Here is a 72089-nt window from a genome sequence, read left to right as displayed (position 1 = left end):
CTTTTGACTCCTGGATGTTTACAAGCTGATTTCTTCAGGATAACTTACTTTTATTTAATAAACTCAGCCAACCAACACGCATGATGTGATGATACCTTGGTGCTCCTTCTCTCACCCAGCATGCTGGATCTGGGTCTCCTAGACCTGGCAACATGGTTAATAAACAAAGGATAACAGGAATTTGCAGCGATGAGGGGCAAAGGATGACAGTTGCTGAAAATCATCTTTAAGATCTCTGTCATTTCCTTTCTGCCTCATTAAACACATCACCAGAAGGATTATACCAGAACTTTAGTGTTTAATTGTCTTGCCCAAAGTGAAGGGTCTATCCAAGCACTAAGGCTTAGTATATTATATTCAGTAAGCAGAGACTGGTTTTTTTTTTTTTAACTTTGGATATAAGTCTTGACACAGTCTGTAAAGACAGGCATTGCAGATATTTTTGATGTTAGCCAAGAATCCCACCATCATCTAATCATTTTTGCCCAAACACAGGACATTTTAAAATGCCAACAATGTTAATGAATATTTCAAATGGGATGTGAAGATTGTACACATATCTATATGCACACAATTATGTATTTCAAAAACAGTGACAACAGTTGTTTTATTGATCAGAAAAGTAATGCTATCTTTCTAATTAACCAAATTCCAGAAATACATGGGTTTTATTTTTTTAATTCACAAAGTTGCTAAAAATAATTAGAGATAAGTGCTATTTAACCATTAAGTATTCAAATCAACTATTTGAGAACATGGAATAGAAAATGTAAGAACGTCCCAATTACCTATGTAAATGGCCTTCTGATTTGTGCTATTATCCATTTTTGGCAGCCATTGTTCTGAAACTGCATTTCCACTTAAAAAATAAAAGAAGAAAAATGCACAGATGTGTAAGCTGAATTAAAGAGAGCTGTGATGGCAGAACTTCCAGTTGCTAGGGAAACCAGATCTTTTGTCTGCCTGTTTAAACGGCTTTCTCCTTGGTAAACTGAGACCGGCCTTGTGACATTCAGTGAAAAATAAAAGTTGAAATGATAATATCTAGGCATATATGTACTAAATGAACAGTACAAAGTTCTAATTACAGACTTTGAGCATTCATTATTCAGTCAGTGTACTGATTAAATGATCTCACAGTTGTTCATAAAGATAATACTACTGGGCATAGCTGAAAATATCAAAGCATTCTTAGATGCTACTTTTATCCTACAGATGGGTAAAATTTATTTTTTCAATGTACAAACATTTCTGAGTACCTGTTACGTGCAGGCACAGAATTAAGTGTGATATTCATGGTCAATACTGAATTTTGTAGGGATCTTCTTATACCCTCCACTCACTATGAAATAAAGTACAACACAGAAGAATTCAGGGGCATATAAAGTCATTATGAGTAATACATCCTAAATGGGTCAAGGTCAGGTTTAGGGTTAGCTTTAGAATTAGGTATTATCATTCCTATTTTCCAGGCAAGAAAGCAGACGGTCAGAGGAATTAAGTAACTGAACCAAGGGTCCCTCTAATCACTTTGTATACATTAGAGATTTTTTCCAACTAGATGTATGACTTTTGAGAGTATGAAGAATGACTTTCCTTAGAAAAGAAAAACAATAAAAGACATTACAATAACATCAATATATTTGCTGACTGAATGATGACTTGTAAGTTAGTTTTCTGACTAAGTGTCTCCTATGATGGTTGGATCACAGGTTTGTCTTCTCCACTCAAGACTAAACCCAGCCTTTATCTGTTGCTCTTCTCCTCCCATAATCCCCTTGCATATCCAGTTTGTCCAGCCATCCCATAACTAATGCTTATCATCAGTATGTAGCCATGTAACTGATATTTACAACCATTTGCTATATTGTTATGCTTCAGAATTCTTATTAAAAGAGACCACCAAAAAAAAAAAAAAATCACAAGCTGAGCTTCACATTACACAGACCTGCTCTCAAAGGGTTCAAGCACCAAATAATTCCCTTCCACGTGCTCTCTCCCCATTGGCCTTAAGATCCTTCATTCTCAGGGTGATGCCTCTCCAACAATAAAATTTTGTTCTCCAAGCCAAAGATAGGCTTCATTTCAATTCTTCACCTAAGATAAACATTATTTACACTGATAATTTGGGTTTTCTTATAAAAAAAAACCTCTGTGGTTTAAAGATTATTATTTTTGTTACAGTCTATGCAAATGAAGTTTTACAATTGATACTTGAGGGAAAAGAATAATGGTCCATTTAGAACAGAGGGATTTGCACCTGACTGAATGACTTAAGGCTTGGTTCAAATGGGCTTAAAGTTCTTGTGTGTGAGCGCCAAATCATTTCTACCTGAGGGAATAAAAAAGAAGAGAAATAAGGAAAGAAAAAGATAAAGAGAGAAAGTAATAGAAAAGAAAACCAGCCACAGGTCATGCGTACAATGGAAAAATTAGTCTTATGTGGTGAAATTATTTTTCTCTTTTTGTTATGTGACTTGGTAAGGAGAGAAGTTGTGAACAAGGAATCTAAAGGAAAAAATAGAAATCTATGAATAACCTGTAATCAGGAAATTTTCATGTTTTCTTCCAGGAATGGAAGGATCTGGAACACTGAAATATTATTTGGGCAGGCAGAGGAATTTGACCAGAAATATGGAAAGTCAAGGTGAACTTTTAAATGCTCTTAAACCAGGGAGTAAACTGGAGAAAATTAAACTGTATGAAATAGCAATTCATTAAGGTATAATTTGCAATAGTTGTGCATTTTGAGCATGTTTGCCTTTCTGTATAATTTTCTGTAAATATTTCATCTTTCTTATAACTGCAGTATTTTAATAGAATGCTCATTTCTTAAATAAAGAATTATGATATGTTTTTCCAAACAATAATTAAGTAGTTAATTATTATATTTCAGTTGGAGTTACTATGGGAATATAGTTGTTGTACCAGGATGTTATGGCACAAAATGTGCTGTCTAACCCTTGACAGCAAACCCTAATTATGGAACAATCAGAGAGGCCTGAACTGCCTCAGGGTTACAGATTATTCAAATCCAAGACTATGAAGAAAAAACACACATTACACAGATCAAGTCCTGTTCTATAGCTGAAAAATGTGTATAGTGTAGAAAAATCAGCATGTGATACATCAATGCAGCAGCACTCCAAGGCATTCTTGGCCTCAGAAGACATCATATTGCTGCACCTGGAGCATTTAACCTGTCAGAGTTAAAGATTCTCAAGGTCAAATTATATGAGATTATATTATACAGCTATTAACACCTGGTAAATTTCCAATACACTTTAAATTACTTGTAGGAAATGTTTTCTCATAATAAGTCACTATTTATTGTGAACCATGAAGTGCTTTAAACATAAATTACAATTAATAGTAACAACAATCAGAGTATAATTATCCTTAGTTTACAGATGTAGAACATCTCCCTGGGTTTTCCGGTAAGTAGGGATGCCGCTGTGGTCCCAGAGACAGACAGAGATCCATTGCTGACTGCTGACTGTTCCCCTGTTCCCCCACGAACCACACAAGGGGAAGTCTGGTCAATGCCTTCAGGTCCCACATCAGGCAACTCCTTGCCTGCAGTTGTGTCCTATGGTACCACTGTGAAGTATAAGTCAGAGTAATCTGTGTTTTCAAGGCCCTCTTTTCATCCATCCATCACTGTGCATTCTCCTGATCTCTTGATCCATGTCTTCACTGGGAGGTCTGCCCCTGTGGAAGAGTATTGAAGCTTCTCAGTTCTGGGAGTTCATTCAGCTTCTCTAGAAAAGAAATGATGGTACTAGTGGGAGGTATAATTAGGAATCTGTAGAAGTGTCTGGGCTGTCTGTGGTGGTTCCTATAATTTTCCATTCTGAAGTATGTAAATGTTTTAGAGACTCACATTGAGATTTGCTACTTTCTGCTGTGATGACCTTAAAAACTGAAGAACTGGTAATTGATGTTGGAAATTCCCAAGAACGTATGAATGTCTCCATTATTTTGAAAATTAAGTTACCTTGGAAAGAAACACTTTGCCATTTGGTGGGATTCTTGAGTTGTCAGTAGTCTCCTCTGGAATTCAGTTGTTTCATCTTCACTGAAAAGATTTAAAAGATTAAAAGATTGTTCCTTGACTTGCTAAAACCCACATTGTGGATCTTCTCTGACTGCCCCATCTCAGTTTTACTCCTAAAAAATTATCAGTAATTTTCTTACTAATAGAAAAAGAATAAGTCTAGTCATACAGACAGGTGTGCTACCCTCACTTTTCCATTTACTACCTGACTGACTATAGGAAAGCCTTCAATGTCAAGGGTTCAGTTTCAACATCTGCAAAGTGATGCCTTCCTCACAGGATTGGTGAGCATTAAATGCCATATAACATAGAAAAGAGTCTAGTACAGGGGCTGCCGTACCCTTTATATACATACATATACAGCTTAACAATTAATATAATGTCTTGGGGGCTAGTCTTATTGTTCCAGATAGCTGGAAAAGTTCATGGAGAACAAGCCATGTCTTTTTCTTTTTTTCAAGTTTTTATTTAAATTCTAGTTAGTTAACATATATGGTAAAATTGGTTTCAGGTGTAGAATTTAGTGATTCATCACTTACATACAACACCAAGCGCTCATCATAAGTGCCCTCCTCAATGCCCATCGCTCATTTAAGCCCATGCCCCCACCCACTTCCCTCCATTGACCCTCAGTGTGTTCTCTATGGTTTGCTTTCCTTATGGTTTGCTTCCCTTTCTCTCTCCTTTTTTTCTCTTCCCCTATGTTCATCTGCTTTGTTTCTTAAATTCCACATATGAATGAAATCATATGGCATTTGTCTTTCTCTGACTGACTTATTTCACTTAGCATAATACACTCTAGCTCCATCCACATCACTGTAAATGGCAAGATTTCATTCTTTTTTGATGGCTGAGTAATATTCCATTGTGTATATACCACATCTTCTTCATCCATTCATCAGTTGATGGGCATCTGGGCTCTTTCCAGCTTGGCTATTGTTGATAATGCTGCTATAAACATCAGGATACACGTGCCCCTTCGAATCAGTATTTTTGTATCCTTTGGGTAAATACCTAGTAATGTAATTGCTGGGTCACAGGGTAGTTCTATTTTTAACTTTTTGAGGAACAACCAGTTTGCATTCCCACCAACAGTGTAAGAGGGTTCCCCTTCTCTGCATCCTTGCCAACATCTGTTGTTAATTTTAGCCATTCTGACGGGTATGAGGTGATATCTCACTGTGGCTTTGTATTTGTAATTTGTATTTCCCTGATGATGAGTGATGAGCATCTTTCATGTGTCTGTTAGCCATGTGGATGTCTTCTTTGTAAAAATGTCTGTTCATGTCTTCTGCTCATTTCTTAATTGGATTATTTATTTGGGTGTTGAGTTTGAAAAGTTCTTTATAGATTTGGGGTAATAATCCTTTATTGGATATGTCATTTGCAAATATCTTCTCCCATTCCATAGGTTGTCTTTTAGTTTTGTTGATTGTTTCCTTCTCTGGGCAGAAGCTTTTTATCTTGATAAAGTCCTAATAGTTCATTTTTGCTTTTGTTTCCCTTACCTCCAGAGATGTGTCTAGTAAGAAGTTGCTATGGCATAGATTAAGGGAACAGAATAGAAAACCCAGAAATGGACACACAACTATACAGTCAACTAATCGTTGACAAAGCAGGAAAGAATATCCAATGCAAAAAAGACAGTCTCTTCAACAAATGGTGTTGGGAAAACTCGACAACAACATGCAAAAGAATGAAACTGGACTGCTTTCTTACACCAAAAATAAATTAAAATGGATGAAAGACCTAAATATGAGACAGGAAACAATCAAAATCCTAGAGGAAAATACAGGGAACAAGCCACGTCTTAAAACTTTTTTAGAATCTCATGGGACACCTAGGGTACTGCTGGATAATACAGGTACCAATAAACTACCAGTAATTGCCAAATCTGAACAAAAGACAGCATAACAACTCAGTCTTCCCTAATCACTCACATATGCCATGTTCTTTCTTCTACATCCCTTCCATGGACTCTGAGAAGCTACTCAAAAAAGTTATAATGACATTTATATGGGAAGTTATTATAAGAGAAACTTTGAAAGGGGAATTCAGAGAGCAGTGTTCAACTGGCCAGGCTACCACTGTCAGCTCTTGGAAGAAAAATCAAAAGAAATCAGGTGTTTAAACATCTCCAAGACCTGGAAAAGGGTGGTAGAAGGGCAGCCCCAGATGAGTCTTGAGTATCACTTACATGTGCCCAGTTAACCTCGGCCCTCATACAGGAGGCTTCTGGGAGCACAAAATGAGGCTCTTCCCTCAGTAACCTCTTTTGTTCTTATCCCCAATTACTCTAGTAAAATATGGCAATATTAATCACATTCTGAAAGATAGTATTGGTAGCACTATGTTTAAAGAAATGAATCTGAAGCACACTGATGTTGCTTTCCTTCTTTCAAGGTCACTGGAAAGTTGAGACTAGAACCCCAGTGGTTTCAGCTTTCTTAGCCAAATATATCTTCATCAGTTTAGGTAAAAGTTATTACTTTGGATAATACTAGTACTAGAAAATCGTAATATTTAAAAATATCCTTAAAGATTTGAATAGATAGATGATAGATAGATAGGTAGATATGATTTGGAAGGAATCAATTATGTTCCCATGGTAAATATAATAATCAGATAGATAACAGGAGAATAATAGCTACTCTAAATCATGTAGTATCTGTATTATTAGTGTTTAATATTCTAATTCCAATGAGTTGGTTCATAGCAAATATACTTCACTAATTTAGTTTCTGCATATTTGTTTCCAAAAAAGGTTTTAAAAATTTATCAAGTAAATTACAAAACTCTTTTTCATATTAAAACACAAAAAGTGATGTCATGAGCACTAGGTGTTATTATATGCAACTGATGAATCACTAAATTCTACCTCTGAAACTAATAATACACCATATGTTAATTAAATTGAATTTAAATTAAAACAAAAAAAGTTTAAAGTTTGTTAGCTGCTTTTCAGAAAGTTTTCATTTTGTTTCAGAATCAATCCAATATACAGCCCACCACCCAGAGCAAACTTATGAATACAACAAATTTCATTTCATATATGGGTGACTGTAATGTGATATATATTTATTTTTAAGATTTTATTTATTTATTTGAGACAGACAGCACAAGCCATGAGAAGGATCAGAGGGAGCAGAAGAATCAGGCTCAGGAGCCGGATACGGGGCTGGATTCCAGGACCCTGGGATCATGACCTGAGCCGATGGCAGACGCTTAACCGACTGAGCCACCCAGGCGTGATATATTTAAGATCAATTTTCAGCCATACGTTTTGCTTCTTTAAATAGAAAAAAGTCATAAAGTATCTGACTCATAAATCAAGTATACATGATAATTTCCCTTGGTTTGTCATGATCCTTTCTCCCTCCAGGGGCCTAACACAAATGTGAGCAGATACAGCTCCCTCTGCGGGTTTAAAAGGGAGCTTTGAGGATTGAAGTGAAGAAAGCAAGTCTGGAATTTTGCCTCACACTTTGTAAAAGTTGTAAAAGTGTAACTTTAAACTCGTCTCTCCTCTGCAGCTCAGTGACTACCACCTGCCCACACCACCACCACATCTTTTAAGGGCCTCAAGTTCATGTATGTACATAATCACCAAGCCTCTTAGCTTAGTACATTGTTGAAATGGGTGTAGAGCACAACTGACTGCGGCCAAAAGAAGCTAATTAACTTCTCTGGACCACTTTGAACAAAGTTGCAAGGAGCTGGAGGGAAGGAAGCCAAGTGCAGACTGAGTTACTTGATCCCCAAACCTTCCTCAAACCCTTCAAAATCCACTGTTCTAAACTGAGGACAGTGCTAATGTCTGTATATAACCACTTGCTCTCTGATTCAGGGGAACATCAAGAAACACTTTCCGTTAGCAGATGCTTCGCTGTTAGAAATTCATTGCAAAGACAGCGAAAACCCTGAAAAAAAAAACACACAGGAAAACTACCAGCTTCTAAGAAGACATATGAAGCCAAAGGAAACTCTCCATTTGTCTGGAAAAATTCCAAACACTAAGAGACATTCATTTTAATGAGGTGTTAAGAGGTATAGAGGTCTGTGCATTGCCAAAACTTGCCCTTCTTCCATGTCTCCCCCTTCTTCCAGAGCTTGTGCTGCTGGATAAAACAGCTTTTTTTTTTTTCTTTTAGGACAGTTGTTCTTCGTCTTGCTTTGGTCAAAACAACAAAAATGAAAAGAAATATATACGCCCTCAGGGGGAAAATGTGCATCTCACAAAACTATAACTTGGTTAAAAAAAAACCTCAAGCTTCTGCTCTGTACTTCTTTTGCATAAAATTTACTTTCACTTTCTCCTTTTATGCCTCAAAATTTAAATTTTGACTACCCTTTCCCCAATGCCTATGTGAAAATCAGACTATTAAGATCCCAGTGGAACTGAATTATATATTGTTTATCATTAATTGGCTTGAATTTTACCCATATCATTCTCACTCCTGGTATTTTTAACTCACTCAACAATATATGTTAAGCACTTAGGATGTATAAGGCACTATGAAGGAGTCAGGGGAGTGCCTGCACTTAGAGGAAGGCCAATCCTGCAGACCACCATCGAGCTAAATTCAAGAACACAAAGGGTACACTTATGTGGGACTCCAGTGTGAGGATAGAACTCTTCCTGCTTCTGTCACGTTGCCTCTGCACCCCTCCTCTGTTCAATCCCCAATCAAGCACCTCCATTGCTTTGTACCTTGGACCAACTGGACTAATCTAATTGTGTGTTTTATCCCTGTTCATACCAATTACCACAAAAGACCCAGGACACCGAGGTCATCCTTCATTCCCTGAAGGTGAATCCTCATCTGGTTCCATAGGCTGCCTTTTCTGACCCATCTCCCACCTTCTATTTCCTGAAACCTTTTTGTTCACTATGCCCCTGCAATTCTAGGTCAATCACAAACCCTCTCCCTTAAGTTCAGCATCTTCTCTGAAAGTTCTCATTATATTCTTAATTGGTCGGAAGTTGGTTCTCCCTAAGGACACTGATTTCCTCCCAGCCCTCTCCAACAGTGGCTATCTGCTACTCCCCGGGTGCTGTGGAGTCTGCAGCTAGAGTGTGAGCCCCTCTTATTCCTCATGATCACTTCCAGAATATTCTCCCTCCTACCCTGGATGGCAGACTCCTCCAACACTGGACTCCCAGGACTGAGTGATCTCATCAGCACTTCCCTTCCCTGTTGCAGTCACTTTCCACACCTGCAGGAGTCTACCTCTCTCTCTCTTTCTAGAAGAGGTTACCTTTTGGCTACTGTCATTCTTTCCCACTACTTTCCTATCATAACTTAAAACCCACCCTAGTCATCCTTCCAGTAGCCTGGACTCTCAATTCCTTGAATTCCTCTCCTCCAAAGGTCTTCCCTTTAAACCCACCTTTGCCACTTATTCCATAGTCATCCCTTAGTGTTACCTTAATTTCAATAATCCCCACACACCAATAACTACCTCTTAACCTTTAGCCCACACTCTACTAACTCAAATCTAATGTCATGGACTGAATGTTCATGGCCTCCCTCCAAAAAAAGTCATAATTTGAAGTCCTAACCTAACCCCTAAAGTGATGGTATTTGGAGGTGGTGTCTTTGGGAGGTCAATGGGTTAGATGAGGGATTAGTGTTACATTAGTAATGTAACACTAATTAGTAATCCATAATGGGATCAGTGTTACAAAAAGAGGAAGAAAGAGGAGAAGCAAGATAGCAGAGGAGTTCGAGACCTAAATTTTGTCTGGTCCCAGGAATTCAGCTAGATAGGTATCAAACCATTCTGAATACCTACGAACTCAACAGGAGATTGAAGAAAAGAATAGCAGCAACTCTCTGAACAGAAAAACGACCACTTTCTGGAAGCAGGGACCCAACAAGCGGCAGATCCGGGGAGACAACCCTTCCTCCCCCGGGAGAAGTGGCACGGGAGCCCACCGCAGGAATCTGCTGGGTTTGGAGACTCCAAATAGGGTCATGTGCCAGAGATAGAAACGCTCGGTCACAGACGGGGTGAGCATGGAGTGTGGCCAGAGACCAGGGAGACAGGAGTGACTGACTGCTTTTCTCTGGGGGGCTCACTGAGGAGTGGGGGCCCGAGTTCTCGGCTCCTCCGGGGCAGAGATTGGGAGGCCGCCATTTTCACTCTCGTCCTCCAAAGCCTTACGGAAAGCTTGCAGGGAACAAAAGCTCCGGAGAGCAAACCTGAGCAGATTACTTAGCCCGGTTCCTGGCAAGGGCGGTGCAACTCCGACTCAGGCAAAGACATTTGAGAACCAGTGCAACAGGCCCCTCCCCCAGAAGATCAGCAAGAACAGCCAGCCAAGACCAAGTTTACCGATCAATGAGAATGGCAGAATTCCAGCACTAGGGGAATACAGCACATAGAATTCATGGCTTTTTTCCCCCGATTCTTTAGTCTTTCAAAGTTAATTTTTTTAATTTTCTTTTTTTTTCTATTTTTTTATTTTTCTTTTTCCCCCTTTTCAACCAACATCTTATCAATCCCTTTATTAAAAATATTTTTTATTTTTCATTTTTAGAGTCATATTCTATCCCTTCATAGTAGTTAATGTTATTTTTGGTATATATATAAGTTGTTCTCTCTTTAAAATTTTGGGATACAGTTTCTTCTAACAGACCAATTATACCCTAAATCTCTAGTGTATGGCTTTGTTCTAGTATCCTGCCTAATCACATTCTCTCCCTTTTTTTTTAATTTCTCTTCTTTCTTTTTTCAAACAACTTCTTATCTTACCAATTCCTTTTATAAAATCTTTTATAATTTTCATCTTTACAGTCACATCCCATCCCTCCATCGTATTTACCCTTATTTTTGTACATATATAACTTTTGCTTTCTCTAAAATTTTGGGAGACAATTTCTTCTAACAGACCAAAATATTCCCAAAATCTAGTGTGTGGCACTGATCTATTCACCAGCCTGATCATATTTGATCATATTCTTTTTTTTTTCTTTTTTCCTTTTTTCCCTTTTTTTTCCCCCGGTTTCAGGTCTCTTCTGATTTGTTTAGTGTATATTTTTCTGGGGTCGTTGTTACCCTGTTAGCATTTTGTTCTCTCATTCATCTATTCTCCTCTGGACAAAATGACAAGATGGAAAAAAACACCTCAAAGAAAAGAACAAGAGGCAGTACCAACTGCCAGGGACCTAATCAATACAGACATTAGTAAGATGTCAGAACTAGAGTTCAGAATGACGATTATAAAGATACTACCTGGGCTTGAAAAAAGCATAGTAGATACTAGAGAAACCCTTTCTGGAGAAATAAAAGAACTAAAATCTAACCAGGTCCAAATAAAAAAGGCTATTAATGAGGTGCAATCAAAAATGGAGGCTCTAACTGCTAGGATAAATGAGGCAGAAGAGAGAATTAGTGATACAGAAGACCAAACGATGGAAAATGAAGAAGCTGAGAAAAAGAGAGGTAAACAACTACTGGATCACAAGGGCAGAATTTGAGAGATAAGTGATACCATAAGACGAAACAACATTAGAATAATTGGGATCCCAGAAGAAGAAGAAAGAGAGAGGGGAGCAGAAGGTATATTGGAGCAAATTATAGCAGAGAAACTCCCTAATTTGGGGAAGGAAACAGGCATCAAAATCCAGGAGGAACACAGAACCCCCCTCAAAATCAATAAAAATAGGTCAACACCCCCAACATCTAATAGTAAAACTTAAGAGGCTCAGAGACAAAGAGAAAATCCTGAAAGAAACTCGGGACAAGAGGTCTGTAAGCTACAATGGTAGAAACATTAGATTGGCAACAGACCCATCCACAGCGACCTGGCAGGCCAGAAAGGACTGGCATGATATCTTCAGAGCACTAAACGAGAAAAATATGCAGCCAAGAATACTATATCCAGCTAGGCTGTCATTGAAAATAGAAGGAGAGATAAAAAGTTTCCAGGACAAACAAAAACTAAAGGAATTTGCAAACATGAAACCAGCCCTCCAAGAAATATTGAAAGGGGTCCTCTAAGCAAAGAGAGAGCCTAAAAGTAACATAGAACAGAAAGGAACAGAGACAATAGACAGTAACATTCACCTTACAGGCAATACAATGGCACTAAATTCATATCTTTCAATAGTTACCCTGAATGTAAATGGGCTAAATGCCCCAATCAAAAGACACAGGCTATCAGACTGGATAAAAAAACAAGACCCATCGATATGCTATCTGCAAGAGACTCATTTTAGACCCAAAGACACCTCCAGATTGAAAGTGAGGGGGTAGAAAACCATTTACCATGCTAATGGACACCAAAAGAAAGCAGGGGTGGCAATCCTTATATCAAACAAATTAGATTTTAAACCAAAGACTATAATAAGAGATGAGGAACGACACTATATCATATTTAAAGGGTCTATCCAACAAGATCTAACAATTGTAAATATCTATGCCCCTAACATGGGAGCAGCCAATTATATAAGCCAATTAATAACAAAATCAAAGAAACACATCGACAACAATACAATAATAGTAAGGGACTTTAACACCTCCCTCACTGAAATGGACAGATCATGTAAGCAAAAGATCAACAAGGAAATAAAGACTTTAAATGACACTGGACCAAATGGACTTCACAGACATATTCAGAACATTCTATCCCAAAGCCACAGAATACACATTCTTCTCTACTGCCCATGGAATATTCTCCAGAAGAGATCACAGCCTAGGTCACAAATCAGGTCTCAACCGGTACCAAAAGATTGGGATCATTCCCTGCATATTTTCAGACCACAATGCTTTGAAACTAGAACTCAATCACAAGAGGAAAGTTGGAAAGAACTCAAATACATGGAGGCTGAAGAGCATCCTACTAAAGAATGAGTGGGTCAACCAGGAAATTAAAGAAGAATTAAAGAAATTCACGGAAAGCAATGAAAATGAAAACACAACTGTTCAAAATCTTTGGGATACAGCAAAGGCGGTCCAGAGGAAAGTATATAGCAATACAAGCCTTTCTCAAGAAACAACAAAGGTCTCAAATACACAACCTAACCCTACACCTAGAGGAGCTGAAGAAAGAACAGCAAATAAAGCCTAAACCCAGCAGAAGAGAAATAATAAAGATCAGAAGAGAAATGAAACAGAAACCAAAAGAACAGTAGAACAGATCAACGAAACTAAGAGTTGGTTCTTTGAAAGAATAAATAAGATCGATAAACCCCTGGTCAGACTTATCAAAAAGAAAAGAGATAGGACCCAAATCAACAAAATCATGAATGAAAGAGGAGAGATCACAACCAACACCCAAGAAATACAAACAATTATAAGAACATATTATGAGCAACTATATGCCAGCATATTAGATAATCTGGAAGAAATGGATGCACTCCTAGAAATGTATAAACTACCAAAACTAAACCAGGAAGAAATAGAAAACCTGAACAGACCTATAATCACTAAGGAAATTGAAGCAGTCATCAAAAATATCCCAATAAACAAGAGCCCAGGGCCAGAAGGCTTCCCAGGGGAATTCTACCAAACATTTAAAGAAGAATTAATACCTATTCTTCTGAAATTGTTCCAAAAAATAGAAATGGAAGGAAAACTTCCAAACTCATTTTATGAGGCCACCATTACCTTGATCCCAAAATCAGACAAAGACCCCATCAAAAAGGAGAATTACAGACCAATATCCTTGATGAACATGGATGCAAAAATTCTCACCAAAATACTAGCCAGTAGGATCCAACAGTACATTAAAAGGATTATTCACCCCGACCAAGTGGGATTTATTCCTGGGCTGCAAGGTTGGTTCAACATCCGCAAATCAATCAATGTGATACAATACATTAACAAAAGAAAGAACAAGAACCATATGATCCTCTCAATAGATGAGGAAAAAGCATATGACAAAGTACAGCATCCTTTCTTGATCAAAACTATTCAGAGTATAGGGACAGAGGGTACATACCTCAATATCATAAAAGCCATCTAGGAAAAACCCACAGCGAGTATCATTCTCAAAAACTGAAAGCTTCCCCGCTAAGGTCAGGAACACGGCAGGGATGTCCATTATCACGACTGCTATTCAACATAGTACTACAAGTCCTAGCCACAGCAATCAGAGAACAAAAAGAAATAAAAGAGATCCAAATTGCCAAAGAAGGAGTCCAACTCTCACTCTTTGCAGATGATATGATACTGTATGTGGAAAATCCAAAAGACTCCACCCCAAAACTGCTAGAATTCATACAGGAATTCAGTAAAGTGGCAGGATATAAAATCAATGCACAGAAATCAGTGGCATTTCTATACACCAACAACAAGACAGAAGAGAGAGAAATTAAGGAGTCGATCCCATTTACAACTGCACCCAAAACCATAAGATACCTAGGAATAAATCTAACCAAAGAGGCAAAGAATCTGTACTCAGAAAAATATAAAATACTCATGAAAGAAATTGAGGAAGTCACAAAGAAATGGAAAAACGTTCCATGCTCATGGATTGGAAGAACAAACATTGTGAAGATGTCAATGCTACCTAGAGCAATCTACACATTTAATGCAATCCCTATCAAAATACCATCCACTTTTTTCAAAGAAATGGAACAAATAATCCTAAAATTTGTATGGAACCAGAAAAGACCCCGAATAACCAGAGAAATGTTGAAAAAGAAAAGCAAAGCTGGTGGCATCACAATTCCAGACTCCAAGCTCCTTTACAAAGCTGTCATCATCAAGACAGTATGGTACTGGCACAAAAACAGACACATAGATCAATGGAACAGAATAGAGAGCCCAGAAACGGACACTCAACTCTATGGTCAACTCATCTTCGACAAAGCAGGAAAGAATGTCCAATGGAAAAAAGGCAGTCTTCTTCAACAAATGGTGTAGGGAAAATTGGACAGCCACATGCAGAAGAATGAAACTGGACCATTTCCTTACACCACACACAAAAATAGACTCAAATGGTTGAAAGCCCTAAATGTGAGAGAGGAATCCATCAAAATCCTGGAGGGGAACACAGGCAGCAACCTCTTTGACCTCAGCCACAGCAACTTCTTCCTAGAAACATCACCAAAGGCAAGTGAAGCAAGGGTAAAAATGAACTATTGGGACCTCATCAAGATAAAAAGCTCTTGCACAGCAAAGGAAACAGTAAACAAAACCAAAAGACAACCAACAGAATGGGAGAAGATATTTACAAATGACATATCAGATAAAGGGCTAGTATCCAAAATCTATAAAGAGCTTATCAAACTCAACACCCAAAGAACAAATAATTTAATCAAGAAATGGGCAGAAGACATGAACAGACATTTTTCCAAAGAAGACATCTAAATGGCCAAAAGATACATGAAAAAGTGCTCAACATCACTCAGCATCAGGGAAATCCAAATCAAAACTTCAATGAGATACCACCTCACACCAGTCAGAATGGTTAAAATTAACAAGTCAGGAAATGACAGATGTTGGCGAGGATGTGGAGAAAAGGGGAACCCTCCTACACTGTTGGTGGGAATGCAAGCTGGTGCAACCACTCTGGAAAACAATATGGAGGTTCCTCAAAAAGTTGAAAACAGAGCTACCCTATGACCCAGCAAGTGCACCACTAGGTATCTACCGCAAAGATACAAATGTAGTGATCCGAAGGGGTATGTGCCACCCCAATGTTTATAGCAGGAACATCCAAAATAGCCAAACTATGGAAAGAGCCAATATGTCCATCAACAGATGAATAGATAAAGAAGATGTGATATATATATATATATATATATATATATATATATATATATATACAATGAAATATTATGCAGTCATCAAAAAAATGAAATCTTGCCATTTGCAATGACATGGATGGAACTAGAGGGTATTATGCTAAGTGAAATAAGTCAATCAGAGAAAGACGTGTACCATATGATCTCACTGATATGAGGAATTCTTAATCTCAGGAAACAAACTGAGGGTTGCTGGAGTGGTGGGGGGTGGGAGGCATGGGTTGGCTGGGTGATAGACATTGGGGAGGGTATGTGGTATGGTGAGCGCTGTGAATTGTGTAAGACTGTCAAATCACAGACCTGTACCTCTGAAACAAATAATACATTATATGTTAAAAAAAAAAAAGATAGTAGGAAGGGAAAAATGAAGGGGGTAAATCGGAGGGGGAGACAAACCATGAGAGACTATGGACTCTGAGAAACAAACTGAGGGTTCTAGAGGGGAGGGGGTGGGGGGATGGGTTAGCCTGGTGATGGGTATTAAAGAGGGCACGTATCGAATGGAGCACTGGGTGTTAGACGCAAACAATGAATCGTGGAACACTACATCAAAAACTAATGATGTATGGTGATTAATGTAACATAATAACATAAAATTTAAAAAAAAGTTTTGTGAAATTATAAATAGTAAACAAAAAAAAAGAGGAAGAGAATCCAGATAGCATGCTCTCTCTCTCTGCTCTATGAGGACACAGCAAGAAGGCAAGCTGTTTGCAAGCCAGGAAGAGAGTCCTCACCAGGAACAGAATGTACAGGCTGGACTCGGACTTCTCAGCCTCTAGAACCATCAGAAACAAATGTCTATTGTTCAAGCCACGTAGTCTACGGTATTTTCTTATAGAAGGTCACATTAAGATCTCTAACAATTCTTCCAGCCCACGAGGATCTACAACCCATTGACTCAACCACCTTTTCACTCTTACCCACCCATGACATCCTCCTGCCTTCTTTCCTTATGCAGCTGAAGTCCCATGTTCAATTATCATCTTCACCTGCCTGCATACACCTCATCAACCTGGCTCATTTTCTGCTTGTGTCTCCAATTTCTTTCCTCCCATTCCTTCTTGACCCCACTCCCATCATGTGTTTGCCTCCAGCTCTGTGAAGAAACTGTCCTTCTGAGCTCACCATCATTGCCAGTTTTCATCGTCATTACTGGGTCCTTAACTGTTATAACCTGTCAGCAGAATTTGACAGAAATGATCATGACTTCTTCCTTGAAACAGGACACCAAATTTGCTTTATTGTCCTCATATCTCTCCCAGTCTCCTTTGCTGTGTCTTCCAATCCCATTTCAAATGTTAGGGTTCCCAGAGCTTGTTTGTTGGGCCTCTCCTATTTCCCCTCCGCACCCACTCCCCGGTTCATCTCTGCCACTTTGTAACTTCAGGAACCAGCCCAACCCTGATGGTTCTTACCTATTTATCTCCAGCTCCAACTTTTTCCCAGAACCCCAAACACACATTTCCAAATTATCTGCTTGATGCATCTTTGATAAGATTATCTTCGATAATCTTCTTGAAATATTTTTCATAGGTTATTTATTTAGTAGACCTCTTAAATTTAAATGCTCAAACTGAGCTTCTACTATTTTACCAAAACCAGTGTCTCCTACAGCCTTCCCCATACCAGGGAATATATAGCCACAACAGGTATATATGTTTAAGCTTTTATACTTTTCTATTTTTGTCATATTCTTTGAGTGTGTTTTTTCCTCCACACCAAATGTCCAATCTGTCTTAAACTCCTGCTTGTTCTACCTTCAACTTAAATCCAGAGTTTGACCATTCTCATGTTTCACTATCCATGTAATCCAAGCCACTGTACTTTCTGGCATGGTTTACTGCAGTAACCTCCTGTGTAATCTTAGTTCTTCTACCCTTTCTTTTTTGTAACCTATTTTCAACACAGTATCAAGAGTGGTCCTATTAAAACTCTAGATGGCCAAGTCCTCCACTTACTTTAATTCTCAAATGTCTTCACATCTCACTCAGAGTAAGCCATAAAAATCTTATCACCCACAGATCCATACACTATCTGACCCTGTATTCCCTTTCCCCCTTTTCTCCTACCTTCTTCTCCCTCACTCCAGCTATGCTGGACTCCCTGATGTTCCTCAGACATACTAGATACAGTCTTATCTCAAGGACTTCGTGATGCTCTTCCACCTGCGTAAAAGCCTTCTATTCTTGATTTTTACTTCTTTATTCAGTTATCTCTCAGGGATATCTTCTTGACCATGCTATATACATTTCAGTGCTGTTCCATATTTGCTTTATGTGCCACCCCAGACTGGGGCCATTGCCTTGCTTTGCAGCTGGGGTAAAAACAGGATTGTCTATGCTGTTCCCATTGATGAAGGATCTAGGCTGCCACTGTAAATCGAGGAACCCACTGCAGCAGTAATTCCTGGTTTCTCCCACTGTTGGTGGCTACTGCCCGTCAACATCTTGCCTTTTACCCTCCACATGCACATCTCATCTCTTGCCTTGCAACTTCCAGGCAGGCACAGACTGGAGATACCAGGAGACCTGGCCAGTGAGCTGCAGGTACAACCTGAAACCATCCACTGACCACCTCTCCCTTCCTCCTTCTCCCAGACACTTCTGGACACTCTGCTCAGAGACAGCTGCTTCACATATCCTCTCTGAAGAGGTTCCATGACAGAGAACAAGCAACTGCTCACCCACAAGCAGGGGCAAGTTTGGTAACACACTTTCTTACATTTGCCCTCTGGGAGCCATCAGTATTATATTCTAAAACATTCTCAAGAAGTTACTCTCCTGATTTGAAACCTTCCACAGTTCCCCTTTGTTTGTAAATAAACCACCAGGTCCTTAAGGTGGCATTAAAGTTTGACAGTAATCTCCAGCCTTTTCTCTTGCCCTGTGTTCCAGCCAAAATACACCAATGTTCATCCCTAGACTATATCCAGAAGTTTCCTCGCTATGTGTTTTGGCCCATAATTCCACCTATTCCTAGAATACTAAGACCCTCATTTCTTCCTATCAAAACTCATTCTATATTTTCATGACCCAGATCAAATACCACTTTTGCACAAAGACTTCCTTATTCTTCCTGAAATAAATGATTCTCATTTCCCTGTGTGACAACTTATAACGTGCTTCCTGGTATTCCTGCATTCATTTCTACCTTCTTAAATTCTTTTTTTTTAAGATTTTATTTATTTATTTATTTTAGAGAGAGAGCATGAGTAGGAGGCGCAGATGGAGAGGGTGAGAGAGAATATCAAGCGGACTCCCCACTGAGCACAGAGCCCCACCTGGGGCTCAATCCCACGACCGTGAGATCATGACCTGAGCTGAAACCAAGAGTTGAATACTTAACCGACTGAGCCACCCATGTGCCCTTTACCTTCTCAAACTCTAAGCTCCATGAAGGCAAAGATAGCATTATCTAAGTCTTTCTCCTTTGCAGTTCCTAGTCCAATCACATGAGCATATTTTCTCTGCTCAAAAAAATGTTAACTCTAATCAAATAGTAGGGTAGACTACCTGGAAACACCCAAAGAGTCAGGAATATTCTAGAGTATGTGAGGCTAGCCCAGGAATGCCACAGGGAATCAGAAAAGAGCAATACGCTCCGGGGTCTGGGGTTAGGTTGAGTGAATTCTGACTCTGAATTTAATACCTGTGCACTTTCAGGTAAGTTTTTTGATCTTATGTTATTTTATGAATATAGCCCCTCCTACCACATCCTGCACATACCTACATATATGTCACATATAAATAATAGTTGACGAGCATATGCCTTTTTTTTATTTTTTATTGTTATGTTAATCACCATATATTACATCATTCGTTTCTGATGTAGTGTTCCATGATTCATTGTTTGTTCATAACACCCAGTGCTCCATGCAGAATGTGCCCTCTTTAATACCCATCACCAGGCTAACCCATCCCCACAACCCCCTCCCCTCAAGAACCCTCAGTTTGTTTTTCAGAGTCCATCATCTCTCATGGTTCGTCTCCCCCTCTGACTTACTCCCCTTCATTCTTCCTCTCCTGCTATCTTCTTCTTTTTCTTTTTTCTTAAAATATGTTGCATTATTTGTTTCAGAAGTACAGATCTGTGATTCAACAGTCTTGCACAATTCACAGTGCTCACCATAGCACATACCCTCCCCAATGTCTATCACCCAGCCACCCTATCCCTCCCACCCCCCAACCACTCCGGTAACACTCAGTTTGTTCCTGAGATTAAGAATTCCTCATATAAGTGAGGTCATATGATACATGTCTTTCTCTGATTGACTTATTTCACTCAGCATAACACCCTCCAGTTCCATCCACGTCGTTGCAAATGGCAAGATCTCATTCCTTTTGATGGCTGCATAATATTCCATTGTATATATATACCACCTCTTCTTTATCCATTCATCTGTCGATGGACATCTTGGCTCTTTCCACAGTTTGGCTATTGTGGACATTGCTGCTATAAACATTGGGGTGCACGTACCCCTTCGGGTCCCTATATTTGTATCTTTGGGGTAAATACGCAGTAGTGCAATTGCTGGATCGAATGGTAGCTCTAATTTCAACTGTTTGAGGAACCTCCATACTGTTTTCCAGAGTGGTTGCACCAGCTTGCATTCCCACCAACACTGTAGGAGGGTTCCCTTTTCTCCACATCCCCGCCAACATCTGTCGTTCCCTGACTTGTTAATTTTAGCCATTCTGACTGGTGTGAGGTGGTATCTCATTGAGGTTTTGATTTGGATTTCCCTGATGCCGAGCGATGTTGAGCACTTTTTCATGTGCCTGTTGGCCATTCGGATGTCTTCTTTGGAAAAATGTCTGTTCATGTCTTCTACCCATTTCTTGATTGGATTATTTGTTCTTTGGGTGTTGAGTTTGATAAGTTCTTTATAGATTTTGGATACTAGCCCTTTATCTGATATGTCATTTGCAAATATTTTCTCCCATTCTGTCGGTTGTCTTTTGGTTTTGTGGACTGTTTCTTTTGCTGTGCAAAAGCTTTTTATCTTGAAGAAATCCCAATAGTTCATTTTTGCCCTGGCTTTCCGTGCCTTTGGCGATGTTTCTAGGAAGAAGTTGCTGTGGCTGAGGTCGAAGAGGTTACTACCTGTGTTCTCCTTTAGGATTTTGATGGACTCCTGTCTCACGTTTAGGTCTTTCAACCATTTGGAGTCTGAGCGTATGCCTTTTAAAGTGCCTGGCCCCTGGGGTGCCTGGGTGGCTCATTTGATTGAGCGTCTGACTCCTGGTTTTGGCTTAGGTCATGATCTCAGGGTCGTGAGATCAAGCCCAGCATGGGGCTCTATGATCAGCACACAGTCTGCTTGAAATTCTTTCCTTCTCCCTCTCCCTCTGCTCCTCCCCCTATTAACACTCTCCACCTCCCCCTTTCTCTCTCTCTCTCTCTCTCAAATAAATTAATAAAAATTTTTTAAAGTGCCTGGCCCAGGACCCACAACCTCATGTCCCAGTTTTGCATTCTAAGCCCCAAAGGCCCCGAGCCTCTCTGTGTTACCTCTGTGCCTTTTTGAGCAATCAACTCGGCAGAGTGTGGAAACCAAACTTTCAAAGGGGGAGGGGGATCTTCACCGTGTTTTTCATATTGAGGGTTTTCACCTCAAGATGGTGAAACAGTCTTATAGAATTGGGCAGAATTTCTGGGAAGCAAGAAAGAAGCTGAAAAATGCTAGCTCAGAACACAAAGTGGGATGAAAAGGGGAAGGAGTTATTTCCTTGTCTATAAGAGGAATAACATTGGAACTGCTTTTGCTTTCAATAATAATGTTAACATGCTGATATAAATGCATCTTGTCTTCAAGCTTGAGATTTCCTGTCATAGTAATCGAGGTTTAGGCAGTGTTTATAATTATGTAAAATTGCATGGCTCAGAGTGGAAAGGAACTAAGCCATCCTGCACTGACAAGTACAGAAGACGAGGAAGCCCAAAACAGCAGATTAGGAATTGGGGCAAATCCCTTGTGAAATACAGCATTTCACACACGGGGACACACAAACCCAGCCCGCTGATGACATCTGCTGCTAATGCCACGGTAAAGAGGTCATGTCATTTTGTTTTGCACAAAAAGTCACTTCTGTGACTAAATCTCAAAGATGTCATTTTTAAATGAGGAGAACACCATTAAAATAACTCTATGGACCCTCAAATTCACTTCCCAAAACAAGGATTTTACTGAAAGCAATTAATGGCACATTTCCCAAGTTACTTTCCTTTGTAAGAAAACTGGCTGATCCATGTGATTATGTTTTATATGCTCCAAAAACCCTGAGGTCGTTGCTCAAGAATAATGCTTGAATAGAGAGGGAAATGTGAGCATGTTATTATATTTACCTTTGCACACACATATTTATATACATACCTATTTACTTTTATGCGTGTGTGTCTATATACCTAAGCCATGCCCAGCCCTTGACTGATGGCACACATAACTTAGGTCCTAGTCATCCTGGAACCCTAGCATTCAGTGCACTGTCTGGAATATAGCAGGTGATCCATAAATTTGTTCCACTGACCTGTAATCTGTACAGGATGAGTTCCATTTTGGGATTTAACAGATTCAAATATGGCAAATCTCTTAATGAAATAAGGTAAAAAATTTAGAAAGTTGACCCGACCAAGTAGGAAATAATTACATTATTTTTCAAAGGAACAAAGTTTTGAGGCAAAGTGGGTTAAAAAAGTGACTCCTGAATGTGCCATAGCTTCCTTCTAATTTATCAATTTTTGGTTTAATGAAAACTAGCATCCAAAAAATATAGTTTTCGCCCCTCCAAAGATAATCTACATTAATTCTTGAGGAAACCAAGAGACAGAAGCCATCCACTAAGAGCCCTGGTCAGTGTACGGTGAACCCTAGACCAGTGCTGCAGGACAGGAGCACCAAGGATCTCTCTACTGCCTGGCAGAGGGGACGCCCAGTGGGAGAGTAGGTATAGTTGGCATTAAGAGGAATGGCTAGAGAAGTAAAGAGTTCAGTATTTGCAACTTACTATGTTCCAGGTGAGATGCATTAATAAACAAGAGACAAAAATCTCTAGAAATAGACTAATGGGGGGACACAAGCAATGAAATATAAACACAATCGATAGGTTAATTATATAGTGAGTCAGAAGGTAGTGATTGCTATGGAAAATAGAGCTGGGTAAGCAGAATCACAGGGTGGAGTGCTTGCAAACTCAACAGCACGCTTGGGTCAACCTCCTGAAGAAGGCACTCACATGAACAAGCACATTAAAGGGAACAGATCTAGGGATGAACTAAGCATGAAGGGGAAATGATTAAAAGAGATGAGTGTTTGGATCTTGACATACAGACATAGCTAGGGAAACTGAAGAATAGGCAGTAGAAATAGAAGCAGAAGACTAGTAGGAAAGGAGAAAGTGGAGTGTGGAGCTAGAACACTCTAAAGGAAGCATCTGAGGAGGTTGGATGTCATGAAGGGTGTGGTAAGATGGCTCTTTATTTCTCCTAGTCAGGTTCCCAGGACAGAAGACAGGACACTGTAGAGGACCACTTACAATTACAACCTTCATTTTGGCTTCCGCTCCTTGTGATATAATTGAGCACTTTGAAAATTATTGTTGAACTAACTTATGGATATTCCAGGGAGCCCAAACATGTCTGCACAGCCTAGTAATTAAAAGAGGAGAAATAAAGCACATATTCTGGGGAAAATTGATATTGCTGAAGTTGACCCTTCTCAAGGAAGTGCCAGCCAACTTTAGGGTGTACGGTCAGTGGGTCCCAGAGCGTTAGTGGACTTTTTTTTTTGTCTTTCCATCTGTGTCCTTCACAGCAAGCAGGAGTAAACCTCATCTGTTCCCTGCCTGGGATGGTGTTCTCCAACATTTTTCTAGCAGTGTTCAAACGTTCATTCTGTGCCTATCACCGTGAAGTCCAAATGACACTGCAGGTACTGTTTCCAACTGTAAATGTAGTCATCATGGAGAAGGACAGAAGACAGTGTCTAAGGGAACCTGGAATCTACATCTTGTTAATGGGGCTCCCTTCAGACTAACTGCAAGACCAACATAGCCAACAGATCAAATGAAGAAAGGGTATATGCTATTGTTGTTTTTTATTTTTGAGCATCCACTTTCAGGGCCTATGAGAGATGCAAACATCAACCGGCCCATCAGACAGCTGACTTACATGTTATGCATCTGGAGAGACGTTAAATGTAGAAAGTTAGACCCATACTTGTGTCAGTCCAATGGGAGATTTAAGAAGGAACACAGTACAAATACAGAACCCTACAAGAGGTGTGTACAGAACATTTTTCAGTCATAAATGGAGAAAGCTATAACCTTACAGAAGACAGGGAAGAGAAAAATGACACAGAAGATAATCTTGATAAGACTTGAAGAATAACTACTTCACCAGGCAAACAGAGAAGAACATTCTAGATGTGTGTGTGTGTGTGTGTGTGTGTGTGTGTGTGTGTGTGTGTGTGGTGAAGGGGACAGATGTGGGGTGGAAAGCCTGTAAATACAGAGACAGAAAATGCATGACTAGAGAAAAGTTAAAGGGTTTAGTGAAACTATTGTCCATATTTAGCCTCGTTTCAAAAATGTTATATAAAGGGCTTTGCATAGATAGGTGTTTGGATTTTATTTTTAAATTATTAAAATATTTTGATGCATGTCCAAAGGCATTCTATGCAAGTGTTAATAATGTGTTTCTCCAGAGTAAACTTGCTGAATTTGGAACAATGTTTGGCACTGAAGTTTTATATTTCACAGAGCCCCAGCTAGTTATAGAATGAACTCTGCTCCAATCCATCTTGTCTCCCACTTAGCCTGGTTGATAAAAGGCAAGACATCAATCAGGAAAGAGCATAACTATCTAATGCTTTAGGGAGAAATAGGGACACCTTAGCAAGAACATGAAACCATTATGAAATAATTTGAGTTTGGATGAGCATAGGTCAAAAACATAACTTCTTGAAAAATGTCATTGGCATAGAAATCAGACTCTATACTGAAGGGATACAGTTCCCTAAGACGTTTCAAACTTTACTCCTTTTAAACTGGACTGTTAAGTAGACCTTACAAGCTATGCTGTTCAGATGCATAAAATCAAAACGTTCAATATAAACCAATTTCAGTGGCATAATCGCACATCCCCAACACATCCATCAATTCTGTCTCCATGTCCCTTCTTTGTAAATGGCTTCAGCATTAATCCAGCTAATTAAGAAAGGTGACCTCCAGTGTCACTGACTCTCCCCTCTTCTCCTGCAGCCCTCCTACCTCTAACAGAAGTCTCTCCCCATTTCCATTCCATTTCAGAGCCTCATCTCTGAAAAGAAGGTAAGGTAGTTAAAATCTGGTGTTCCTGGATTCTGTAGATGTTGATTTGAATCTTGGTCTGCTACCAACCCACATGTCACCTTAAAAGTGACCTCATTCTTCTGAGTCTCAATGTCCTCATCTGAATTGGAGGTAAAAACAAAGCCTAGTTCAAAATGTTCTTGTGATAATTAATGAAAATAACATACATGAGGTTTTTGGCACATGTTAAATATTCAGTAAGACGTAAATCATGTTATTGAACTTATTATTACTCCTAGACAATGGGCTGGGAGGGAGTCAAAAACAGCACATGTGAATTCATGTGAAAAATGTTAGAGAGTAATATACAGAATTGTCAAATCAATATATTGTACACTGAAATTAATATAACATTGTATGTCAAATATACTTCAATCATAAATTTTAAAGAATATATTAGATATGCTATTCCATAATTTCACTGAAATATCTACAAGCTATAGATAAAGGGTTATGTTTATATTTTCCTGACTTCTGTCAAAATAAAATATTTTGACATCTGAAAGCCACAATTCACTTTTTTTTTTTTTTTTGGTTTGGCAAGCAACTGAACACTGAGTGTCCATCTAATGCATGCCATTTTCCTTCATTTCTCAGTGAACTTTCATTGACATTTATTGTAACAGAGGTCAAATGGAAGAAGGGATGGAAGAGACCCATTTTGAAGGGTTGAGTATGACCCTTGTATGTGGCATTTGCATGATGCAGCATTATTTATCCCTCATTTCTTGCCTGGTGAAAAAAAACACAAAAATATAAATCACAGGGCATTGTCCCGCGCCAACAAGATTCCTGCACATCCCCAGAGTCATCTCTCTAAATGCAGAAAGATGATTAATCCCCAACTGCACAAGTATCACTGATTCTGTAGAATTGAGTTTAAACTCTTTAGCACAGTGTCCAAGGCCATTCACACCCCAGTGTTATGCCAGCCTTATCTATTGCTATTTCCAATCACAAATAAAAGACTCTAACCATCCCATATTAATCAGAATCCTTGAATTTGAGTATACCATGCATACACATATCTTGGCCCAGGCTTTTCCCCTGCTGAGTGCCTGAAAAGATTGTTCCTTGACTTGGTAAAACCCACATTGTGGATCTTCTCTGATTGCCCCTTCTCAGTTTGTATCTGATTTTGTCTCCTACTGTAATGGGCCCGGCTGACAGACCAGGGAATGAGGACAGAAAGTGGAGGCAAACTTCTTGCTTTTGAACTTTGTGCCTGAGACCACAGGGTATGTCCCAAAAGTAGTGTCTGGGCCTGACAGTCAAATTTGGGGGGCAGGGGTCCCAGTCTGCTTTTCCATATATTAAGAGATATAAATTACCAAAGACAATTACATAATTAAGTCATAGAAGGGAAGATTTGGCGGGGGGGGGGGGGGGACGAGTAGTGGCCAGGAGCCACAGTAGCTGGAAACACACAGCAGATATAGGGTACAGGAGGTCAGGTGACCACTAGAGACAGTGCTGAATGAGATGTGCTGCCCGGAATCCTCTTCAGGAAGGTCTTGCTGCTAGCTACCAGCAGGCAGCTCCCAGCCATCAGCTCCTTCAGTCTCCTTCTCAGCTGCAAAGAGCTTCCTCACCTAAGGGATTCTGGAATCTTCCTTGACTCCTCTCTGTCCATTACACCCCATATTCAGTTGACCAAAAAATGCAGTCAGCCTACCTTTAATACATATCCAAAATCCAATGTTTCTTATCACCTCCACCACTGCCATCTGGTTCTAAGGCAGTGGTTCTCAACTGGGAGTGATTTTGCCTTCCAAGAGGTATTTGACAATGTCTGCAGACATTTTTCATTGTCACAACTGTGGGGGTGCCGGTGGCATCTGTGAATAGAGACCGGTGATGCTGCACAATGTTCCACAATGCACAGGACAACCCCTTACAACAAAGAATTAGCCAGTCCCAAATGTCAATAGTGCTGAGGTTGAGAAATGCTAATCTGAGCCACCATCATCTATTACCTGGATGATTTCAATACTTTCCTTCTGACTAGGTTCCTGTCTGCCTCCTCTGTTCCCTCTTCAGCCAGTCATCCTTATAAAATGTTCATTGGTTCAGAGCATACCATTCAACTCTCCAAGGCTCCTCATCACATTTAGACTCAGATTCAAAACTCTTGCCTTGCCTCCAAGGCCACCTGAGTTGGCCCCTGACTACTGTTCCAACTCTCCTTTGCACCTGTTTTCTTTGCTCCCTAGAGCAAGGCTGTTCTGAGCCTCATTGGCCTTTTTGCTGCTCTTCCAAACACAGACTCTTCCTGACACAGGACTTGAATTTTCCCTCCCAGTTTTTCCAGGCTTGTGCCCTGACTTTTGTCAGCTCTATGTTCCAGTGGCCCGTATCAGAGAGGCCTTCCATGACCACTTTGCCATGTCACCCATCACTCTCGTCCTTCGTATTCTTCACAGTGTGTATCACTAACTGTGTACATTATAAAGGTACTTTGTATTTGTTTATTATTTATCCCCTGCACTAGACAGCAGGGACTTTGTCTTCTTTGGTCCCCACTACATCCCAATACCCCAAACAACTCTGTCACGTAGGAGGTGCTCAAATATTCACTAAATGAATGAATGTATGAAGCTACTTGCAACAGATCTATGAACATCTATGTGGGTGAGTTGGGTTACTTTTAAGGGTGGCAAGGAGGACATAATGGACTGGTAGAATCTGAGTTTCCTGTATAGGCTCCTAGGTCATTAACTATATGGCACAAACTGTGGGTTTATATATGTCTTTCCACCATTAAATTATATGGGTCTTAAGAAGAAGAACCGCTACTTTTTCCTGTTCCCACAAAACCTAGTTCTACACCTGAATCACATCAGTTGGTTAACAGTTTGTTGAAAATAAAAAGGGAAACATTATTAGATATTTCATGCCAAAATATGGTGATGGAATAAATTTAGTAGCTACAGATCAAGGAAAATGGCTACTTAGAAATCTCTTTTTTTAAAAAATTATCTTAATGTGATCCTAAGAGGTTAATTATCTTACTATACAACATTTACTACAGATATTCAGGGTCTTTTCTTTAATTATATATCCTATAATATCTGTATTCCACGGCTACAAATGTAGGATTTTTGTATCAGCACACATGACAATGGTTATCTAGAAAGAATACTCTGTTATAAACAAGGGAGATTATGGTTATTTCCTATAGTTTTAAGTCTCTAGCAATTCTTCCTTTTAATATGTGGTATTTCCTGAGGAACTTCAAGGAAAGGGAGCAACACATTATCTACAATTGCTACAACTCTATATTTTCTCAGAGCTCTTATATTCTGGGCAGTGGATTTAAGCTTATTTTCTGACCAATCTACATTATGTTTAAAATGTAGACTGCCACCTATCTGTCAGTGTGTATATACTACAAGTATATAATAATGGCACTACAATCTCCCAAAAGCTTCTTCGGTCTTCTTTTTCTAGTCTCTCTCTTTCTATCTCTATGGATTTTCTTATTTCAGTTTCAGGACATATAGAATCTCAAAGCAAAAACTGCACTCGATCAAGGTAAGCAGGCAAGGAAGACTTTATTCAAGCTATTGCAATAGGCAACAGAAACTAACTGAACTAATGCCACTGGATCAAAAGGCAGGAAAGTTTTAAGGACCAGGGTAAGCTGGTGGAAAAGTACTGGAAGGCATTAGGAATGAGGTTGATCAATGGGATGCATCGAGCACACTGAGTTATTGCCGAGTTTGCAAATGGTTTTTGCTGCAATTACACCATCTGTGCTTGCTAATTGGCATCCACCCAAGTTAGGCTCCTACCTCCCACAAAGACAGAAGATGGGGCACAGAGATGCTACCTTACTTGATGTTTAAGTTTCAAAGAGATGGTTCCTCCCGTCCATGAGAAAGACACTCCCTGGGTTGTAAAACTGGAAAAAGGCTGGGAGATTTACACACATTTCAAGGAGCAGAGAAAGAATTTATGGTTGCAACTGTCCTAAAGAAAATGCTCTAAGAAAAGGGAGGTCAGGGACCTATAGTCAGGAAGAAATCTGCCTAAAGTTTAGCCAAACTGAGGGAACAAGAAGTCTGTCCTGGTCAAGACTATATCATTAAAACAGCTGCACATGCCTACATTTCAGTCACTACAATTGCCAGCTGGAAGACCCCCATTACTGAATTCCTGTCCTCATTTCCACAGAATCATCCAAAGTGACATACACATATTTGTGTGTGTGTGTGTGTGTGTGTGTGTGTGTGTGTCTTTATAAAGTACCATTTGAGATTTTGATAGGGTTTTTGTTTTTCCTGCTTGCAGTGGACCCCAAACTCCATATGGAGAAACCCTAACTTCAGTGTGATAGTATTTGCAGGGGGGCCTTTGGGAGGTAATTATGTCATGAGGGTGGAGCCTACATGTGTGATTACTACCTTAGAAGAAGAGGCCAGAGGCTAGCTCACTCTCTTTCTGCCATGAAGCCATTCATGCTGGCACCCTGCTCTGGGACTTCAGAGTTCTCCCAGAACTGTGAGAAATAAATGTTTGCTGTTTAAACCACACAGTCGATGGTATTCTGTTATAGTAGCCTGAGCTAAGACACCACCACAAGCTCCAAGGCTGCCTTATTTACAGCTATCTTATCTTCAATATTATCATCAATATTACCAATAAGTGGGCTCCAGTAGTGGACTACCATACCTCATTTAGTAACGATGCAAAGCAGAAATTTCAAGGGCAGCAACAAACCCACCCCAGCTCGCCGCCCCCTCCCCCCACTCCACCACCACTGAATTCCCTCTCCTCTACTGCACTGGGCCTGGAGCATCACAGATCTTGCATCTCATAAGACTACATTCAATTAGCTTTCTAAAATTTAAAAGCCACTGCCAATTCTGTAATTTAAGTAATTGAATGCCTGAGGAAAGAAGGACACTACAATGGAACGGAAAGGCAAACCTTCAAGCCATTCTCTCATTTCAGCTGAGTGATGCACTAGAGCTGAGATAATAGTGATGGATGCCCTCGTACATCTCCAAAGAAGCCAACAAGACGGCTCCCTTGGTTCAAGAACAGAGCCTCTCGGGGCCACAGGACACAAAACTAAGCCAGCCAAAACTTCGATTGCTGACCTCATTTTCTACCTACTCAAGAGGAAAAGTAATATACTCTGTTCTTCCAAATTAATCTTCTAAGTCATTAAAAAAATAAATCTCATGCAAGCAGATCTTCAATGTAATGACAAAATTAACTGGATAAAGGTGAGGGAGAGAGGTCTTTAAGATCATAAGAAAGAAATGAAAGGCAATATACCAGAGGCAGCAATATATATATTTTTTTTTCTTATAACCCCAGCTCATAATCAATGGCAGTTAACACATAAAGAGAGCACTTTTCACCCATTAGCTAATTAATTCTCACTACATCCTTTTCAGATATAACCATCCCCCTTAACCCCTTGCACCTGCCCATGTGAAGATAAAGCTCATTGTTTAAAACATACTCTTAAAACGGTAAGAAAAGGAAATTGAATTAGGTACTTATATTTCTGCCTGCTCATTGAAAATTTAGATTTCCATTTGAGGATGCCTTCTGAAATTGGACCTTCCCAAAGCTTACTTTTACAAAATGACAAAAATTGACACCAACTGAGATGACCTCAAGCTAACAGAAAATAAGTTGTTTAACAGCAACGTGATGAATTTTGCTGAACATAGACTTCCAACAGGCTTTTTTATCCCTCCTTTTTATGATAATAATAATAAACCAGTTGCTTGTCATGTAATCAAGTATATAAATCATCTATTTTCTTGCTCATTCTCTTCCCTAGTAATAACAGCATAGCATTTAAACATCAATTATACCATTGCCTAAAATGAAGCAATAACTCTGAACAACAATGTCAGCAAGTACACATTAGGTATGCTCTAGGGGTCAAGATTTCACCTCTCCTAGAAGTACTACTTTCAGATAATATTTACTAAATATCATAAGATACTAGCAATTATGCTAAGCAGTATAGAATTATGTAAATCATGTAAAGGTATCAAATTCTGCCCGAGCTCCCCAATTTAGTTTCTGTCCTAAGTCATACACTTCATATTAAATTATATAAAAATTTTAAGGAAGGAACACAGCCACATGATTCAAATATAGAAAATCTGAAAAATAGATATCGAAAGAATCCCTCCAATCCTTGTCCTAAACCCACCCCATTCCCACCATCTCCTGTATCACAACAGGTAACTGCAATGAATCCCTTTGCATCATATCAAAGTTTCTTTTTGCATATCCACCATGGATTTTCATTTAATAAGTGCTAGTGTAAAACAGAGAATAAATCACTATTTTAAGAGGAGCAAAAATTAATTTCATGACAAAGCATTCTCTAATTAAAGTAGTTAAACTTTTACCATACCATATTTTTTTCCTAATACACCTGAAGCTTTCTAACTATTACATCCCAGAACTCTGTTATATGCTAGTGGCTCAATCAAGAAATATGCCCACTTGTCTCCAACAGGTAAAGTGGAGTTTGGCCAATAACTGCGTCAGACCTGAGGAATGATCTATTTCCTGGCTAACTAGCATAAACAGAAAATGTGCCATATAATTCTCTATTCTAGCTTTGATATTTCACAGAGATGCTAATTAATTAGAGGGTAAGACCTTATCAGACCTGTAGAGTTCTAACTTTCTCAGTTACACCAGTAACTGAGATCATAACTGTAGAAAAGGTAAAGAAATTACTTGTAATCATCAGCTAAACTGATATAAGAAGCAGAATTTTCATAGAAAGTAGGACAATTTCATACTTAACTGTCAATAAATTTTTATGGTGCCTTGATTTAACATCCTGTATTTATTTAAACCCCACTCTTCAAATAGATATTGTCTCTGGCTTCCAAAGACCCACAGTATAGATGAATTTGTGAAAAACTAAAATCATACAAAAATCTGATAACAACTTGTCAAAATTAAAATATGTGTCATGAGAACATTATTGTTTTCTCAGTTTGTGACGGTATTCATCAGCTATTGCTATAATAACATTGTGTCACAAAACACCCTCATATTCAGTGGTTTATAACAATTTATTTTTCTTCCTTATCTTTCTGCACGTTAGTTAAAATGGCTTCGTTTTGGCTGTCGGTGAGCTGAGCTTGGCTCTAGCCCACAGGTTGAATTCAGCTCTGTGTCATTCATCTCCTTCTTGTCCTTCAGCCAGTCTCAACCAAGGGCATATTGTTCTCACGGTGAATGGCTTATCCTTGAGTAACTATTTTATGATTAAACATCATGCCAGATAAGATCATAAGAAGTTCTTATTAAGCATAAAAAGATTAAAATAATAAAATAACAAAAGAGAACACAAAGGAGCTGTTGATGGAGGAAAGCTTTGCATGTACCCCTGGTCCAGGAAAAAATCTGAGACAACCTCAGGTGTGAGGAGGGCAAAAGGGACAGGGTCCCAGTCAGAGGTTAACAACCACTGTGCTTCCTGAGACGTCAGTCAAGCCCTCCATACTTTTATTTGCTTTATTCCTTTTTCCCTCTACCCAGACCCTGGCCTCAAAGCAGACATGATGGATGCTCTTGTCATATTGTGAGCTGATAACTGTCACATCTCCCCTCCCTTCTCACTATAATTTCCTTTAGGAGGTTTGGTTTGCTTCTGGCTGAGTTTGAAGAGAGCTATTCTTGACAAACATAGGAGAGAAGAGAGAGAAGAAATATGGATTTGTGACCAGTTTAAATGAAGAGGTAGAACTTTCCCTGCAAATACTAAATTAGAGGCCATGATTCAGGCTTCAGGTCTTATTCTAGTTACTCAGCTTGCTCATGAAATGCAGGACTTGGAGAAAAAACATGATCCCAATATTTACCAAAAACATTCAGGGAAAACCACTCCGGCGCTTCTGTAAGAATTAATGAGAAACAGCATAAAAACACATCTTATTTCACAGAATGCCAAGTATCTCAGGTGCCAAAGGCCTTTGGAATTATTAATTATGATCATGACCTTTCTAGGGGGACTCTGTGAGCTTAGAAAAGAAGCATCCACAGGGCATGTTTGGCCAATCACAAAACAACTGGGAATATCATGGAGGGCATGACTGTTGTGATCAAATCTAAAGCACGTCTTCTTGGAGGCCAGCCAATGAATTGATCTCCCTGAAAAATTCAGGGCAGCTCTGGCAGGCAATATTAAACTGACAAAATAGGGAAGATAAAAGTGAGTTTGATTCTGTTTTTAAGGTACTATGAAAGTGGCTTTCATCAAAATGACATTCAGTATCACAAGTGCTTACAGTTTGGTGTTTAAGATGCTACTATAGATGTGTCTATACAAAGTTAACAGACATGGAGGCTATGTGGATGGTCACTGTGATTCAATAATATCAGAAGAGCCCCTGCTTCAAAACCTCAACATATCCTTTTGACTCAGGGGAAACATCAGCTTCCAGGTAACCAAGGCAGAAAATTCTGATCCTTTAGAAGGGGTGATTTCAAATTGAAGGGGTAATTTCAAAAGGTTCAGGGAGTTTGTGCAGGTAAGCTCCAGTGGGCCCCAATGCAATCCTTTTGGAGAAACAAAATTATGCTCAAACCTCACCCAGAGGGGGAGGTAAAAAATTCCTATGACATGACCTATCTTTCATTTTTCTCAAAACTTGTTCTGTTTTCTAGAATTTTACAGATTTTAACTCAGGGTGGACATAAAGCAATGTCAAAGTTGCATTCTCAGTGGTAAAAGAAAACTTTGCTTCACTATCTGGTTGGCTCTGGCATATTGTTACACAATTTAAAGTTAAAGATGCTATCTAAAATCCAGGCAGCAATTTTATTACAACTGCCTTTTGAAAGTTCACAGAAGGCTGCAATCATAAATGTCATTTTCATTAGAATAATGTGAAAGGTTACATGCCACACAGAATAAAACAAGGCTCGACTGCCGTTTACCACTCTTTTCGAATTTCCCAGGGTGCAGCGCTGTCCCCCAGACGCCAGAGCCACAATACCTCACAGGCAAACCAGGCTGAGGAGACATAAAAGAAAGCTCTAATGGGCAGAAAGCACGGTGTCTCAGCAGCGGAAATACCACAGAAGTAAACATTCTCTCAATTTAAACAACAGCAAAAAACTTGCCCAATCCTCAGCTTCATCCCTGGAAAGATATCTCCAAATCTGCAATATGTTTTGAGCCAAGCAATATTTCAGACAGCAAGAGCTGTCTCTTTGGAACACATAAGGTCATTTAAGACCAAAGAAAAGACCACTGCAGGGAGTAAGAAGAAGTATGTGGGTAAATGGGCATGTGAATGTGTGCACACTCAGGTGTGTGTTGTGCATTTATGAGGATTCCCGACAAATTCTAACAATTCTAAAATGTCACAAGAGTTTGCTTTCTTGTTTATCATTTTAAAAATACAGATACTCTGGGGCGCCTGGGTGGCTCAGTCGTTAAGCGGCTGCCTTCGGCTCAGGTCATGATCCCAGAGTCCTGGGATCGAGTCCCACATTGGGCTCCCTGCTCAGCGGGAGGCCTGCTTCTCCCTCTCCCACTCCCCCTGCTTGTGTTCCTGCTCTTGCTGTCTCTGTCAAATAAATAAATAAAATCTTTAAAAAAAAAATACAGATACTCTGTATCAGGATTCCAGGGCAACATAAAACTTCCTGTGGCAGAACCAAAGTAAGTGAACAACTTGAGAGGGCATCATCAGAGAAGTTGGACTTCACAAGTAATGGCACGTCATCACTATATCCTTTTATATGGTACTTTCAATAAGATACTTCAAGTGACTGACTGGTTTAAAGTATAAATCTAAAGATTTTTTAAGAGAAATAATGGAAATAGAGTAGCCTACCAAAAAAAATACAAAATTATTATCAAAGCATAGGAAGGTAGAAGACCCTTGCAAATGATGGCCAGTGTGTATTTAGATGCTTCCATCTCAAGGCTGCTCCTCTCTCTGGTTTTGTATCTCCAGTATCTGCATGCTCCATCTTTTAACTTTATTTGGATCTCAGTTCACATGCCACCTCCTCAGAGAGTTCACCTAGGACCCCTAACAAAAGAGAACATACCTCTCCTGTGGTAGTTGACTTACATGTCAACACAGCGAGGCTTTGGTGACCAGTTGTTTGGTCAAACACTAGTCTAGATCCTGCTGTGAAGGTATTTTGTAGATAGGATTGACATCTACAATCAGTTGACTTCAAGTAAAGATTACCCTTGATGATGTGGGTAGGTCTCATCCAAGGAGTCAAAGGTCTTGAGAGCAAAGCTCAGGTTTCCCAGAGAAGAACACATTCTGCCTCAAAAGTATAACACGGAAACCCTGCCTGAGTTTCTAGCCTGCCCACTTGCCCTACAAATTGTGGACTTAAGACTACAGCCTCAACTCCTCCCTGAGTTTCAGACTTGCTGGCCCCCACAATTCCATGGTTGTATGAGCCAATTCCTTAAAATAAATCTCATATATAAATGTGTCTGTATGCTTCTACCTCCTTTGTTTTAAATGCTTTGCATGGAATAACTCATTTAGTGCTCTCAATTAGCTATGTTGATGGTTGAGGTTGATGTTGTTTTGCTTCCATTTGCAGATGCTGATACTGGGACATAGAGAAGTAAAGAGACTCCCCCAAATTAGGCAGCTGATACAAAGTGGAGTTGGCCATTGAAACCATGCAGCTGGGCCCCAGAGTCCAGAATGTAAAACCCTGCATTCTAAAACCTCTCATGGGACTTTCCAGCTTTAAGAAGATACCATTTGGAGGGGGAAAATCCTCTTTTAGAATTTATAACAACTTATAATATATAATAATAAGGTTAAAATACACTATATGTCTATAATCTTGTGATGCTGTATAATTTAGGGGAATGTTACAAATCACTCTGTTAGGCTAGAAACAGAATTTTTCATCTAAAGAAGAAAGAGAAAAAGAGAAAGAGAACACAGAATCATCAGCTGTTCCATAGACTTCAGTAAAAATAGATTTCAAAAAATTCAAGGAGAGCAAATTGGTCCATTGCAAAGACTTTAAAAAGAAACACAGCTGAAAGAGCATGGGAGACATTTGAAAGTGAAACTACTTTTATATCATCACAAATATCCTAGTGAGAAAGAACCCAAAAAGGTAGTGCATGAAACCAGAGAGGAGGCAGAAGCACAGGAAGAGACTGTAGTGAGCCCAGGAATATGAAGCATGATGGAAGTAACAAGCCACAAGGAGAACACTTTCCCTCAGGCGACACCTTCCACCAGGTCCTATATATAGCCCAGATCCCAGTTCTGAGTCTCCGAGCCTGGCTCAAAATCTACCAAGAGTTTCTGGGGCTCTGTCCCCACCTAGAGGTCTGACGGTAAATAAAATGAAATCATTGTACAGTGCCCAGAGTACAGAAAAGCTTAGTCATTATAGCTATAATCACCACTGTGTTAGTCCCTGATGAAACAGCATTTGAGTTTTTTTTGTAAGCACTCGGCAAAGTAAGAGGTAATGCCTAGGAACCGGCAGTCAGACATACAGTTTTCTTTTGGAATACTGGGTCTTGACTTCAGCAAGATGTTTGACAAGAATTGCATGGAAAGCTGTGTGGGCAATATAAAAAAAATATATGTACTTGATTATTAGATGGTTAGTCAGCCTGATAGCTGATTAAGTGAAAGACTGCAAACACTGTGGATTGTAGGGGCACCTGGGTGGCTCAGTCGTTAAGCATCTGCCTTCGGCTCAGGTCATGATCCCAGAGTCCTGGGATCGAGCCCCACGTTGGGCTCTCTGCTAGGCCAAAAGCCTGCTTCTCCCTCTCCCACTCCCCCTGTTTGTGTTCCCTCTCTCGCTGTCTCTCTCTCTCTCTCTGTCAAATAAATAAATAAAATCTTTAAAACTAAAAAAATAAAAACACTGTGGATTTTATATGACAAGCTGACGCTGAATCTCAGTGATAACTGGAGCGGTAAGCCATAGGCACTGAAAGGCTGCTGGGGGATTGCCTATTTCTGATCAGAAAGCAGCCATCTTTCCCTATTAATAATAGCTGCTTGCTCTGAATGTTTCCCTTCTCCTCCTGAGCTTCTAATTTTTTTCTGCTACTAGTAGAAAGGGAAGGGGAGCCAGCCTCTGTGGGATAGATGAGGTTGCATGTGTGGAGCACATCCACTTCCGGATGATGTCCAGTTACAGAGATCCAGGATGTTAGGGCTGTCTTTCTTTGTTGATGTAATAATATTTGATGTTGGCAAATTAGCCCAAGACCCTCAAGTAGCACTGCATATGAAACCTTCTGACCTTGATGGTCTACATGGTACCATGGTATGGCCAATGCCTCACGCCTAACAGGGAGTCCACCTCAAAGCTTTCATATGGAATCTTTCAGTCTTTTGGGAGATCCAGTGGAGGCTGCTTGGACATCCAGACCTGCCCTAGCTAATCTGCTGCCATGGGAAACCTAGGATTCTAGTTCCCACAGAAAATAGGGAGGAGATGGGGCTCTGGACATGGCCAGGGTCATCTCCTAACCAGCTCTGCCATTCTACCATCTTCTACAGGACTTCCCTAATGCCACTGGAGCTTGTGTACAGGTACTGCCACTGAGCTATCATTAGGTGAAGTTGGACCGCGGGCCCTAAGTTCAGAAACACCACAGTCTTTAAGGGAAATATATCCAGTGGCTCCTTCCTTGTGGAGAGAGGAAAAAGGGTAACTTCCTACACTGGAATACTCTCTGAACACCCTCCATAACATGCTCTATCTAAAGACCTCTCTTTTTCTTTCTAAATCTCTTTTATTATTTTTTGTCTTTATTTTATTGTGGTAAGAACAGTTAATATGAGATCTATCCTCTTAGATTTTTAGGTGCAGAATACAATATTGTTAACTATAGGTACAATATCCTACAACATGGTTCAGCTCTTATTCATCCTGTATGACTGAAATTTTACACCCATTGATTAGCAACTTCTCATTTCCCCTCCTCTTATCCCCTGGCAACCACATTCTGCTCTCCTTGGAGGTGAGGCTGCCTGCTTGTTCAGGAGTGCTGGGTCAGGTTGGTAAGGTCTCCCTGAACATTCACAGTCAGGGCAAGAGTGGTCAGGAGCAGTGTTTAATGTCTCAAGTTGTTGCTGTAAGAAACTCATTATAGCACTATATGATACAGTTTAATGTAAGTCAACAGTGTGATGTGGCTGCCTGTTAGCTGCATGCTGTAAAAATACTAGCATGCTTACAATCATCAGGGATCTTCCTTTCCTTGACCAGCATCCCTCACGGTTTTTTGTATGCCATAAATGCTCGTCCCTTGAAGAGTTCAAGAAAGCAGAGAAAAGTTCTGGATTAGATACCATCAGAAAGGCAGGGTGGAAGCAATTCAGTGATTGGATCCTGGGTATTTTCACCTACGGGTGGGGAGGATTAACATAGCTCTTGCCCACCACTCTTAAAATCACAGGGCACAACTCCAATCCTATAATAAGCCTCTCCCAAATCCCTCTTACCTAGATGCCCCATGGTTCCTCTGATGTGCACTTTCCCACCTTGTAAAAAGCTAAATAAACCTAACCTGGTTTGACTAAGGTGTATTCCTGTTATCTTTGGCTGAAGAGGATGGAAAGGAGACACTGTTGATAGTGACTGTATTGACTGGAGAGAGTCTTTAGTCTTCTTAATTATCAATGTGCCTATGAATCATCTGAGGATCTTGTTTCCCTGCAGATTAGGACTTATTGTGATAGGAATGATACCTGGGATTCTGTGTTTCTCATAAGTTCCAGTGATGTCCATCCTGCTGTTATAACGTACACACTTTGAGCAGCAAGGCTCTGGTCCACTGGCTCTCAAATACATAGGCTGTCCAGTTAAATAACCTGGAGAGCTGTAAGAAAACACTGAAGCTTGAGTTTTACCCCCAGGGATGATTCCAATATGAAGTAAAGTCTAGGAACTATAGTCTGCTATTCAATGGAGGAAGAGGGCACGGAACAGTTAAATTAGCAATTTCAAGGGAAACGGTACTAATGAGCCAGGTTATGTCAAACAGAGAGAGACAAAACAAGGAGAGAAAACATGCAGAATTGAAAAAATAGTTTGCATTCCTGGGATCACAAAAGCAAGTAAGATGAGCCAAGAAGAGGGGAACACTAACTAATTAAGGCTACAGTTCTAGAGTAGGTTAGGGTATATTTACTCCATTCAATGTTACCCTGATAACAGAGCTCTTATTGTATGATAAGGATATTATAATAAGGAATCTACATGTAAATTAAAGAAACAGTAATTAGAGACAGAGTTCTAGTAGTCTAGTCAGCTGTATCAGGGAGAAAGGTCAAGGAGGACAATGGAGGTTTTGAGCCACAGAAAAGAAGGAAGACATAAAGAAGATAAATTATGTATAGAGCCCAGGAGTCTATGTTCTTCGAGAGCTTCTGGGTTCTGCGGACCTATAGTTTCTCCCACTTCCTCAGGTCAAATCAATCTATGTAATAAATTATGTAGCTGCAAGGCTCATCTTTCTGCTCCTCAGTTACCACTCCTGGAAAGCAAAAGGTATGTGCCTACTCTCTGGCGCCCAGCAGAAGTCTGCTTCTTGATTTACTGCCTCAGTCCTTACCCTCATCCAGAATGTTGGGCTTGACCAGAGTAGGGCTCTGAATCGGAAGTCAAGAGAATTACTGGGAAACACAATGAGGAATCCCCAGTGCCGCGCACCCTGGGCTGATCACACCTACTCATGAAGAGGGCGGTGGCTGGAGGGTTTCTCCACCAGCAGCAACTGCGCAGGACAACTGCCTTTGGGAGGAGATTCCTGTGTGGGAGTCCCAGGTGAATTTACCCCTCTCCAAGGAATCTATTTTGAATCGGACCCTCCCAAACATACACTCTAATTACTGTAAAGATCTATTCTCTGCTGAGCCAGATAAATGAACTGATAGAAATACATGGAGAAATCTTTTATGTCTAGTATCAGATTCTGAGATAGATATGGATAGTAACATTCATTATCACTACTGCCATCCCTTTCCCTCTCCTGGTCTTTTAAGTTTTGCCTTATCCTTATGCAACACGACAGGTACAAATAAGTACAGGAGACGGTTGCCTTCCAACATCAAAGGTCCTCACTTGCTCTCACACTGAAGCAGAATTCAGCTAAATGCTTTGTAAAGGACCTCAGCCATTTAAGGGAAATTAAAGGTGACATATTTACTCTAACATTGTTCTGTTCCCCAATTCTCATTTGCTCTACTGATTATGTGCATAATCCCAAGAATAACTCCATTAGCACAAAGATCATTCTCTGATCATGGCTGCCAAGACCAAGGCTTATTTGTCTTGAACGGTGCTTTTGGGATTGATCAGGATGATAAGACCAGCTTCATGGGAGGCACAGATCATGGTCACCTGGGGGCTCAAATTCCAGAGCACCCAGATTTTTCAGCTTCTTCTTGTTGATCCCTTACATTTCATTCTTGGGTGATGGTCTCTCCATCACATGGAAGCTCACATTAGTGCTGTATCCCTTATCATGAACTAAATCCTAGAGCACGTGTTTGGATTTCTGGCTTAGGAAAGGGAGGAGGATGAGGAGGTGGAGGTAGGTGGGGGGACACAGAAGAATGGCTTTCCCTCTCACAAACCGCCCAACTCCAGATGCTACCTTGTGCTCTGTGCATCTGTCTTTCTCCCCTGGGGCCCCCTCCCATTTCTAGCCAGATAAGAAGGAAGCAGAGGGGGCAGCAGAGACCCTCAGCTCCCTGGGAGGAATGGCGCCCAAGAGGATTTCCAGAGGCCACATTGGTGACAGATGCAGCTCATCCTCCCAGTCTTCCCAAAGGACAATCATTCAGAGGGCGCTGATTTGTTCCTTCCTCTCATCAGTCTTTGCTGCTTGTACTTAATGCGAACAGGAAAAGCCTTCTGAGCATAATCAGAAGGGAAAGTCTCAGCAGCATCTGCTCCTCGGCTCCATCATTACTCCTCTCCCACCTTTCTGCCTGCACCTCGCTCACCTGCCACGCCCACTTCCCCTTCCCCCACCTTGCCCACTCACCACGCCCTTCCAAAATAGAACTACTAAAAATAGCAACCATTGTAAAAAACAGTATTTTCTGTGTTGTACCAGATTCCCTCTCAGAGTAGGAAAAGCATTTCCAAGCATAGAAATAAAGAGAACATAAAGTAAAAGATTGATGGGCTTGATGACATAAAAATTTTAAATGTTTATGCAACAAAAGCTGCCAAAAGCAAGATCTGAAAAGCACAAACTAGAAGGAAATTGGTACACCATAAATAACAGACAATGGGGCATTCTTCCTAATATATAAAATGCTCTTCCATAAAAAGATGAATATTCCAATAGGAAGTTTGGCCAATGTGAAAAGCTGATGCACAAAAGAAAAAATATACAATTGGGCAATGAAAATATTTCTTAGAGTTCAACTTATGTGAATATTAAAGAAAGGGACTATAAACACAAGTATCATTCTTAACCTAACATACAAGCAATTATTTTTATAATTCAGTATAATATTCAATAGTAATGAAGTTATGATTTTTATATGCCGCTGGTAGGAGTGTTACCTGCTACATTCTTCTTAATAGGAAATACACCAATATTCATTAAGATCCCTAAAAATTCTTTTTAATGTTTGTCTTCCTAATTCTACTTCTAGTGATTTACTGTGAGGAAATAATCAAAGATAAACAATTATCTATTAATAAAGATATTTGCCATAGGGTTATTTACAAAGAAGAAAAAGAGAAACAACTTATATGTGGGATGGCCTACATCTCAGGCATAAATATGATAAAATATCCATAGGAAGGAATATTTGTCTGCCATTAAAATTTAGGTTTTAAAAGAATGAGGACATGGATAAATATTCACATTATAAAGGATAACTTAAAAAGTTATAAATAGTATGGACCCTACACTTATGTTTGTATGTTTCTATGAATGTGTGTTATGTGTGTGTGTATGTAATAGCCATAGAAAGCTCAGCAGTGATCCAAGAGTGGTGTGACCATTCAAAACTAAAGTTTCTCACAGGAGCTTTTTCTTTGGTAATTTCCCAATCTGTAATAAATATGTATTTATTTTATAAATAGTATCAGAAAAAAATAAATAGCATTTTTAAAAATGTATATGTGCTTTTAATTGATCAAAATATTATTCTCCATTGTATTATGGAGCAGATTATTTAATCCACTATCTACTGCATTCATGTCAAAATACCCATCAAAGATGCATCAACCCTGGAAGAAGAGAATAATTCTGCCTAATGAACCCAGCAAATGCTACACCCACTACATGTGGTCACACCAGCAGATAACTCTTGGAATAATGTTTGGAGCAGTTAACAGCCTCCAGAAAATGAATGTAGGCTGCCCAATATCCAAATTAAGGTCTATGAATAACCATTATAAAGATCTCCAAAATTTTTGAAACATTGCCTATTTAAAATCAAGTTTTAGGGACGCCTGGGTGGCTCAGTCGGTTAAGTGTCTGCCTTCGGCGCAGGTCATGATCCCAGGGTCCTGGGATCAAGTCCCCCACATCGGGCTCCTTGCTCAGCAAGGAGCTTGCTTCTCCCTCTGCCTGCCTCTGTCTCTCTCTCTCTCTGATAAATAAATAAAATCTTAAAAAAATAAATTAAATAAAATAAAATCAAGTATTAACTATAAAGCTTTTAATATATGACAAAAAGTTAAAAAAAAAGGCGCAAGACTTAGCGCATTGAATTCACTGTAACTGAATTGTGATTTATTTGGGTTTCTTCCTCTTCATTTAGAATTCTTTGCCTAGAATCATTAGATTTAGAGTGGTTTAGAGACTCAAATGTGGCGAGGAAGTAGACTGTAGGGAGAGGTACTGTGTACCTGTAGCAGCTCTAAGCACCATTTGGCCAGGCTCAAATATGGCATTTTTCTATATGGTGATCCAACTGAAAAATACAAATTATAAAATAATTCCACATCTGGTGATAGTACATTTCCACACAGAATTCCCTGACAGATGTCATTTAAAATATAATCTCCCAATTGGCCTAATTTAATCCAGGTTTCTTCTCATCCTTTGTTCTTTTGAGAAACAGCAGTGCCTTTGCAGTTTGTCTTTTATGGTAAGCTGCATCTTTTCCAAAGTGCACTGGTGCATGGCTCCCCCCGAAATGTGTTAATCCTGGTGAGATTTACCTTTCTCTCCTAGAGCCTTCTCTAAATCACCACCCTGCTTCTGCTGTTTATCATTTTAACGAGGAACCTTGGAGAGCATCAAGTCAAAACAGACTTTCAGTTAGCACTTTTAAAAAAGTTAATGCCAACTTACTGATCCTTCAATATTTAAGAATATTTCACTAAAAAAGATTCCTTGAGTCATTTCTAAAACTCATGTAAGGGCTCTGATTTTTGTCTCGCGTTGACAACAAAAGCCTTGATTTAGTCTGATAACCACCTCTCCGGGATTCAATTTCTTTCCCTGAAAGATAATAGTGAGGTGTGTGTGTGTGTGTGTGTGTGTGTGTGTGTGTGTGTGTGTGTTCTGTGTTCACTATATTAAATATAGCCTAGGAGGATATATACAAAAATGTTAGCGGTGATCACCTCTGGACAATGAGATGATGGGTAATTTTTAAAAATACACTTCTCAAAAATGCATGAAATGTTTAAGGAACCAAATAAGAAAAAAACTCAAGTTTTGCATAATCTACCCTAGATCATGGGCCCTTTTTATTACTGATATTCACTATATTCATAAAAAAAACACAAAAATATTTGTTTTTTAGAAGGTTTTAAAGATCTATGATTTGGTAAAATAATAGTTTATATACAGTTTTTATTAACAAGGAACAATACAATATTGTAATTGGAGTTATGAATTAGTTCCTATTTATGAGGGTAAGAATTCTGAACATTGAATCAAGAAATAAAAACCTACGTAGGTGGGCTAAAATCAAAAAATAATAATAATAATAATAATAATTTTACACATTGTCCAGAAAGAAAAATGAAATGTATTTTCTTTTCTTTTTTTCTTTTTAATATCCCTGGCATAAATTTATAGAAAATCATTTCAAAGTAAATCTGGAAAAAAAGAGTATGTGGGAGTTTTGGAATATGAATAATAATTGAATAATAATTCATATTCAAGGAGATTTGATAAATTCTACCATTCTTGCAAGTTATAAACCAATTTAAAATGAAGACAAAACAGGCAGATAGATAACCAAAATATTACCAATATTCTGATAAAGCTGATATTGGATAACGTGTCCTATGACTAGTAGAAACAACTTTCTAATGCTGCATCCCAACAGTGAGATGGCTCACATCTGAACCACTGCAGAACTCCTGGCCCTCAGGCCTGAACCACAGGGACAGGGCCTTCCTACTAAACTAACTCATGGCTGCAAGTGATGGAGAACATTCGATCTCAGTAGGCAGGCCAACTCCCAAGAGGAAAGGGAGATGAAGCAGCAAGTATACATGCAATATCCTCCTTGCCTTAAAACTCCCCACTCAGGTACACTTAGAGGGGGAATCAGTGAGGGTGGGGAGGAGATGTGAATATTACACATGAAATAATACAGCAGAGATTAATAAATATCTCCTACCAGTTAAGGAACATACTTTTTTCCTGACCCTGACACCACTGGTGATTAAAATATTCCACATCCATGAATTTCTCATCTAGCTAAATCCGAACCACTTAATAATACACATACATGGTTGGGAGACCATTCTAAAATGTGACTCATCCTTTCCTGCTTTCTTAAATGGAGTTTAGCAAGCATGATAGGAAATTCTTCTGTTCTAAATCCACACTCCTTTCGGCATCTGCCTCCACACTCAGGCTCCTGAGAACTTCAGCCAAGTGGCTCTTGTGACTATACAGGAAGGCCTACCTATCATGATGGATTGGGCTGGCCAATGTAGAAACCTCCAAGTCACCTTTACCTAGAACCCAGGGAGTTATGTAGAACCAGGTCTCCTAGAGCCAATTCCTTAGGGCCCAGCCCAGCCCGACCATAGTTTTCTAGCTTCTGCTCCCTTTGCGGAAGACAAACCCAGCCCCAGACTGGGCCCCTATCTAATACTACCAATTAAAAGAAAGAGTAAGAGATGACAGCCCTCCCAAAAAAATGATCCCCGATAAAGTTGCCTCCTCCAGGACCTCTAGATTCATGTCTTTTCACTCCTCTAGCCAGGGATCTCATATCCTTGGACCTAAGAGAAATGGGGGTTCTGGGGGTAACTCCTCTGTTTGCTGGATGGTAGAGTTTTACTTTTCCTCCTGATTTTTATTTCCATGGTGCCTCCATGTTTGCCCTTGCTGCCTACCAGGACCCCTCACTTCTGTGTCAGTAGGAGAAAGAGGAGAAGGTATAGAATCATAGCTTTGCTGTTCTTTGAAGGCTACTGTCATAAGCATCCATCACTGCAATGGGTTATTTATGATTTGTAACTTAACACAGTGAGGACTTGTGATAATATTGGGGCAAATATGCAAACCCAGACATCTGAATCAAATTCTTCTTCCACAGATGACTTAATGATGTGACCCAGATCAAGTTAAAGCACTTTTTTAAGGCTTTCTTTCCTCCTTTATAAAATAGCAAAAAACACCTCCATCCTAGCAACATCCTAATGATTAAACAACATGGCTTCGAGCATACAGTAGAGCACTAGATGTGGTAGGTGTGGTACCTTCCTCCCCTCCCTGTTGTTTTTCATGGTTATTAAAATGAATAGACTGTCTGCCTCTGCACATAATACCCTCAGTGATACTAGTTTTCTAGTCCTGCTTCCTCTCCTGCAGCAAGGTGTCCCGCTCTGTGTGTGCCCTGCAGCTCCCAGCCAGTGGCTCTACTCCACACAGCAGCTGTGGACTGAGGGCTAAGGATGCCTCAACCCTCCTCTCCTGGAGTGGAGCGCACAGGCTTTGTGGCATCTTGCTTTGTAGTGGATGATTGCCATACCCGGGCTGTCCATACCCTTTGATCACTTTACCATGTTTCATTAATCCCCGCCCTGGGCCAGCGACTAACATAGCATCTCATCTACAAGCCAACCTTCTATATTGTTTTGTGATGCTGAATGGGGACTCTCTGAACTCAGGTCTGCTTTGCCTGCTCCTCCCTGCTGGGTGCTGCCCAGGGAGCCGGCCAGGCCTGAGGAGTGAGGAGGGACACTGTCCTTCCATTTGAGTCCCGCTCCAGTCCGCCTCTCTTGAGCAGTGCTTCTTCACCATGGCAGCAGCACTTTGCTCTGGTAGTGGTCATTTGGTTCCAGTTGGCAGTTTTTCCAATATTTACACAACTGGCCCACTGCTTCCCCTTGAAGACATAGTAAGCACCAACCAGCTAGCACTCCCTCCGTGGGTCTGGGTCCCCGCCCAATGGGACCCTTCCTCCAAACATCTTAGGCATCTACACATGAATAGCTCCAACTTCTTCCTTTTCTCCCAAACCCTAGGGGTGGCCATCTTCTGCAGTTGCTACGCTAGGATACATTCACAGATTTTTAAAAATTTTTTTTGCCATTTCAGTTTCCTTGTCAAGATTTCCTTATCCCCGGTTAGCAACCCTTTGTACTAAAATATCTCTGTTAAAATTACCAGTATGATTGTTCAATCCTAACAGGCCCCTGATTGATAAATTCTCCATTGCAAGTCCCACCCCTCCAAGGTAGGGATCTGACTCATTTGCCCAGTGGCACTGACAGCCAGAGCACAGGTCTGTGCCAGAGTGCCCAGCTTGCCCTAGTTTGTCTAGGACAATCTGGTTTTAGTACCATATGCCCCACATCCCAGAAACTCACTCAGCCCCAGGTAAACCAGACAGTTGGTCACCCTACCTGTGGCCCACGTGTCTCTAATCAGATGTACCTTGCAATATTAAGAGAGCAATCCAAGGATTTCACTTGTATGAATTAGAAATAAGATATACAGAAAAGTCTGGCATTCTTTATTTTTTTAAATAGCTTTATTGAAGTATACAGTAATTGAGATACAAAAAGCTGCATCTTTAATGTGTACAATAGCAAACTTTAGCACTCCATAAATAAAGATATTACTCTTAAAGAATTGTAAGTATGTTAAATCTAAAATGTAGGATCCTTAGAATAAGACTCATATTCTGTATGTGCTCTGTATCCCCAACGTAATTGTATTAGTTTGCTGAGGCTGCCAAAACAAAATCCCACCGACTGGTTGGCTTAAAAAAAAAAAAAAAAAAAAAAAAAAAAAACTTTTTTTTTTCATTTTCTCACAATTCTGGAGGCTAGAAGTTCAAGATCAAGGTGCCAACAAAATTGGTTTCTGGTGAGGTCTCTCTTCCTGGCTTGCAGATAGCATCTTCTCACTATATCCTCACTTGGCTTTTTCTCTGTGCCCATGTAGACAGAAAGAGATCTCTGGTGTCTCTTCCTCTTCTTATAAGGACACTAATCTTATCAGACTAGGGCCCTACCCTTAAGACCTCACTTAACCTTTATTACACTTTTAAAGGCCCCATCTCCAAATATAGTCACATTGGAGGATAGGACTTCAACATATAAATTTTGGGGAGACACAATTTAGTCCATAATGTTGACCTTTAGCCAACTGGGGAAGCATGGGAGTATTACCTAAAATATGTGGGATTCTATCTTTACATTAATAGATATGAAATGATGAGGAAAAATCCTTATTTTTAATAGTTTATTTTTTTATTAATTTCAGCATAGGATACCATACACCTTCTTCCCAATTCCATACCAAATAATTATCTTCCTTCAGAGAATAGTTTGGGATCCATATGACTAACACGTGAGTTGATACCACTTGTCTGGAGGAGTGACACAGCTTTCCAAAGACTGAATCTGCAGTGTTTTTCATATCCTTTTAGCAGATCAGAAGTAAAATTTAATGGTCCCATGTAATTTACAATCCTCATATCATATATTCAGAGTGAATAGCATGGGCATGCTTATCTGCCTGTGAATACCTGTCTTGAACAGTTCCTGAAATTACTGAAAAGTAACACTGTCTATTGTGCGAAATGCATTATTATGATTACAGTCCTACTTCAGGTGCCATTATGTGGTATTTGTCAATGTAAGGCGTCTCATTAATTAATTCTTTCTGAGCTTTCAAATGGGTACCAAGGGATACCATCAACAGCGGGAAGGAAAACAACTTATCCCATGTAAAATAGGGATAATTCCCACCCCTGCCAGTTTCATGAAGCTTAAATGAAAATGAAAATGTGGACACACTGAAAGCATTGGAACACTTAAATTGAAGGTAAATCTTGGGGTGTGTATTTTGCAAGAGAAATATGTGACAAAATTGCATTTCTGGCAAGCAAGGGAAAGAATGATGACCTAATTTTGTCAACATGTTTTTCTTAAAGTTTAGGCTTTTTTCCCCATTGTTGCAAAGTCGCCATGATAATACAAGACAACTAAATCTCCCCAGGGCTAAATGATTCATTAAGATGAGGGCACACTGGAATCACAGCCCAGGGCATTACCAAAGAGGAGATACAATTTGCCTCTGAAGGATGTGACTGCTCAGTGTGTTAGAAGTTCTGACCACTCTAAATGTCACCAATTTCATAGCTATTGTCTTAACAGGGACAACTGCAACCCACTGATCAAAATTACAAAATTATGAGTCAGTTAAATGATTTACTCAGCTTAAAATTAGTGACAATGCAGGTACTAAATATTCACTCAGGTAAGAGGGAGGCAGTGCTAAAAATCCCATTTGGTCTCTCGCCTGGTTCAGCTTCTCTGGCCTTTCTCAGCCCTGGCACTCCCAGAGGACCATGCCTTGCATGAGGTGGTTAACTCCTCTTCACCATTAGGGTCTCCACTAAGATATTACCTTCTCTGGAAAGATGGTCTGGTAATCACAGTCTAGGAGAGAAATGGCGCTCCAAAGCCCTCTGTTCCATTCCAATTGCAGGTCTTCCCACGTTATTTGACTATTCACTTCTCTGAATCACCCCATTGGACCGTAAGCTATATGAAAGAAAGAATGTGTCTCATTCATTCATTTTTTATTTAGACAGCCAATAGATATTTACTGGGCGTGTGTTACGTGCCAGAAGCTGTTCTAGGAACAAGGACACCACAGTGAACAAAATGGTAAAGTCTCTGACCTTGCAAAGCTTGTACTCTAGTAGGGAAGGCAAATGATAAATAAATACACAAGCAATACTAGCTGTCAAGCAATCCACGAAGTAAGGTGAGAGATAATGATGAGGGTATTATTTCATTCAAGGTGAGTGGTCAGAGAAGACCTCACTGAGGGAGCAAAAGAGAGATGAGTGCTATCACCTGCAGACAGAAAACCAAGTGCAACAGTGCTAAGGTAGGAGCAGGCTCCAAGAGCTGAAGGCATAGGAAGAAGGCCAGTATGATGTGAGAGCAAGAAGCAAGGAGAAGAACCATACAAACAAGGCAGAGAGGAAGTCTGGGACCAGACTACATAAGGCCTTGAAGACCATAATAAAGATATTGGGCTTTATTCCAGGGATAATGAGAAGCCCATGCAGGCTTTCTACTGGCTGGGGACTAGGCTGCAGGTGGAGAAAGGAGACCCCTCAGGAAGCTATTGCAGGAGTCAAAGAAAGAAGGGATTATGGCCTGGAACGAGGAGTAGGAACAGGGCCTGTAACAGCACTCCAACTAGTCTTACAGGTTAACTGGCTGCAAGTTAACACACTCCTCACTTGCTGACCTAAGTCCCTTGATACAGAGCAGACAGACCATTGGCCTTGAGGACAGGAGGACCAGAACTTTCCCAGGTTGCAGAGGCCAGGAAGTCTGTTTGAAGCCACCTTGGCTTTCTGATTAGCCTAGCAATACTTTAGCAAAAAAAATTTTTTTTCTTAGGTCACACAAATGATTTTACTAACCTCCCTTTGTGCATCTGTAGACCTTGTCCTCCGGTACAGAAAGAACAGAGTTCTCCTGCATATCATGAAACAGGAGCCTGACCCCTTCACACAACCCCCAAGCATGGAGGTAACGTTTGTAGCTGGCATCATGGAGTCTGTACATAATCAGGAAACATTACAGATAACTGCACTACTCCCTTTCTTGATCAGCTATCCTGAACCCCCTTTAAAAGCCCTTGGGCCAGGCAGAAACCTCAATGCTGGCTTTTGGAGAAGAGTCCACCTTCTCCCCAGGTGGCCAACTCATATTCTTTTCCATTCAAAACTCATCTCTTGAGTATTGGCCTTTTGAGCAATGGGCAGCCAAACAGGTTCAGGAACAGACCCATAAGAAGCAGTCAGATTTGGGATACATTTTAAAAGTAGAGCCAATAGCATTGCTGATAAATTGATAAAGGGGTGTGAGAAAAAGTAGGAATCAAAGATGACTCCAAGTTTTGGGGCTTGAGCAACTGGATGGGCAAAAATGCCATTTACTGAGATGAGGAATGCTAGAGAGGGATCACGTTTAGATAGGGAGAAAAGAATCAGAATTCTGTCAATTTGCACACTGTAATTTATTCCAGCTGCCTGGTGGAAATAAGTAAAACTCTTAGGCCCCCTCACATTACAAGGTTATTTTTTAAACTGGACAGGCACTTCTCACATCTTTCAGCTACATTAGGTATCAGAGAGAAAAATCTGTCACCCAGGGAGGTTATGTGCTCTGCTTCCCAACATCAGGCTTATCACCAAACAATCTGTGCGGCAGGTGACCTCTTTCCCTGCCTGCAAGTGATAGCCTTCCTCAAAAATGAGGCCAAATGAAGGGAAAAGTGAACAGCAAAGATGGATTCCAGTTAGGGACCCCTTTAACTCTTTTACAATCTGTCTCTGTCTAGTACCCTACCTAGAAATACCAAATTTTCTATACAGTGTAAGGAAATATATTCAGTGTCAGTTGTAATAATCATCGGCTTGCACTGAGCACCCTTCTTGCTAAATTGTCTCAGAAAATCCTCACAATTGCCTTTGGAAGAAGAGTTATTTTCCTTTTATAAAGAAGGTAACATGGACAAACATGGTAAACTTATATACTATAACGCAACTTGTAATGTGAAGAGCCAGATTTTCCCCAAAGTTTTGTGGGTTGTTTTTTGTTGTTGTTTTTTGTTTTTTACATCACCTCATGCTTCCACAAGACACACCACTGAACTATAAATAGATTAAAAAGAACAGACAACATTTCTCAGGGCTGAATTAAACCATTTAGGCATCCACTCGAAGTACAGATCCCACTTCTTCTGACTTGTGTTAAAAGGTAAACGGAGGCACAATAAAAAAAATTTTTTTTCAAGACTTTCTTTGAGCATGCATGGATTCCAATCCAGCAGCATAAAACCAAAAGTGGTTAAGAACACTCCACAGACAGGAGCTGAGGGGGGAGGCTTTTATTAAGAAGACACAGAAACAAAGCAAGGAAATTATTTAATTGACTATAGCTTAAAAGGGTGCCTTATTAGAAAAAGCTACTTGGCCGTTTGTGGTGGCTGTTCTTACATTTCATTTTCTCAGATTCAAGTGTACAGACTCTGGCTGAAGTTTTGGTTTGCTTACAGAACCTACCAGGGCATTAAAACCACTGCAACCTACTGGCCTCTTTATTTCATTACTTGAACACTTTCGTGGGTGGAGAGAAAGCCACCCCAAGTCACAAGATCCAAAGCCAATAAATTTGATGGTGATTAACGTAGGCAGTTTTTGAGACCCAGACAAGCTGTCAGTTCATCTGATTGGGTAAGATCAAATTAACAGTCCCTAATTTAAAAACCATGCATGGTTACATTGATAAGCTTTTCTTTCTTCTGAAAACCATGCCAAGTAAATATTATCAACCAAGAAACTTCAGGGTGCATTTCCTTAATCCTTTCTAATTATTCTGTTTACTAAGCGAAAACCAAAATTCTTATCCAGAACAAGCCCTTTTACAAGCACGTTTTACAAAACATCTTGTACCCTGCAGCATTTTCATGTACAGTAGCAGGTGTCTCACCTGATTGTCTTTGGCAAAACTTTTCATCTTTAATCTACAGGCTTAAATACTGGCATGCTGTTTTTTAATCATCATTTAACTTTTGTACTTACTGTTTCATTTATCCTGCAGTTCAGAGTGGAGCCATGAGATCCTGCAAATAATATTCCCTAGTGTGCAGTGATTTAAAAAAAATAGGAAAAAATACTTGTCTTCAAGCTTCTAAACTCTTCCAAAGTTCCTACTTGTTCCCAGCCTCGAGAAACACCATTTTTTGTGCATCTGCCTTTTAACACAATCAATTTTCTTCACTATTCCTCATTTATTCATCAGTTTCCAATCAACAGGATTAAAAAAAAAATGAAGTATGGGCTCTCTTTCTCTTGTTTTAGGAAGACACTGGTTAGATTTAGTATAATTCTATAAGCCTTCATAAGGAACCTACAATGTGCTTTGTGCAGGGATAGTTTGATAGATAAGAAACATGTGTATTTCTTATACAGATGTTTATGAATGTTTGTGTCCCTCCAAAATTCATATGTTGAAAACTGATCCCCAAGGTAATGGTATTAGGAGGTGGGACATTTGGGAAGTGATTAGGTCATAAAGGTAGAGCCTTCATGAATGGGATTAGTGCCCCTATGAAAAAAAGGCCTCACAGAGCTCCCTCACCCCTCCTGTCATGTGAGGACACAAAGGGAGGACAGCCATCTGTGAGCCAGGTCCTTACCAGACACCAAATCTGCCAATCCCTTGATCATAGATTTAATAGGACTTCAGAACTATGAGAAATAAATGTTTGTTGTTTATAAGCCTCTCAGTCTATGGTGCTGTTGTTATAGTAACCCAAACAGACTAAGACAGAAATAAGTTCATATAAATAGATATATATAAATACATCTTAAATATGTATTATATATATTATATCTATAGGTTACAATATTTGAAATTGTAATACTGTTGCTCAACTATTCCCATGAACTTGGTTAAACACACACACACACACACACACACACACCTGTTTTTACTTTCTTGGAAAGTCATCCTTTTTGTAGCACTGTAGGGAGAAAAGAGGCACCTGCCTATCCTTACCCTCAATGGCAGGCAGAATAATGCACCCCCTCAAAGATATCCACATCTGAATCTCTGGAATCTGCAGTAGCAGATGTGACTGAACTTAGAAACCTGAGATGGAGAGACTGTCCTGAATTACCTGGGTGGACCACTGTCAACAAAGGGTCCTCATCAAGGGAGACTGAAGGGTGAGAGTTGAGGAGATGTGGTGAGGATAAAGGCAGCACAGCAACAGAAGCAGAAAGACAGTGGGAGATGCTGTCTTTCTGGCTTTAAAGATGGAGGATGGACTGCAAGCCAAGGAATACTGGCAGCCTCCGCAGACTCTAGAAAAGGCAAAGACTAGATTCTCCTCCCAAGCTTCCAGAAGAACAGACCCTGCCAACTCCTTTTAAAATTCTTGTCTCCAGAACTGTACAATAAATTCTTATTGTTTTGAGCCACTAAGCTTGTGGTAACTTGTTATAGCAGCCATAGGAAACTAATACATCTACCAAATCCATTCTGACAATGAAGGAAGTGACAAGTATCACAGTCAGATTGCCTCGACAATAAAGACTCATGGATTAAAGAGAACAAACTTCCACTCGTCTATTGCTGTAAGCTGGTGTTTTATAACTGTTGGGTTCTTGTGTCATATGGCTGTTTCATCTTTCTGTGGTTCTGCAAGTGCTGGTCTGTATCTCAGAAGGCAGAACACATGGGTTTACCTGACAGGAGAAATCATTTCCAATGTCAATCATGTGAGTAGAGGCAGGTCTTCAACGCTGTGAGGGCAGGCAAAGGAGCCCAGTATCTCACCCTTGATCTGGACTCTGAAGTGACTAACCAGAGTGATGAGAATCAAAGTGAGATTTCTCCTAGAGAATCATGCCAGAGGTCAGAAAAGGACTGACCTTGGAAGTATGTGATTTTCCCCAGGACTGCACGCTGACACAACTGGTCTATAATCCTCAGGGCCAATCATATTTTATAACTGCATTTACCTTTGTCTCTTACTTATGAGTAAAGTAAAAAGTAAAAAGAAAAAGACAGTTTCTCACGTAATCTATAGGATATCTATTCAGGAGCTATAGAAGATATTTATGAGTGGTCACCATACCACATTAGTGATGAATTTTAAGGAATTTTAAAGAAAAGGCCAGCCTGACTACAGAAATAGCAATTCAAGAATAAGGCAATTTCCAGATATCAGTCAGGCCAGGGGGCTGGGTGCTCTTTCCCACCAGCTTATTTTCTTTCCTCTGACAACCTTGGCGATGTCCACTTTGTTTTTATTGAGAAGAGCAGTATTTTATGGAGCACAATGAGTGCTGTGGGCGAGCAAGAAGCACTATGAGCATAGACTGACAAACTGTTGAAGGGAATCAGGGAGACAGACGTGAGGTGGGTCTTCAAGGGCATACAGATTTGGATGGGTGAAGAGGAGGAAGGACAGTGTTCTGGGCAGAGCTACGTGTAGGCACAGACAAGGCAGCATGTGGGCTGATCCGAGTGGGGACTAAGGCGGGCTCTGGTAGGACTGTAAACCGTTACTAATAGGACTGCAGTATCGAGCCATTCTCCCTGAAGTCAGTAAAATGATGGGATGGCTTTCACATGCTAGGAAAGCAGGAGGAGGCTCTGAGAGAACACAACATGGGTAGAAATACAGACCAATGTCAGAGGAAAAGGCTGGTGCTGCAGTTCAGTTAGGAAGAGTAAAGACTGCTGGGCAAGCATGGCAAAAGTGGGAATAGAGGGGAAGAAGGGGTGAACCTGAGACATACATGGAAGAAAATATGCCAAAACTTAGATTGGATATAAGAAAAAGTAGAAATAAAGGGTGATGCTTTGGGTCAACTAGGAAGAAGTTCATAAGGTACATACATTAGTTTTCTAGGGCTTCCATGAAAATATATGGATCTGGGTGACTTAAAGAACATAAATTTATTATCTCCTAATTCTGCAGGCTAGAAGGCCAAGATCAAAGTGTTGGTAGCACTGAGGTCTCTCTCTCGATGGCTGGCAGATGGCCATCTTCTCCCCAGTCTTCTTGTGGTCTTCCCACTTCCCTGTGTGTGTCCTAATCTCCTCTCCTTACAAGAAAACCAGTCTTCCTGGATAGGGCTTACACCAAAGACCTTATTTTAACTTAATGTCCTCTTTAAAGATCCTTCGTCCAAACACAGTCACATTCTCAGGTACTGGGGGTGAGCACCTGAGAACACCACTAAGTCCATAATAGTAAGGTAGATCGGGGAGAGGGAGGGAGAAAATGATAAGTTCAGCTTCAAACATGTCAAATTAAGAGGATGTCAATACAGTCCTACGACTTTCTGCTATGAAGGTTTCTAAGTAGCAAACTTCTTTTCAAACCCCAGGTAATGATTCATTTGTTTTAGGAACTATCAGTGCAATTAAGTGTTGGGAACTCTAGAAGCTGATTCCCTATAGATGCTCAAGTACAGAGAGGTTCCTAATTCTTTTCAGGACTATACACTTTATTGTATATCAGAATGTCTCACAGTGTGTTCCAAAGATCATTAGGCCCACAAAATGCTCTGCAAAAACAAGCTTTCTGAGACCAAATAATTTGGAGGCCCTGCATGCTGTGGTATCCTTCCTGGAGAACCACAAAACACATTAATAAAGGCCTTTAAGTCTGTCAGCTAAAAAATAGCAGAATTTGTTTTGCTTAATCTGCACCACCAGTGTGATTTGACCATGAAACTTTTTTTGTCCATATACCATTTATTAATGTACTGCAGAAGAGATTTTGGTGAAGAGCTGTTCTTAGACCTAGTTCAAAACCACACTCTTACCTCAATCTCATAAATCAATCCCAAGATTAGGGTTTTGAGTGTGACATGAGCTTGGCATGAGAAAGCCCTCTAACACCTGACAGTAAATGTCATGTGCTATAGGAGAGCACTCATGGCAGGCAGAATAAGACAATGGTGCCACCTGTGCTCTACAACTCTATGGCAGGCAGAATAATAATGGCCTCCCCAATATGGCCATGTATTGTCTCTGGAACCTGTGATATGTTATATGGCAAGAGGAAATTAAGTTTGCAAATGGTTTAAGTTTGCTGATTATCTGACTTTAAGAAAAAGGGGGTATCCTGGATTATTCCAAGTGGGTCCAATATAATCATTACTCCCTCTAAATGGGTAAGAGAGCAGCAAAAATGTCAGAACTAGAAAGAAATGGCAGCATGAGAATTCAGGGGCCATTTCTGGCTTTGAAAGTGGATGCAGGCCACAAGCCACGAAATGCAAGTGGTCTCCAAGAGCCGGAAAAGGCAAGAAAATCGATTCTTCCCCTTGGGTCTACATAAGGAACACAGCCTTGGCCACATCTTGATACAAGCCCAGTGAGACCCACTTTAGACTTCTGACCTCCATAACTATAGGAGAACAAATTCATGTCACTAAATTTTTGGTAATTTGTTACAGAAGCAATTGAAAATTAATACAGAACCTCACCGGAATAATTTAGATAGATCTTACAAGTTGCGGGTTTCTAAGGGTAAGTCATATACTTGCTAGAGAAGTTTAAAAATAGCTAAATATAAGCGTTTAGTATTCATTTTGCATGCCAGTGATGTTTTAAATATTTATAATCCAGTTCTGATTATATGGGAGCAACAGCAAGGCCATCCTAATTATCAGATATACTTGCAAATCAGAGCATAGTATATCTCCCATTTGGGGATGGTTTATTTGTTGATTGGAGGTCATATTCCAGAGCAAATCTGTGCTTAGCATTAGTATCACACATCGACTGTGTGCTTCATTTGATTCAGTCCAATCAGGACTCCATCACTCCTGCATTTTTGTCACTCCCCATGCTAGGCCCAACAGCAACAATTCAACAAATATAGATTGTGTTGCAACTACCACTTCCCAGGACTGGTTCCAGGTGCCATGATGAAGACAAACAAGGTAGGCAGCTTACACTCCAGTCAATGAAAGAAGCAGACAAGTAACTAAATAATATCTATCTCTCTAGCAAAGAGAGAGAGGTAGCCTAATTCCTGAGGCTGCCATAACAAAGCAACAAGACTGGGTGGCTTTCACAGCAGTTATTTATTGTCTCACAGTTCTGGAGACTAGAAGTCTGAAATCAAGATATTGACAGAGTTGGTTCCTTCTGAGGGCTGTGAGAGAATCTATTCCATGTATCTCCCTTAGCTTCTGGTAGCCTCAGATTTTCCCTGGCTTATAGATGGTTTCTCCCTGTGTCTTCACATCATATTCCCTCTGCATATATCTGTCTCTATATCCAAACTTCTTCTTTTAAAAAAAAAAAGGATACCAGTCATATTGGATTAAGGCCCATCCTACTAATCTTTACTTGATCATCCACAAAGACCTATTTCCAAATAAGTTACTGGAACTATTGGGGTTTAGGACTTCAACATCTTTGTGGGTTGGAGGGAGACACAATTCAACCCACAACACGTAGACAGGAAGGCCCTGAAACCAATGAACTGGAAGCAAGGAGATGTCAGTTGAATCCTTGGGGATTTCTCCAACCAGCCCTCCCTGGTGTTATACTGGGAGAGCTATGGTTAACAGGACCAGCTCCACTGTTCTACCAAGATGAATCTTTCAGTTACTCATTCACACTCTCCCTGGCATCAGATTCTCTCAAGTTTTCAGAATCTCTTCTTCAAATTACTGAGTGGCGTTCACTTCCCCTGTATTTCACCATTACCTTGAATCTGAATGATAACATTTAATCAGGCCATCTCCCACTGGAGGCAAATCTTACACATCTTAGTCATTCAGATCACAGTTAACGTAGGTGTGGCTTAAATTATGGTTGCTTAAGGTATTTCTTCTTTGAGCATTTACAAATATTGCTTAGTCATGTCTGAAAGTGAAAGGACAATATAACAACAATGCACATATTTGTAATGCTTTCTGAGGAGCTTCCCTACAGATACTTCACATTTAGTCTTCACAATAACTTTATGAGATGAAATTAATATCCTAATTTAATGAAGCCGATCAGCCTCAAAAATCTTACCACCCATGCCTGAAGTCACAACACTCCTCAGTGGTAGGTATGGGATTCAAACACAGGTTAATAAAACATGGCTTAAGATCATCTGTGACTTGAAATTATTTGAAATTGGAAAAGATGGTCACAACGAAAGGTGAGAAAAGACAAGGATATGATCCTACTACTCATTAGATAAATATTCCACCAAAATTATTCTTTCCTGGTACATCACACTCCCTTTAAGTGAACTGAGAAATTGCCTCTTTAGGATCTGACTATAGAGCTGATAAATCTTTCTTCCCTATGAGAGACATGTCAGGATCAATATTTTCCCACATTGAAAGAACCCTATGTTTCATCACAAAAGATCTAGCTTCTAAGTTAATTCCATTTATTTCACTTTCATTCTCCTCTTATTCAGATTTTTAAAAAAAAATACATATCAAACAAAGTTTTCAAAAGGCAGATTATGATTCCCACATGAGGGGCTGCTCTAAATGGGCTTCAGAGAGAACTTGATGCTGTCGGAGTCACTCAAAAGGCTACCCCGCCAGTAGGTGGTTATTAATTGAGAAAGAATATCGTCTGTGTGCTCCAAAGGAGGAAGAAAAGGCTCACTTTTCATTACAGCTCTACCCTCTGTTTTCTCCATGACCTTTGTTGGCACTTGCTAGGTGGCAGGGCAGTACATGGGCTTCAGGCAAAAGGAAGTGAACACTTAGCCTGCATAGGTCAAAGACTGCACCCGCTCATTATGAAATCTCAGAGACCAGCTCTTAATTCCAATATTGGAAACTTTGAAAAGGTTAATAACAGGGAAAATCTATGGCCAGCAGTCAGGTTCACACCTGGAGAGTGCATACGCTTAACGTTAACTGAGAAGAAAACTCTGTCTGTCAAGCCGCAGTATGAAAGCCAGGAATCAACTTTCTGGCATGATTCATGCTTCTTCATTCCCTTGATTCTCACCCAAGTTGAATATATTCTTTGGCTGAGTTAGCCTCTCAGCTCTGATTCTGAAAAGATGACATGATTTCTGCACTAAGAACTGCATTGGTTTCTCCATTGTTTCATGTCCTGCCACTTCATGCTAATAAAACAGACAAGAACTTCAGGCAAAGGGATTATTAGAAAGGTTTACAAACAGAAAACCTATTTCTTATAAAAACATAATTACACTGGAAAAAATTCAAAAGTGACTTCTAGGTTTCCTTTAAAATGGTACTAAGAGACGATAGGAAATGCAATCTTGTCAACTATTTAAGAAGGAAAGTTGATGGTGAGCTAAGAGTCATGATTTTCAAAGATCTCTATATAGTTTGCAAATTACCATGATATTTAGAACTTGTTCCAAAAAAAAATTAATGACATCCAATTAAACCAAAGCCTTTAGAGACCTAAGAGGTTAGCGATACTAGTTCTTAAGTGAATTTGTTCAGTAGCACTAAGCAGCAACACAATGTCTGTCTTACATCTCCGTAGCTCTTTACAGATTACAAAGGACCCATATGCCTTCTGATTTACCCCTCCCCATCCAACCTGAAAGGAAGAGAGGATCAGGGGTATTGCCATCCCCATTTTATAGATTAGGAAATAGAGGCTCAGAAAGCCAAAACAATTTGCTTCTGCTTCAGATAGTAATTGGCACACCTGGGACTCTGGTTTTTTTGTCTAGGCTACACTATAACTGACTGATTAATACTATTATCTTAGCAAAAGTACTATCTCATGCTTCCTACATCATCTGCTTCAGTTACCATTTAAAGACTGACGATGCCCAAGTCCATACCTGTGAGCAGAACCACAAACTAGACTTCTTACTGGATATATAAAGTTGAATATCCCAGAAGCACCTCAAATTCTATAGGTTCAAAACTAAATGCACCACCAAGCAGGCTCCTCCTCATGGCACCACCCCTCACTCAACTGGTAAAGACAGATGCTGCAAACAAGTTGGAGAAATGCCCCAGCACTAGCCAAATGTAATCCATCCCTCTCGCCATGGTCTCCCCACAGTCTCATCATTTACAGTGTGTAGCATTTATGCCATTCTGTATCTCCCTACATCCCAGTGTGTGTTTACATGTGTCCTCCTGGATATTTCAAAATCTTTGAGAGCAAGGACTATGTGCCTGTCGCTTGGCAAGCATGCCATATATATTTGCTGAAGCTGATCTGAAAATTAACATAAATTTTAGATTATAAGGTCTTTTTTTTAATAAAGTTTTTATTTCAGAATAGTTTTAGAGAAAAAGTACAAGGATAATAAAGAGAGTCCTAGTATGCCTCACAGTTTCCCCTATTAGCATCTTCCATTAGTATGGTATATTTGTCACAATGAAGGAACCAACTCCGATCACTATTAATTAAATTCCATTCTTTATTCTGACTTCCTTAGTTTTCACCCAATGTCCTTTTTCTCTTCCAGGACCCATCCAGGATTCCACATTACGTGTATGTATCATGTACTTAGGGTCCTCTTGGCCGTGAGCCTCAGGGTCTCCTTGTTTTTGATGACCTTGACAGTTTTAGGGAGTATTGGTCAGATATTATGTAGAATGTACCTCGATCTGGGTTTGTCTGATGGTTTTCTCATGACCAGACTGTGCTTATGGGTTTTGGGAAGACCAAAGAGGTAAAGTGCCACTCTCATCACATGATATCAAGGGTACATCCTATCAACATAACATGTCGTTTTGATGTTGATTTTGATCACCTGGCTGAGGTAGTGACTGTCAAATTTTTTCCACCATTATCTTCCCCCAGCCCGTTCCCTATGGTACTCTTTGGAAGAATGTCTCCCTGTGCAGCCCACACATGAGTTATGCTTCACCTCCTTGAGGGCAGAGTATCCTCATGAATTATTTGGAATTCTGAACAGACTTATTTCTCCTCTCCCATTTACTAATTCACTTATTTATGTCAGCATAGACTCATGGATATTGACTTAGTACTTTGAGTTATAGTCAAATACTACTTTATTTTCTTGCTCAACTTGTTCCAGCTTCGGCCCCTGGGAGTTCTTTCAGTTGGAAGAAGTCTTTTATTCATAAAATTAACAATATCATTTATGGATGTGAGGTAGTTTTTACAATTTCAGAAACTAACATAGGCCATGTCATTTAGATGCTTAGGACCTGATTTTAATGAACAGTGACATTTGGCTTCTGTTCTTTTTTCCTGCTCTTCCCCCCTTTTCTTATTTTAACAGTTGTAAAAACTTATAACCCTTACTCAGCTTCATATTGTACCTAACTAATCCCCACATCCAGCCTCGCAAGATAATGAAGGATTTTTAGCTCTGTTTTACAGATGAGAAACTAAGACACAGAGCAGCTAAATGGCATGCCCCCAGGCTTTGCATGCCACACTAGGGAAATCAAATCTGTAATTCATCATGCCCAACCTTCCTTCAGAGAGCTGGGTCACCATTGCCTCCCTCCCTTCTCCAATTATGGAGGGCTTTGCAATCAACGTGGTGGTTATGCCCTTTGCAACGGCTCCAGCTCTCTAGCAAAGGTTAGCCTGTGTTTTGCAGTTCCTCAGGCATGTTTTGCCTTCTCCTGCATGTAGAGCCCAGTAGAGCAGGGAAATTTCAGCTGCTTCTCAAGACCACCTGGAGTTCTCAATTCTCAGCTCCCCCAAGAAGCTTCACAAACAAGCTTCTTGTTTTTTCCCTGATCCCACAAGACCTTTATTCAACATCCAGTTGCCTGTTCAGTTTAGCTTTCCTTTCAAAACAAACAGGACTCATTTCTGTTCTGAAAAGCTAAGCCCTATTAAGCCACTGTCTAACACTGATGGGAGATGAGATTTTGAGCTCCCAGTGCTATATTACACAGGGATCGAAAAGGAGGACAAAGAATGAAGAATGTACACACGGTAAAACAAAAAGTGCCTCCGGTTCTATTCAGGGCTTTGCTGATAATTAGGTTTGTGACCTCAGGCCACCCCCTTACTCCCTGTGGACCTCAGTCTCTCCATCTGTAAAATGAAAAGGTTGTGGAGATCGAGGCTTTGTGGCCTTGTATATTAAAGCCTTCACAAGAACAATTTCATTTCATACATTTATAACTGAAATCAAAGTTCACTAACCAGTACTTACCCTTTCTACATGTGATTACTCTGATATTTTATATTCTATTCCATATCATTTTTTGTAAAGATTTTATTTATTTATTTGACAGAGACACAGCAAGAGAGGGAACACAAGCAGGGGGAGTGGGCGGGAGAGGGAGAAGCAGGCTTCCCGCGGAGCAGGGAGCCCGATGTGGGGCTCAATCCCAGGATCCCGGGATCATGACCCAAGCCAAAGGCAGACACTTAACGACTGAGCCACCCAGGCGCCACTCCATATCTTTTTTTTTTTTTTTTTTTAATGTAGGTGGCTTGGGAGTCAGTAAAATGGATAACCTGGCCCATGAATGGATCATGGCCTGCAGTTCTAAGAATCCTGAGGTTGGATCATATCCGAGATGCTGGCCAGCACTTGTTCACCAAACTTCTAAATCAGGCTTGGAATAGATGTTTATTGTCAGAGCCACTAGGCACATCCTAGAATCCTGCCCACTTGCTCTGATTTTTGTCCTGACTCTGCATTAGCTGTGTGACCTGCAGCAAGGAACTCAACTTTCTGAGCCTTGGTGTTTTCATCTCTAAAAAAGTCCTGTTGTTAGGAGTATAGTAGATCATGCAAGCAGCAATGCAAAGTAGATGGCGTTATTATTACAAAAGACTAGAGGGAAAAAAAATCTTATCTAGGATGAGGCATCTTCCATGGGAAGAGAAGATGAGCAGTGGAGACTTCCCCGTGGAGGATTATGGAGTACCAGGTAAATCCTTGCTGCACTGCTGGGCATCGTTCTTTCTCGGTTATGCCAATTGGCTGCATGTGAGGATGTTGTAGGTTTGTGGGTGCTTAGAGTCAGCCAGACCCTTAGATACCCCTCAGCCATGTGCATGAAGTTGCCATCAGACTGCAATAATATTTAATTTTATAAGATACTTTATAAAATAGAAAATGTAGACTCAAAACAAAATCTCTTTCAAAGCTCTTTTTACTTTGCCTGCAAATCTCCCTCACTCTGTCCAAGGCCCTTCTTAAGTGCCCCAAACCCCATATCCACACATTCCAGAACCATCATTCTCCAGGTTCTTCAGCCATCCAGAAGTGTTTTCCAGGAAGAGAAGAGGTTGGCCCAACCAAGGCAATCAGGCCGATTTGTCAGCAGGTGTCATCTTTAAATAAAGTCTTCTACAGGGAAGGAGCGTTTTTTTTGTTTTGTTTTGTTTTTGTTTTTACTTCTCTGAAATGAACAGATATGGGAACAAACGCAATGAAAGTAAGGGAAGAAACTCCTCCCTTCTCCCTTTTCTTAAAGCAATTTCTTCAGAAAATTTGCAATTTTAAGTTCTTTATCTCTTTGAAATATATGTAGATCTTTTAAAAAACTAAATGGGCTTCCCAGCTTTAGGTCTCAGTTTCTCCAAGGATCTGGGAACCATCTCTCAGAAATGAGATCATCAAAGGAGCCAGCCCCTTTCCTAGGGGAGGTTAGGCATTCAGGGGAGGTGTGTGGGCATAGCTCCACAGCCACTACCCTCGGTGGATAGTGATGCCCGGGGGCTTGGCCAGGGAAAAATAAACAAGTGCGATGAATTAGCCTGCTATAGGGAGCTAAAGTCCTGTGTGAGAAGGTGAACTAGGTTTTGTGCCAAAGGTCATTGTGACCCCCTTGGACAACTCTAATTCTACTCAGTCGCTTCTAAGTATGTGAATAGGACCCTTTCTTCTGCCTTGCCCCTTCTCCAGCCTTCTTCTTCTTTTTCTTTAGCATTCTCTGAATCCAGAGGTAATGCCAGGATCAAATAGAGATTCGAAATCTGGAAAAAGAACAGCAATGAAGAGCCCACCCCTGGCTGGCACCAGGTCCAGGGAAGAACAATGGCAAACGTCCACTCTACGTTACCTCTGTGAAACATGCTCTGCTAAGGGCTATCGGATTATCACAATAAGCCATGAGATAGAATTATGAGTCCCATTTTACAAATGAGGAAATTAAAGCTTGGATCCCTTAAGCAACTGGTGTGAGTGAAAATTCCAACCCCAGGCCTGGTGACTTCAAAGGGCAGGCAATCACCGCTGTAGTACAGCTGTAGGGTTCAGAGACGTGGGTTCTTTCCTGCTCAGTGTGAACTTGGAAAAGCAGTGAACATCTCTGGCCCTCACGTTCATCTGAAAGGCAGTAAATATGCTGACTGAGTCCTGCTGCCTCAGAGGATCAAGCTACACAGCAGATAGGAAAGCGCTTGGAAAGGTCTATATAATGTGGTGCAAGTACAAAGCATTGTTATTTACCCTGACAGCTCAAGGGATAGGAAACTTGGGGAGAGGCCTGCTAAATGGAAATTTTATTAACACGCTCAGAAACCAAGAGAGTGATGGAGTTCCTGGAGAGCTTCCTCGGGCCTCCCTGGCACGATGGGACTGCAGAGCAAATTCCATCCATGAGGCCATGTCCTCCCCACAGGCTCCATCAGAAGCAGCTTCCAGAAGACTCTTCAATGTGCAAGTCACATGAAAGACCTGCCGGTTTGGGAAGATCAAGGCCATAACCTTGTGACAGAGGCTCCTACAGGGATATTTTATATCTGAGACCCTGCAAGTGGTTCCTTTTCAGAAATACAGGAGGAAAAAGATGAAGCTCCCAGACTCCAGTGCAGTGGCTTTCAGAGTGGTGAGAGGGTCAGATCAGGCCACGGAGGGAGTGTGTAGAACTCGGGCAGATGGCCTCCAGCTCAGAATTCCGTGTCTGCCCCTAGTGTGTAGGCTAGGCAGCTGCAATAAGACTCCCCAGCTGGTGACTGAAGTGAAATGGCAGGTGTTTCTCATCTGCGTGGCCATCCAGAGGTAAGCAGTCCAGGTGAGGAGGAGGCTCTGTCCCTGCAGATCCAGAATGGAAGGTCCACTTCCCAATCCTCAACATAACACTTTCATCTGGTGGTATTGCTGGTAGAAGTGTAAAACTAGCTCTCAGGATAAGCAAAAAGAAAAAAAAAAAAACCCAAATTCCTGATTTGTAGCATTTGCCAGTTTCCATGCTCTAAATACTCAAGCTACCAAGAAGACATCACTGAATGCAAAGCAGAGAGGGGGCGTGCACAATTGGCTCTCCATGTACCTTGTGAGCCACTCCAGCCCACTGTTGCTCCCAACTCTGCATTCCAGGAAGCAGTTCCAGTTTCATCCAAGGGAAAGGGGATGAGGGAGAATGACAGTAATCATCTTCTTTATAAAGAGTGTGATCCCAAAGCTGTGCTCACTTTATATGGTCTTAAAACGGGGCCATGTGGTCATCTGTAGCTGCAGAGGAGGCTTAGAAATATGGGAGCCACTAGATGGACATGTTGCATATATTCAGTTGAACCTTAAAAGGCAAAGGAAGGGGATATAGATATTGTCCTCTTGATTTAGCCCTAGATCCCCTAAATGACAAGTTTCCTCCCCTTCCCCTACCTTCACCTGCAGTCCAGTGAAATTCTGTGAACGTCTGCCTTGGGAACAGAGAAACCACATCATCATCCCTCCTCCACCTTAAGGAGTAGGGAGTCCCAGGCTGAAATGAGCCTGAAGGGCAGAATTATCACATTCCTCAAGGAAATATGCACATATACACTAGAAACTTCCTTAGGTGGGGAAATCTGGTTGTGATTATGCGGTGATAAATAACCAGCTGAAAACAAAGTACAGCCAAACAAAGACTCCTAATTTCGATATTGGATAAATCTAAAACTGACCACTTTTTAAGCCAGTGGTTTTTCACTTTTACTCCCTGTGTGCTTTTCTTTAATACAGGCTGAAAGTGGTACTCATAGAGAGTTATGGTTTCCCTTGCAGGCTGAGTACATTTCATTCATGTAGCAAACTTTCTGAGCATCTATTTTGTCCTGGGCTCTCACCTGTGCACCAGGGCCATGGTGAGGAAGATAAGTCCTTCACATCAAGTACTCATAATGCCACATGATTTGGCTGTGCAATAATCCAATTAGTTTAAATTCATCAAGTCTGCTAAGAAAGGTCACCAAAAAGTTGATCAATTTAGGCAACATACATTGAAGGATTTTATAGGTAGTGTTTTCCAGTGTAGGTTCTATTGACATTTGGGCATTGTTACATACTGAATGTTTCTGTCTTCCCAAAATCCACATATTGACATCCTAACCCCCAGTGTGATGATATTAGGAGGTGAGATCTTGCGGAGATAATTAAGTCATGAGGGTGGCACCCTCAGGGCTGGGATTAGTTCTCTTATAAAAAGAGACATGACAGCCTGTTCCCTGTCTCTGCTCTCCACCACATGAGGATACAAAGAAAAGACGGATGGACATCTGCAAACAGGAAGTGGGCTCTCACCAGACACTAGATCTGAAGGTGCCTTGGTTTTGTATTTCCAGCCTCCAGAAGTGTGAGAAATAAATTCCTTTTATTGAAGCTACTCAGTCCATAGTAATGCATGATAGCAATCTGAACTGACTAAAACAGGTTTGCATTTGTTATCAACAAATTGCCACAAACCTAATGGCTTAAGACAAAATACATTTATTTTCTCAGTTTCTCTGGGTCAGAAATCTGGACACAACCTAGCTTGACTCTTCATAAGGCAGCAATCAAGGTATCAGTGAAGACTGGGTTCTCTCCTGGGGCTTGACTGGGGAAGGATCCCCTTCTAAGCCTACACAGTTGTTAGGAGCATGCCATTTCCTGTAGGCTTCCAGACTGAGGGCCTCAGTTTCTTGTTGGCTGTCGGCCAGAGGCCACTCTCAACTCTTCTGCCACATAGCCCTCTCCGTAGGGCAGCACACAAAATGGCAGCTAGCTTCTTCAAAACTAGTGAGGAAGCGAGAGATTTTCTAGCAAGAAAGATATTACAATCTTTTATAACACAATCACATTTACCTAATCACATACATTCTGTCACCTTTGTTGTATTCTACAATTAGAAACACATTATATGTCACTCTCTCACTCAAAGGGTGGGGATTACAAAAGAGGGTGAATCCCAGTAGGCAAAGGGTCCATGGGGCCATCTTGGAGTCTGTCTGTCACAGGGTGGTATAATTATTCGCTGGGTGTTACTATCCCACACACAGAGGATGTTTAGCATCCCGGGCCCCTGTGTACCAAACGCCTAGTGCCCCTCAGTCATTTTGACAAACAAAACTGTCCCTGTGTATTTTCAAACGCATGTCACATGGCAATTTGGCTTCGGGCTGAGAACCACTGTGGCCTCTGGTTATCAAATTGATCACAAAAGTGCTCAATTTCTATTCACTTTGTGTTCTGTGGACATGACCAATAACTGACTAGAACTTATGTCTTCATCTTTTCACCTTGTAAACAATGTATCATAGTGAGACATATAACCAGTGCACCAGCCACTGAGTTACATTAAATAAAGCTTAACTAGAAGGGAGACCTTTAAATAAAGTCACCCTAGAACTATATATTGCTTATTTCATCATGAAAAGTACTTTTTCATATAAATATAATAAAAAAGATAGTGCATTCAAAGAAATTTTAATTCATTAAACAGCCACAAACCTAGACCCACCATTTTTCTGGTGAAAAGCCTCTGTAAACTTCTCTTCAGTTCTTTTGAAACCAAAGCATTCACTTCCTCCCACAGCATGGCGGTACAATCAGTAGACCACAGGTTTAAATTCCCCAAAGGACAGACTTCATTTAATGTCTTTCCAAACTCTCCTTACAATCCTTGGTAAAAGAAAAGATAATTGTGTCATTTTCCATTCTCATTACACTGGAAGATTGTTCTGACAATGGATTTATATGATGCCTTTGAGAGCTCTCCTCAAAGATACAATCAAAAGAAGGAAAGTGCATCAAAGAACTCAGGGCATTTTTTGTTGTCCTTCATCCTTCATGATGAGACAAATTAAAAATAGAAAAAGACTCCAAAGGAGATCTATTCTTGTCACCTTAAGGTTCTTCTGGGACTAGGTTGCTAGTTGTAAAAGCCACCTGTCTGTGTTGAAATCTATTTCTGCACACATTTAAGTTAAAAAAAAAAAAAAGTAGACAGGACTTCATGGCTATCTCTAAAAGCTAGTTGCTATATAAATACACTTCGTACAAGTTTTGTAAATTTAGAGGAAATTTAGGACCATCTTCATTTTAGAAACTCACAGAATCTTAGGTCTGATAATTCAACATTAAACCAAAAGTCTTCTTCCAGGATAAGGTGAGACACAGACTGAGCAACTCCTGTTTGAAAGCATGATCTCTTCAGGGCATTTATCAAACTTCAACGCGTGCGTAAATCGCTCCGTGGTCTTGTTAAAGTGTCGATTCTCATTCATTCTCTGGGATGGGAGAGCCTGCATTTCTAGAAGCTCCCAGGTGATGCTCATGCTCCTGATCAGGGTTGGGATTAGGGTAGGGAAAGTGAGGACTTGCCTCAAGCACAAAATTTAAGAAGATGCCCAAAACCTTGCTTACCAAAAATAGACAATCTTTTAACACAATATTTTTAAAGATCAAAATGAATATAAAAATATTCCTGATTAAAATATATCAAAAATTTTAAACAAAAAAAAAAGGCTGTTAATTGCTTTACAGTTATTGTGCAACAGAAAGTTATTTCCAACCCATCCTTCCTTGCAGACTCCACCACACAGGCTCCTGAGGACAACAATGGCTTGGGAACATGTTGGACATGGCCAGGCTTTAGATATCATAATCCTTTAGTATTGTTGTTGCCATTGTTGTTGTTGTAGTAGGAGAGTTTTTTTGGTTTTGGTTTTGGTTTTTTTTTAAGATTTGTTTTAGAGAGAGAGAGCATGAGCAGGAGGGGCAGAGGATGAGGAAGAGAGTCTCAAGCAGACTCTCTGCTGAGTGCAGAGCCCAATGTGGGGCTCGATCTCACAACCCTGAGATCACGACCTGAGCTGAAACCAAGAGTTGGACGCTGAACTGCCTACACCACCAGGCACCCCAGTAGTAGAGATTTTACTAACATTTTCCACATGGATTGAAATGCAGTAGGGTATTTGTTAAGTGTATATAGAAGCACATATTTCCTTTGGCCTCAGGCCCCAAAATGGCCCAGCAGGGCACTGCTGCTAATCTTCAGATCATACCTGAAATAGCAAAGCTACCATGGCTATCTAAGTGCAGAGTTTTGCTCCATCTGTATCTGAGGCCTGGCTACTCACCATGTGCTCACCTGGCCAGTAGCATTGACATCATCTGGGAGCTTTGCAGAAATGCAGACTCTCCAGAACTTCTGAATCAGAATCTGCATTTTAACATGATTCACAGGTGATGTGGGGCATAATAAAACCTGGGAAGTATGGCTTTATGAATTTCCAATCAAGAGGCTGGGATCTGTAAGACTGTGAGCTCTTCTCTCTCTGCCCCCTGTGTATGCAGCCATTTTGGGCCTCTGTCTTTGAGTGGTTTCTATGTGTCATAGGTAAAGAGGAAAGCAAACATTTATTTCCTGCAATATCCTTATATATTTTATATTCCTTATTGTATTTCTGAGCCAACAGTGATAAATGATTTCAAGAAAGAATCCTATTCTCATGTGGAAAAAAAGAGAAGAAATAAAAAAAATAAGCAGGCTTTATGGCCACAGGAATGTTTGACGTCTGCCCAGCACCAACTGTTCTCCTGTACAGAAATGGATAATTTTTCAAGAAGAATGTTAGGATTGACTGCATTAACCTTGAGACATGGGTCCCTTTGGGTTGTAAATTTCTGCAATCTCACAGGTGAGGCTTTTTCAAAGAGAAGAGCAGAGGGGAAGGGGGTGGAGGAAATAATCCTTGCCTCCCAAGCAGAAAGAAGGGTCTCCTCTGAAGCTAAACTTGGGCAGTTTCATGGCCCAAAATACCATTTATCTCTACTGGTCTCCTGGATAAAATGCATACATCTGTTAGGCAGAAGTACAGTAATCTACCACTCCCCCTAGGAAAACAAATCTTATTAGAAAAAGTTTAAAATAAATTACATTTGCTCCTTTTCATCAATGGGGAAGTAGAATTCTGGAGAATTAAGCAACTTAAAAATCATGGAATTATAGAATTTTAACATCACAGAATCCGTACATAGCAATGTTCCCATGATTATTTACGATCCTGAAACAAAACCTGAGTTTGCCATTATAGAGTATTCCTATTCTTAGAGTTCACTGGTGCTATTCAGACAGTGTGACATAAGATTAACATGAACTCTTCAGTCTGTCCTCAGAGGACTATCCACAATGACACAGATGAATAGTTGAAGGGATGTGGCCAGAGGAGAGAAGAGAAACCAGATAAAGACGCGGGGGGCGGAGGGGGGGGTCCAGGATGTGAAATTGATGAGGTCCTGGATACAGTCTATTTCTCCTGATAATGAAGTAGCAAATATTGATGAAAACACAATTTTCTATGATATAATGTGCCCCTTCAGAAGCCACAATTCAATTGGCAAACAACTTCCAGAAACCCCCCGCTATTGCACCTGACATAGAGTGGTTCATAAAACTTGAATATCAGAATGTAAGAAAATACTCGCTGATTTAGAGTAAAATAAAAAAGAATCACCTTCCATTTAAACAGCTATCTAACGAGGAAGGGTTAAATCTCGGAAACCACAGCAGAAAAACACCATTTTTCTTTGACAGTTTAGGTCACTAGCACTGCTGTTCAGCAGCACCACATTTTAAACCTGCAAAATCCATTTTTCCCCTCCAGTGTTCTTTCCTTTTATTGCAGTATATATGCCATTCAGTTTGCTTTGTCTGATATTTGCTTTGACTGTTATCCACTTCATTTTTGCCATCCCCTTTCTACTTTTTTTTGTTGTTGTTTTATTTGGCACTTGCTGAAGGAGTTAGATTGACAGCCCACGAGACCCCAATCCTCTGTTTATCCAGAGAAAAAGTATAGAGAAAAGCAATGAGGCCGGGCTTCACTGATACCCAGCGCGCCCTCGGTTTTACGGCTGAGCCCCCAGCTTATCAGAAAGCTCATCCATGGGGCACACTGTTGTTATCCTCCAAGCTATTGGTGGCCTGTGGGGCAAGGCACAGTACTGACTTCTAGGGAAATACCTAATGTCTTGGCATTTAATGTGGGTGGTAGATGAAGTCTGCAAGAAAGTAAGGAACACAGAGATCTCTTAGCTGTTCCTTTTCTCAACTTCAGACTGCAGTGGATTTGGCATAGCTCAGGTAGCAAGCTTTCAGAACTGTGGATGTGGGTGTGGATGTACCTATAGTGAATTCTCAAATTTTCCATGTGTTGTATTATCTGGGGATCTTGTTAAATTTCCAGACTTTAATTTGAATGATCTAATATTGTGCCTGAGATTCTGTATTTCTAAGAAGTTCTCAGGTGATGCCGATGCTGCTGGTCCAAGGACCATATTTTGAATGACAAGACTTATGTGCATTTGGGAAAGACCAGGGGTACTCGCCACAATCAAGTTCCTCAATCATTTCTAGAGGTGGTTTCACCATAGAAATAAGGAAGGTACTGCGATACCTAAGCCACTAAATCCCTCCAGAGTGAACATTATTGCCTTCTGCATCAGTTCATCGTGACAACAAACACTGATAAGAAATCCATGATTCATGAAGAATGCCAATCCTTTAGTATCTACAAAGCCCTGGACTGGGAATACTAGACCTGTACAAGCTGTAGAGTATAGGATGCATATACCCTGCCCTTGTCCTTAAACTTGGGCTATATGTTGATTGGTATAAGCCCTCTTGGCTGGTTGTGAGCTTGCCCTAGGAGTCTCCAGCTGTCATGAATCATTTATTACTGCAACTTCACCTGGAGACCAGATCAGATTTTATTCTCCAACAACTGCCTTTTTGTCTACTATTACCACAGATCTCAATATGCTAC

Source organism: Eumetopias jubatus, unplaced genomic scaffold (assembly GCF_037043125.1).
Source record: "Eumetopias jubatus isolate StellerSeaLion01/CBP00866 unplaced genomic scaffold, mEumJub1_p1.0 scaffold_5, whole genome shotgun sequence".
Classification (NCBI taxonomy): domain Eukaryota; kingdom Metazoa; phylum Chordata; class Mammalia; order Carnivora; family Otariidae; genus Eumetopias; species Eumetopias jubatus.
Note: the sequence above shows the minus strand (reverse complement) of the source record.